Source organism: Populus nigra, chromosome 3, assembly GCF_951802175.1.
Source record: "Populus nigra chromosome 3, ddPopNigr1.1, whole genome shotgun sequence".
Lineage (NCBI taxonomy): Eukaryota > Viridiplantae > Streptophyta > Magnoliopsida > Malpighiales > Salicaceae > Populus > Populus nigra.
Genome location: NC_084854.1, coordinates 19859569 through 19927128, shown reverse-complemented (window position 1 = coordinate 19927128; position 67560 = coordinate 19859569). Strand labels below are relative to the sequence as shown.

Sequence of the window (67560 nt, the reverse complement as noted above, 5' to 3'; positions counted from 1 at the left end):
TGTACGGACAAAATATTAAACCCATACCAGTTTCGATAGCCTTGGCAAGTTCCTCTGCCCGCTCAACTTCCTGTAAAAATTCCGCCTCAATCTGAGTGGACATATTCTCTGGCCCAACATCAGGACAATCTTCTGTATCAGGGTTCCCATGCTTCCTGCTGCTGCTTTTCCTCAGTCTTGAGCTCTCTTGGCTTGGACTTCCTTCGATAGCTGAGGCAGCCTGAGTATGGCAGATGTGCAGTACTTGCTTCCAAATCGCAAGAATAACAAGTTGGATCGAAAATGCTTCTAGTTGCCTACCTGCCTCAATCTAAAAAGGACAGTGGCAATATTTTAATTTGAGAACACCAGAAGTATTAAGTTAGATTAATGAAACTTGTAGAAGAAAAAAAAAATCATATCAATTTATTGCATGACAAGTCAAAACTGTGAAACATCACACAGCACGTGTGTCAACAACTGAAGTAGTCTTACATATCAACCAGCATACTAACTAATGTTAAGGCTGAAATAGAAAAAAGTGTAGCATCCTTTTCCATCACAAACCCATCAACTATGCCATTAACTTTCTAAAATAGCCCACACGTAAAGTTTCAAAAGAATAATAAAATGAGTAGTAGAAGTATTCTGCATATACAATTCTACTGTCTGCATGAGCTAATGAACCATGCATATACAACTCTATTGCCTTATCCAACAGAGGCAGCCTATCAAATAAACCATTTACAGTTCATTTCTCAGGTTAAACAGAAAGAATGGTTTTCAAATGTCCCCAGGGAGTTTTAAAGTGAACAGTAGAAAAACTAGTTCAACAGAGAGTAGTGACTTAACCTTTTCCACCACTAGTTCCATTATGGCAGATGCACAATGCTGCAATGACTTAATCCTAGTCATGCAGTGAGTTGATGGCTGCTCCAAAGCATCTCCCATATCCAAAGATCCTTCAGAAGTCCCAGGAGCAGAGGCCGGAATTTCCAAGCTTCCAAAGCGGCAAGGATTATTGTTGGCAGTGTCAATTATGGGCACCGGGATACTTAGCCTAGTGTTTGTGTAGGTAAATGCTTGAGAGGGACCCTCTGACTTGTATGGTGCATTGCCTGGTTTGTAAGTACTTGCTGTGGAAGATGACACATTCAAAGGGGGTCCAGAAACAAGAACATAATCTTGATCTATCAAATCCAGTGAATCCACAACTGTAGTACAATTGTGAAAGAAAGCAAGTTAAAGACAGACATCCCTTGATATGATATAATTTAGGACTTCTAAATACATTATTGAGAAGGAAACGGAACACTATGGAGTTCATGGTACCTCTTGATCGGATGTTCACTGATCTCTGGTCTATGGATTTTGGAGGTTCATTTATATTTTCATCTGATGCTTTATTGATGCCAGGCCTAAAACTAGCATTTTCTAAGTTCTGTCTGGCACTACTATATCTGGAAGTAAGATCCACATTATTAAAAACATTAGATGTTGCATCCCTCCCTCCAATTCTTGAATCAAGAGAAAATCCATATGTAGACTTCATTGGGGACATCCTCTTAGAAACAGAAGGGCTACCCTCAGGACAACTAGAATCATCATCCAGAAGGAAAGGCAGGCAATCCTCCTGAGAATTGTCATCAGCATTCCTTGCAGGACTGCTTCCAGTGAAAGGAAAGCCATCTACTGACCTTGAAGACCTGTGAGTGCATACCATATATCATTTAAGAATTTGGACGAAACACATATTAAGATCATGCAGAAGAAAACATTTTCTCATTGTACCTCAATAATTCGTCTTTTTTCCTTTGAGAAAGAAATGGGTGATTAAAGAACTCCTCAAAGGTTAGCCGTTCCACTGTATAATATGAAGAGAGAATTTTTATGAACAAGGGATAAGATGTTAAACAAATATTTGCAACACAGTTAATGGGGTGCCAATGGCTAATGCATCAATTTTTTTCTAACATGGTTGCTTGTGTGCGTTTGCATTTTTTATGGGTGAGGGGGAGAACAAATTTGTGTTACCAATCTGATTCAAGGGCAATGCTACAGAAGTTCTATATGAAACCATTCAATGTAGTCAAGACCAAAGAAGAGAATTATTACAGTAAATTTGGATTTTGCATGCAGTTGTTCATTAATTGGACTGAGGAAAATATTCTAGCAAATAATTCAAATTGAACCATATATGCTAACCCAAAGTTTCAAAAAGATAAAAAAATTGATAGGCCCATCTGTTAAACATCCATAAGCCTTTCAACTGTATGCAGATGAAGACATGCATCAAACAATCAATCATGCAATTATAAGAAATTTGATAGTACTTGGCATGATTGGAAAATGCAAAATTGGCATTCATACACAATATATCTATGATCACATGTGCCAATGTCTGTGTATACTTGGACTCCTTTTTTGCCCAACTTCATGATGATTCACTTTATAACCATATGAATTCAAATTTCAAGCAACAGCATGCTATACCTGGATTGCGACATAGCAATTTCCGGCATAAATCTTTGCAGCCAGCACTCAAATCCTTATTATCGAAAGGAAATTGCAATTCAGCTGATTTCACAATGTTCTGGAGCAACTGTGCACCACAAGATACAAAATATATATGTAAGGTAACAATAACCCACATGGAAATCACTAATTTAAGTAAGGTTTATTATCAAAGCCATGGAATCTAGAAGTTTACAATACCTATCAATCTAAAAAATCATTTGGTTTTGCACATAAACAAAGCTAATCAGACCTGTATTTGATTGTTTCCAGTGTATGGGGTTTTTCCTGTCACAAGCTGAAATAAAATGGCACCAACACTCCAGAGATCTGCCTGTGTATTGAGATCAAAGTTAACAGGAGATACTTCATAAACATATCATCAAGACTTCTCATAACAGTGAATGTCACCTTTGCATCATACTTCTGAAGTTGCATTATCTCTGGAGCCATGTAGAGGGGTGAGCCACACAAGGTTTCTGCAAGGCCTCGAGGTTGTAGAGATCTGACAACATAGAACTACAATCTTTGAAATTCAGAATAGATGTTGATGTAAATTGTTGGGGAAAAAAAAGGATATTGGGCAGTTTTTCTTAAAAGGAAAAAAAAAATTGATCGTTAATAGAGATCAAGATAGAACTGAAAATTCAGAGAAAATACAATTTAACATTTTTTTTTTTAAGAAAATAGCCAGCTTTAATCATTAATATCTTCAACATTCCATAAATAAAGTCAAGATAAATCAAGTGTATTATCACAAGTTTGTTTGTTAAGCACCTCTTGCATGGGCGCACAACTTGGCATCCATTACAATCAGTTCAAGCTAATATTTTCTAATGACAAACTTGGGTTATGCTATCTACATGAATTTCCTACATTGACCACTACCCTAGCTGAAGTGAACCTGATGCATGTGTGCATGTGTGAGTGTCGTGTCGAAGTTCTAGGTTAGACAGGAAGTTAACAAGAGTGGTTTTAATTAGCTAGGTCTGAGTTTGCAAGACACACAGGGGAAGGGAGGGATGCAGCAGAGGACAATAAACCAATTCTCTTTATAGAAAACAATCACATTAAAAGTTCATTTGGACCAAGTTAACAGTAATGAACGGAAATGGAAGGAAGATTATTATCATTAGGTACCTGGCAAATCCAAAGTCTGCAATTTTCAGAACCGCATTATTGTCACTCGTGGAGAGAAGGAGATTCTGTCACAAAAATTGGGGCATCACGTATAAAATCTATTTTAAAGGACAAGATTAGGAGACTTGAAACAAGACCCTCTAACATCAGTAAGCCACTACTCCTACATGTATGTGCCAGTATACTTCTCTTACAAATCTCCCAGTTTATTTATTGCCATAGAGCTACAACCTCATGAACACACACTCAGCTAAACTGTACTACTGCCTTGCATAAAAGTTCTGATTTTGCCTAACATTATTATAGCAAAACAAAACAAAGAATTAACCAAACCTGCGGCTTAAGATCCCGATGAATCAAATTATTGTCCCGGAGAATTTGCAAACCAGCACCTGTTAAACACAATACTATCAGACATGGCAAGCCACCGCAAATGCAATGAAGTTAGAGAGAGAGAGAGAGTGCATAAAATATACTTGATACCTAATTGTTGCATGAAGTGCTTAGCAATTGCTTCTGGAACTTTCCCATGGCGTTGGATATACATAGACAGATCACCACCCTCGCAATACTCCAATACTATAAGTATTCTCCCCGGAACCTAATTAATTATATTTCATATTAACAACACCTCAATAATTTACACTAAAAAAGAATGACACTCTTTTAGCAGCACAATCAAACCTCAAAACTCGAAGCAGAGAAATTTAAATTTAAAGTAACTACAAAGGCTAAAATAAGATTAAAACAAAAGCAAAAAAAAGGCAAAGGCGAACCTTAATAATATCGTGCAAGCGAATGATATTTGGATGATTGATCCTCTTCAAAATAAAAATCTCAGACATGAGACTTTCTTGTAATTTCTTATTAAGTCGATTCGTAACGATCTCTTTTATCGCTACTTCGGTTCCAAGGACTCGGTGTCTAGCGTGCCAAACCACCGAGAAAGAGCCCGACCCGATTTGTCTACCCACCAAGTAGTCTCCAACAACCCTGCCGCTCCTCCCTGAAGCCTGAGCCATAATACCTTCTTTTTTTTAAGAACCCTATAGCTAGGATCCAAACCTGATTTTGGCTCCAGGAAATCAAGTTCGAGCTTCGCTTGCTTGCTGCAGAGTGTTTTATTTTAGTAAATAATAATACTAATAATAACAATAACAATGAAAGCATGTTTAATGATTTGAAAGGATCCGTCGAGTTACATTGGGGTTAAGGCACTTTTTGGCATTACTTTACAACAGATTTAAAAAAGAAAATTAATTTATATTTTTAAATCAATATAATATCAAAAATAAATAAATTTAATCTCTACGTGACCAAAATAAACTACGAGAGAGAAACGGATGCTTTAATGAAAGGTTTTTGTTACTATTTTCATTTTTGAAAATTTGACTATAAACTTTTTTATTCTTTTGGTGTCAAACGAAGAATTTTCGGCGGCGAAAGTAAGTGATAGGGCCGTGATTAACCGAGCCGGGTTGAGTGGGCTCAGTTTGTGTTGATAATAGTGAACCTTAAGTATGAAATTTAAACTCGGTCGTTTTAGTTTAGGCTAATTTCAAATTCGGCTCCTTTAATTTTTTCAGTTTAACAGTAATAACATAGTTTTAGATCCGGCCCGGTTCAAGGTTCAAATTTCGGGTTTTGACCGGGTTATCTGGATTAATTTTTTTACAAATCAAAACGATATCATTTTAGTAAAAAAAAACACAAGTCAACGTCATACCGGGTTTTTTCTTCTTCTATTTTTTCTTTAAACCATCCCGGTTCCAGCTCCGAGTCAGCCAGATTCCCAGTTAGGCCAGGTTTCAAAACTAAAAATAGAAGTATTATTAGATAAATTTAAACATCAATAGAAACCATCTTAAAGACAAAATCCTCCTTTTGTTAATAGAATGGACTCCGAAATCACAATGTTTAAACCTTCACCAGGTCAATTCTTTAGGCTTCATTATTTAAAAGGGTATTTATGGATGTGATAATGATTGTTTTTAAAATATTTATGGGTATGACAACGTTTTTTTTTAATATTTTTTATTTAAAAATATATTAAAACAATATTTTATTATTATTTAAAAATTATTTTTAACATCCGAGAACTATCTAAAAATATAAAAAATTAAATTTTCATAAAATATTATTTTGAATACAACACGAGCCTATTGCTAAGTTTAAGTTTCAATCATTTATTATATTATATAAACAATCATTAGAATAGAAAAACAAGATATAATGAAATACATGAAAAGTAAATGTGAAACTTGGTTCCCTCCCTCGTTCCAAGACGTGTTTCAATTATTAAATAAATAATTGTTAAGTAATGCCAGCTAAGAAACCATTTAAATTTAAATTTATTTTATTTTAGTTGTTTCAATGATCTCAATGAGCAACATGGAAAAGCAACAAAGGTTTTTATTTGTTTCAGAAATAATTTTAAAAAATATTATTTTAATATATTTTCAAATAAAAATAATTATTTCTATATTTCCGAAGAAAGCTTTAGTCTCTGCACTCTAATTCCAGGAACCATGGATACTTTATATTCGATTGTCCTCTGTTCCTAACAAATGCACAATGCTGGCCCAACCATATGATGGCTCCAATTCGCGAACCCCGGACCAGCCCTTTAGGAGTAAGAGAAATCCAATCCATCAATGCACACAGCCCGCACTCCACGTCGCCGTGCCTTCTCCTGCACGTATAACATTACAGGGACTAAATCAAATCAAGAAAGAAAGTAAAGGGACTCGACAAGAAAATTAAAAAGAGTGGTGGATGGATAGATTAATCGTTTTTCTGAATCCAGGCACAGCAGATAAAGGCTCCGTGCAGCCTTTAAAGTAAAAATACCGATCCCCGTGCCTTCTCCTGCTGTCCTGGGTCTTGACCAGTCTGAAAGTACATTAAAAAAATATATTATAAATGACTGCAAGTGCATTCAGTGAATAAAAACAAAATTCAATTTATACCTGTCAATTTGTCTCCTTGGAGATTATAAGCGTATCACGAGACAAGAAGCATGGATCCAAGCAAGAAAATAAACAGTGGAGATTCTTCTTTATGCATATCTAGAATAGTTGTTTCCGCATTAGAGCCTCGGTGAAGAGATATTTTTGAAAAAAATTAATTTTTTTTAAAATGTTATCTGGTCAAAGTTGCAGCAGCAGAGCGGCGAGCTAAGGGAACAGATGGTCAAAGTTTGCCCGAGAGAATCTCCGGAATCCTTCCATAGACAGAAGAGAGACTCACACTCCCACCGCACGAAGGAAGAGGACAAGGTAGAGACAGTAAAACCCATTTTCTTGCCCACTAATCAAGGCGACATGTTCATCAATATTCTCTCTCCCTGCATCATCATTTTCTGTTAATTCTTTATGATTAGTGATTGATCATTCCATAAAGTAGTCTCCTGGTCTGCCAGCGCACGTATTCAACGGCCGCTTGTTTGCTACTGAAATAGAAACAAAATATTTTTTTACTTTTAAAAAATATTTTTTATATTAACATGTTAAAATAATTAAAAAATAAAAAAATTAATTTAAATTAATAATAATAATAATAATAATAATAAGTTTTTTAAAAAGATATTTTTAAAACAACAAAAATATATAAAATTTTAAAAGTCAGTATGCTTATGAATCTGTATTTAAATATTGGTTAATAAAACGTGTCCATCATATAAATTTAATTAATTATTTTTTTCATAATCTCTCAAAACATATCATAATTTTCATCTTTATCCTCTTCTTCATATTTAAATCATTAGTTTTACAGCAATTAATTTTCACAGTTGAATTTGAAAAATTCAAAATGAAAAACACATGAAAATAGAGAAATATAATAGATAGTAAATAGAGAATCTTGGCCGGACTGAATCCAACAGCAAAACCGACCAATACTACCATCAAATGAAAACTTTTACTACAAGAAAACTCGTAAATACATAAACTATGCAATTTCATCTTAAATCTTAAGTACGAGTTTTACAACAGTTACAGAGAAAGAATTGAAGGCTTCTTTTTTTTCCGTTAGTATTGAGTGCTTTTAAAGCACAACTATTTTTAACTACCTTTGGTATAATAACAGTGTTTGTTTAATACTATATAGTTCTTCCGCACTGCTCCCGGGTTATGTGATTTTTTTTACCCGGGTTAGATTAAATCAATTAATTTTTACTTTAAAAAAATTAAATTGATCCAAATCACGAGTTGTTTGTATCCTAAAGCAATCCACTATGAGGTTTTATAACTAGAATTATATATTGTATTATTATTAACTTCAACAATTAATATAAACTAAAGTTAAAAGAAAAATAGTGTCTAATTATTTTTTCTAATATCCATCTAAATGAATGTTAATTCTAACTTTAATGTATTACATACATGAAAACTAAACATTCGATTTATCAAAATATCCAAGCTAGATGACCTGATAAAGGATTGACAAATTAAGATTTTAGAATAATAATTTCTCTGTATCCAAAATTTAACTTGTTTTTTATTGGGTTATCATAGTTTCATGATCTAGAACATAACTTTTTTTATTGTTGAGAAAAAGTATTGTTTAAGGTTTTAAAAATATTTTTTAAATAAAAATAAGTTGAAAATTAGATTTTTTAGTCTAAATTTTATACCCTGGTTTCTCAATAACAAAAAGTGACCAGAAATCGGTGCAGAAAACAACCTATCATTTCTTTTTTTTTAATATAGCAAAAAAAAAAACAACCAGGTCCAAGCATCCCGGGCTTTTTGATCTTTGTAAAGCTTGTGCTTTTTTTTTAACTTCTAGTAAATTTTTATTTAAATTTTAATTAATATCGAGTTTTTTTTTTTGTTTTTCACTCTGTATTAATTTTTTATCTGAATTTTAATTAATACTCTCTCATCTTTTTTAAATTGTTCTGTTCACTTTTTAAAAATGATAGCTAATATTTTTAAGTTCATAATATTTAAAGAGATTATTGCAATTTATATTTAAATTATTTATATAAATAAATTATATTCACCTGATATATTTATTAAAATAAAGATTATTTGTTTTTAACGACCAAAATCAACCCATGAGATAAAACAAATAGAAAGGTATAAAATAAAAGGAACAATCGGGGTTGAGTACTTGTGTGGAATAAGAAGATTAGCATTCTGTTTTATTATTTAATTAGTATCAACAATTTTCTTTATTTGTAAATTAACATGTATTTTAATTTATTTTATTCAGTTTAAACAGCACCGTTTTCTTGCTTCTCAATTAAAACAATCATGAGATCAAAAGATGCATAATATAATAATATTGACATTGTTTTCCTTGTACATCAGAACACCCTTACAGGAACAGTGCTCGTGTAGAAAAAGGATCTGTCAGAGAGAGAGAGAGAGGGAGGCGTTAACATTACTTTTCACCTGACGTGCTGCTTTTTTTGACTGTCTTCTTTTCTAGTCACTGTGTGTTACTGGTGGTGTCTTCGCCTTGAAGCATGATGACATGCTGGATCAATGGGAAAGCAACGAAAGGATCCTTAAAACACAATCGTTCTTGCTTTTTATCAAGAAAGAATGAAAAGCTCTTGCTTTCCACGCCATGTGCTGGGATGATCCCTCGTCCATGCTCGTCGTCATCCAACTAAATCATGTAACAAGGATTTTAAGTAAGATTAGTGGAGAACAATCGCAACGGATAAGATACTGTAATCAATAATCCAAGAGAAAAAAAGAAGAAGAGGAGGAGATATCATGGTTGATAATTAATTACACATCCTCCCTCCCTGTATTATCATTTAAGATTTTAATATTTAAATAAATGAAAAAATACTTCGTGAAAGATCTTCAAATTAATCCAGAGAGAGAGAGAGAGAGAGAGAGAGAGCTCAATCATTGTATCCTTGGAAAAAGAAAAATGAGCAATCCTTGAAGTGGCAGGGCGGTGCCACCGCCTTGTTCTCTCTTTTCCCTCTGGTTTTTGCTCTCACGTGTGTACGTGGCGGTGATAAGATCGATTGAAATTGTTGAGTGTAAGAGAGAGATTTCTAGCTAGATTCCATCACTCTCCATGTGCCTGCCTTTCTACGTACCATCACTACACGACAGTCGCCAACAGCTCTGAACAAATCGATTAAGCAAACCAAACCATCACTCGCCTGCGTGGAGCCAGCTGTCTGCTTGTGACAAATCACAAATGCATGAGATGGAGGATCTCCAAATATAAAATGGAATCACAAACGATAAATGCATAAAGCAAGACAAACAACGCGAAGTAATCTTCAACCGACGAATAACGATGCCCATATTGTAATTTATTTTTTTCGATTATGAAGGTATATTCGTGAATCCAATATTCAAATGTGCAACAATACTAAATAATAATATTTTTTATTTTTAAAAAAATATTTTAATATCTATTTATTAAAATATAATCAGCCACGTTCCCAAATATATTCATAAAAAAAGTAAATAAACTACTTCCATGCTTTAGATGAGAGGATGTAGATTTGGTTTGTTTTTTCTTTTAAAGAGTTATTTTAAAAAAAATTGAAATTTTTATTTTTTTTATTTTAAATTAATTTTTATATGTTATCGTTTGTTTTAAAATGTTATATCAAAAACAAATTTTAAAAACTAAAAAAAAAAAAACATACTTATAAAACAACCGCCGTAAGAAACCAAACACCCACTGCCACCTGGACTCCACCCACTTGTCATTCGGCAATTACCACCTTCACTCACGGCTTCAATTATCATACCAAGGGGAACGCAAAAGATTTTGGTACCTCTGCTTAACGAATTTTCATGGAAAGAAAGTTGCATCACGATGGCGATTGGGCAAACAACTTTTCTTTTTTTTACCGTGTTACAAAAAAAAAAAACTCAGAAATTCATGGGTCCACCAGGTACCACGGTCTGCCATGGTTGGATTAGCCATTGGACCCGCCAATTACGTGGATATGTACGCCAGTGATATCATGACCCACAGTTCTGTGAAGGGAAAAATCTATTGGAAATCGATGTCGCTGATTGTTTTATGAAAGTTGGTTTTTTAAAAATTTATCCATTATTTATTTTTAATTTCATTCATTATAATTTGTTTTTATATTAATTTTATTTATTTTATTAAAATATTTCTTATTTTATTTTTAATTAATTTTTTTATGCTATAAGATTTGATTCTCAATAATTTAATTGCTATTTTTTTATTTAAACTAATTTATGAAATTATATTTTTTTTAATTTTATCATCTTTTAATTTTTACCTGTTAGATTTAATCCTTGTTCTTTTTAATAGTTATTTGTTTTATTTGAAATAATTTATAAAATTAAATTTTTTTAATTTTATTCTATTTCAACTTTTTTATCTATCAGATTTAATCCGTGTTTTTTTAATAAATTAGAAGAAAAAAATACTAACAAGTTTGTTTCAGCTTATTTTCTAAGGCATGGTCACATATTGAAAATTATTTTTCAACTTATTTTTTATAACATTGATAAATATAAAAAAATATTTTTCAATAATTCACTTTTCTATAAAACTTGCTTTTCAAAAAAAACTAATTTCAGCAAATAAATTGAAATTAATGTGAATGCTTCCTTTTTTATTCACCACTTTTATGTGAAATAAACCATTGGCTTATTGGATTGGATTCTAGCCTGAACCAATAAATTAAAAAAAATATTTTTTATTGAATTAATATTTTTTAAAGTATTTTTTAAAATTAAATGTCGATGGACTCGGTCAATATTTAATCTGCTATTTAAATCTTGAATTGGATTGATTCTTAGATTGGATCTCATAATTATGCTATTCATATTTTATAATGATAGTTTATTAATGGCGCCGCAAGAAAAACTGCATGGTTAATTAGATATATGTCGCCATTACAAATTTTGAACCAGAACCACTAAACTGTAACGTGACTACAAAATCGGACCACACTAGTGATATTAAGTTTAATTTATAATGTTATAATTAAAACTATAGGTTAATTTTACTCAATTTTACCATGAGAAATAAATTTTACTTTAAATAAAATATTAAAAAAATTGTGTGTTAATGTACATAATGCTGACTACGTGAAAGCATATATATTATTATAAATATAAAAAATAACTAATTTTAGTTGAGGATGCACTGTAACTCCCGTTATGAACTATTATGGATGGCTATAAGTTAGGGTTGATTATTTTTTGTTTAGTTTAATTTTTATAAAAAAATAACTTAACTGAATTTAAAAAAAAAACCGAAACTAGTTTAAACCAACTGGTTTCAATTTGGTTTGGTTTTTTAGGATAAAAATCGTTTCCAGCTGGTTTGACTTGGTTTTTTGGATTTGGCTCGGGTTTTTTCTGGTTTGGCTTGGTTTTTTTCTGTTTTTTCAGTTTGGGTTCGGTTCGATTTTTTTAATTTCAAACTTATAAAACCGAAATCTAATCGAACCAGTTAGTTTTTTAAAATTTGAATTGATTTTTTTTTACATTTTAATTTTTTTAATTTTTTTAATTTAATCAATTTTTCAGGTTTTTTTCTCACCCATGCTATAATCCTATAATTGCTTTTTTCATTTTCCAGTTCCTGCACAAAATCAAGTGAAATAGAGGAAAAGAAAAGGATGTACCGGAGCCACGTCACGTCTTCACAACATGTGTCGTTGTAGGATAGGAGGGCTAACGACACAATCATGGTGACATCAAAGAAGGGCATTATGGGGTCTTGGAGAAAGTCTCACATGCTGTTCAAACATGATAGTTGCCTCACACACTGGTACATGTTTAATCTGGCTCATCTTTATATATATATATATATATATTAATTTGGCCCTTCATTCTTTCTTAGCTATTAAATTTTTAAATTTAATCCTACTTCTTTTATAACTCTTTAGTTTAATCCCAAACTTCATTCTACTCGAGCACAATGAAGACTTAACTGAAGAGAAACGAAGGGAAGAGGAATGAAAGATTTTTTTATTTTCATTTTGTCATTATTTTTTAATAACTCTTTGATTTTTTTTTACACGCCGAGCCAACTCCAAACACGACTGAATTTGAAACCTATGAAAAACAAAGGTAATATGCTGAGGAGTTATTTTGTTTTTAATTTAATTTTTTTTTTGTTTGTAAAAAATTATTTTCAGATAATTATATAAATATATTGAATTGAATGTTATGGCATGAGATTATGTTTATTTATTTGCATTCATTGTTTGGTGTGATGTTCAAGTCTTTATTTTTCGTTAATAATTTTTTTTAGTAAATTTTTCACGGATATAATTTTCCACTAAAAGCATTGAACACGCTGATCAAGCTTTTTATGTGTATTTAAATTTATTTATTTTTATCAATAACTCAAAATTTAACATCATCCACTTGTACTTTTTTTATGATAGAACCGACTTTAGATCTTGCCCGCAGCGCAACATAAGCACCCATACTAGCATGATATATGCTACAACTCATGCATTATTTTGGGTACACATTATAAACTTGGTTGGAATGTTTTCTTGTATGTAATCATTATGATTTGTATTCTTTAGTTTGTGCTATGAACGTATAATGATATTGATCTGGCTCTCAATTTCATACGGAGAGACATACTGCCCACATAATTTGGGCATGTTATTACTATCGGCATTCATCATTGTTTTTTTAATAAATAGAGGAATTACTAGTCATGGTGCTCGCACAATGCCGCAAGTAATATTTTAAGCTGTGCCACAACTGATGCCTGGATTAGAAGATGATCATGGAGTAAGAAGCATAAAAAAATACCTAAAAAAGAATTTACTAGGATGCAAATAAAAACCCGATAGAAGCAATAATGTATTGAAGGCACATATAAAAAGGTTTGCTATAAGCGTTTCTAGATATAAAAATAAATAATAATAAAAAAAGAGTACTTGAAAAGTGATATTTATGCAAAGAAAAACCTGTTAAAATGCATAACTACAAAGAAAATCATACTTTCCAAACATGTACAAAAACCAAAAAAATTCTGAAGAGTATTTATTTATTTATTTATTTTATAAATATGAGTGTGCGGGTCAGTTTGAGCGCATCTCAACTAATCTCACAGACCCTGAAGTTAACAACCATGTAAGCCTTCATGAGATTTATGAGACTCGAACTAATGACCTCTAGAGAACAAATCCAAAACCTTATCAGTTGAGTTACACCGCTTGGAGCTTTAAAAGTATTTATTTTTATAATCTATAGTCTCTGCATGCATAGTAATTTCAACACATTGTAAACAATAATTGTAAATAAATTCACTGTTATCAGTGCTTCTTTGTTTTGATATCATTTGTGGCATGCATCAAAGCCTGGCCATTACATTTACATTGCTTGTTGAGAAATCTCTTTAGCTATAAATTAAAGTTTTGCATGCACCGGCCAGTCGAAAGTTCATATGGGCGTGCGAGCTTGCAATTTCCCAACTAATCGAAATTTACTTCATAATTAAAAGGTGCATAGCTCGAAAAGGAAATCTCACATCATTCTTATCCAATTTTCAGGCACGGATGAGCCTTGCTTTCATAACAAGAATATTGATTAACTTGTTAAAAGAATGCCAAAAGAAACATGATCTATAACGAACATCTCTGTTTAGACTGCAGTCCAAACAAAAATTAATTAAAATTAATTTTTTATATACAATAATTTTAATATGATAATATTAAAAATAAATTTTAAAAAATAAAAATATATTTAAAAAAACAATTAAGATGCCATTCTCAAGTACGCCCACAGCACACCCATGTGTAAAGTGACTGTGACAAATAATCATCCACGGCTTTAGATCTTGAACCGATCAGAGAGTTCTTGTTTTTTCAAAAAACAAGCCGTACACCGAATCATTCATTATAATTAATTAGCGGGTGATGGTGGAGAGGCTGTCTTTACCGGGATTTTTGAACTATTGGGAACCGGCAGTCACAAAATGTTTGAAAGAAAGAATTAAAATCACGTCAGCTGCTTCCCCTGGTGGAAAGGATACACGAAGAAAGACATTTTATTCACACCTTCTTTCGGCTGAAAAGTTTTTTTTTAAAAAAAAAATTACAGAACAAATTATTTTGATTTATTGCGCTTTTACACAAGGGAATTGCAAAAAGTTTTTAATTTCTTCTCCAATTCCATTTAGAAAACCCGAATAGTCAAGGATCCTATTCGAATTTACAAGTCACAAAACCACGCGCCACCAATGAACGAAAAGGAACGACAAGAGCATGATATCTATCCGACAGAAAAATAAGCGGTCAACAAAGCGAGTATAGCATCTTTTGATTATTCGTTGCGGTTGGATATACTGAATTCCTTTTCCAATGGGATGGGATTTTGCTCCTCCAAATTAATTAATGACTCATTTTCCCTCTTATGGTTAGAAACACTCCCTGTGATTTCCTAAAAGCTTATAGAATCAAATGAGAATTTCACCCCTTTTTTTCCAGATTTTATTCTCTTAAATATGAATACATGTCATGATAATACCTTAAATATAATTCCAAGGAAAACCTACAAAATATTTTAAATAATTATATTAAAAAAATCGATTTGAAAAACTAATTATATTAAAATGAAAAAAATAAGTAATTAATTTTTTAAGTTTGATTTTTTTTTACATAGCAACGTTCAATTGATTTATTTTTTATTAATTATATTTTGTTGGTTTTGATTTTTTAAAAAAATATATAAAAATAATATTTATATAAAAAAACATTTTAGTATTTTGTCTGGTATTTCTTTAAAGCACATAAAACAAGTATGGAAAAACTAAAATAATATTTTTTAATTTTTAGCTTTTTATTTAGCACACCCCCCTTAAGTTTGCTATTTTTGTTGGCTATTTAACTAACAGGGGTAAATGGGATTATACCAGTAATATTAGAAAAGTATATATATAAAAAAAAGGTGAAACTGAAATAATGGTAGATCTAGAGGCTAAAATTTGGAATTGCTTTAAAATTTAAAATAAAAAATTAATTAAAATTATTTTTTAAAAAAGGATATTATTTAATATATTTTAAAAAAACACCACTGAAAATCGCACTTCGATAACTTTTTGTAGCTCTGTGCCGTCCCTGTCCCACGGGAAAGCACATCCATGTCAGAATTCAGATGTGACGTCCTCGTCTTTATATTATTTATTTTCTGAACAAGAAAAAATCTTTCTGGACTCTTAGCTCTTATTAAATGGAATTTATAGCAGAGTGTTGCGTCCACGCAAGATAGAGAGAGAAGCGCCGTCCAACGCCGGCAGAAGGGCAAGTGGGAAGAAAGAAGATGTGTTAGACGACACGCCGTAATTGACGTCCACACTCTTTAGAAGGAAAAACAGCGACCGTTGAAACAAACGACAAAAGGAACATGTTTGACCGAGACATGTGCTAAAGTTATAACTGCCGAATCATAGGCACGTGAGAACCTGCTATTACCACGTCACCCACTTTCTTATTCTTCTGTTACCTTGTTAGGGAGACTCATTAATAAATTTATCCACTTAAGGGCTAGAGATTGACTTGATTATTTATTAATACATGCATCAAATCCTTACAGTTTGACATTTGTTGATTCATGTAATTTTTTATAGCTCTAAACACGTAGAAACTGATCGGGAAGGGTTGCGTCCAGCGGCAAGGGGCTGGTCCTCCTCCAGAGACGATACTATAAAAGGACCGGAAGGGCATGAGGTCACTCAGGCGCAAAAAAAATAATAAAAAAAAACACACATGGAAACTACAATTTATTCACAAATTATTAAGCTTAATAATATTTTTTAATAAACAATTGCACGCGCAGATTGATTTGAAAATTCATCAATAACCCTGCGCACTTCTCATCTCCCTGTATATTTGAATAATTTTTATTATAAAATATCAAATATTTTTTTTAGCTGAAAAAACTGAATTTGAAAGATTTGATGTATTCAAAACACTCTGAAACTTTAATAAATATAATGTTTGTATGGGTAATATGGTTAAAGAATATTTTCGTTGTTTAAATGTTCCTTTATGCCTTGTTTAAATTTTTATTGGATTTGTGTTTTGTTAGGTATTAAATCTAGAGAGATGAACTCTAATTTTTTTTCCACTCGATTTAAAAAGATGAAACTTTGTTTATATAGATTTTTTTAAATAAATATTTTAATAAACATGTTAGATATTTAATATAAATATGTATGATATTTATAGAGATATTTATGTAGTTTTTTCAAGTATTATCGTCTAAAATATCTTCACGAGTATGAGTAATTTAATAAAAAAATAATCTTTTGTTAGTGTAAATTAATTTATGAACAATGTCTCCAAAAGTCATTGGATTCTAAAAAGAAATATGATCAAAATGGTTTTTTAAAAAATATTTATTTTATATTTTTATCTTTGTTTTTGTAACTAGACATGTATTTTTTTTTTATCATGAAACAGTAATTATTCTGAAAGCAAAGGAGGGTATTTCCTCTTTTTAACTAAAATCACAATAACAATAATTTTTAAAATTAAAATTACAACTTTGTTCATATTAGTGATGCTGATGAAAGCAAAGGTAGGGTACCTCCAATTAAATTAAAAGAAAATAAAATGGCTTCTGCTTATACAGTTGTTTTACTATTGTACACATGGACTCAATGGCAGTGTAAATTATAATAGTTTAATGATGAATTTGCTCTTATAAACACTACACAAATGCCCTTGAAAGTGGGGGCATGATAGGTTTTATTTATTTATTGTTACTCTATTTCAGTAAAAAAATGCACTGATATAATAGGGTATTTTTGACTTATTTATTTTAGTTGCACACTAACACTACCACAATGCTCTTGAATTAGAATTGTTTTTGCCTCGTGTCAATGGATTTTTTTTTAATTTTATTGTTTACTTATCAAGCTTCATAAGCGCCAGTTTAGTATTTTGTATAATTAAAATGTTATTTAATTTAAAAAAGTAAGTTTTGCGGGAAACTAATAAGGATGCGCCTTCGCTCTTCTAACAACATCATCCAATAACCAAACTCTAACTTTCACAACGACATTTCAATCCTTGTGATATCACGTACGTTATTGGGTGGTGCATGTGGCAAGAATAGATTGGGGTTTAAGTTGGTGATCATTTGTTTTTCTCTTTCATTTTCTCTTTTCATCTTGGCTCCGGAGCTTCTCTTGCATATTTTTAAAGCAGCCATTGATTTATTTTTTAGATTAGGTTTATGTTATTTTTTTGTTATTTGTTTTAATTTAAATTATCCATATAATTGAGATTTTATTTTCATTTAAATCTCATTTTGATATTTTACCTTTTAAGTTCCTATTCATTTTACAGTGATTTTTTTATTCTCTAGATTATATAATATTTTTATAGTGCATACCTCTATATTTTATATCATTATTCTAATTGAATTATTTTCTTAACTACATCCTTTAATATTTTAGTTCATTTGATTTGATGTCATTTTTTATTCTTATTCTTTTAATTGCTATTTATTTTGTTTTTAATTATTTTTTATTGAAATTTTATTTTTTAATTTTATCTCTCAACATTTTATTGATCGGGACTTTGTTAACCTCTTAGTTCACGGATCTAAAGGGTCCGACCAGAATAGCTTAAATCCTTTTTGCCAAACCCTTTCTATCATTTTAAAGGGTTATCTCAATCTTACATGTTTAGTTATGGGTCTTGCATGTTAATAAACCAATATTGTTTTTTTATTCATTGTTGTTGTTGCCTATTTTTTTTTTATCCAAACCAATATTATTTATTTATTTATTGTTATTGTTGTCTATTTTTCTTTACCGTATCATAAAAATAATTAAGATTTAGTGAAAACTGATAATTCTCTTATTTATTTAAAAACACATTTGTTTTTTAGGTTTTGCATGAGCCACTTATCTAATTTTAAAGTAAAAGCATTATAAAATTCATCTTATTTAAGCGATGCAGGGTAACTGATAGGTAAATGTATGGGTAATGAAATTATAGATATCTGGATTCGAAGAAATAGAACTCTTGTTAGATGTGATTTTGGTGAAAGAGCAATTAATCGATACATTTTTTCAATTAATTAAATAGTAACATTTCTCGAATGTTGAATTCGTGATGGATCTACTAGTAATTAATATCTAATTCACGGTTTTTCACTAATCTTGTCAGTAAACGAGACCGTTTTTGGGAATGGATTATATAATTTGTTTTGAGCGGACAATTATTTCACTTGAGAATGTTCTCCCCTGAGAAACCAGGGGCAATTCAAAAATAAAATAATACCCAGATTTTTTTTAAAAAAATTCAAAGTTAGAAAAAGAAAAACTAAATTTCATATTCAAATGTAATATTCTTTTATTATAAAAACTGAAAAATTAATTTTTAGTTCTTTTTTTATATTGAGTTTAGAAAACACAGTTTCTCTATAGTTTCGTAACAAAAGTTTTTCAGAGTGTTTCAAGTGAAAAAAACATGAATGGTATAAATTTTTCTTCTACATGGAAGCATTATTTAGAAAAATAAAATATAATTTTTAAAATATTTAGTTAATATCGTAAATTTTAAAAAATATTTATATATTTTCTAATAAATTTATTTTACTATACCTTTAATATAAATATGTTTTAGCTAACAATATGCTTTTTCACAATAATTTTTAATTCAAATAAAGTAAAATTAATATTCTATAATCAATCAGATTATCATAAATACAAAATATTAAGATGACTAGTAATAATCTTGATGTATTTTATTCGGTGAAAAAGACTCTTCTTCGTTTTCAATAAATAAACTCTTTTTTCAATTTTTTTTTATTGAAAAAGACTACAAAAAAATGGAAAGCTATTACCGAATACATCCTAAAAAACACCTCTCACTACAGTGGACAGTGTCCGAAGCTAGCAGATGAATCTGATACACGGCCTGATTATACGTTTTTTATTTTTTTTGCTGTAAAATAATGCTTCAATAAACGAAGCAATTCCCCGGGGTAAAACGATCTTTCAGTAAAACAGGACAAGGTAAGAATTTAACCATCGGTTTGGGGTTTGGAATGTTACTCGTCCTTTGTGAGAAAATATCTTCCCGTGCCGTGCTTGATCTTAGCGCAGGCTTTTATCTGAAAAAGAAAGTGTGCTGTGCATGTCGTCCTCATTCTTGCCGCCAATCATAGATCTCAAAATCTCAGATAATACAATGAGGCTACTTTTGTAACTTTCACCACTCCCCCCCTTTGTAAATACGTAGAGAAAATGAAGGGCAACATAGTCACTGGACAAGAATATTGATTAACACTAATAGCTTACTGCCAAAGCATCCTCGGTGCCATGTTGACCTACAAAGAAGGACAAATGTCTGTTACCCTAACAGGCGAGTGAAATAATCGAGAGGCGCTGCTGCTTCCCACGCCGTGCTAAGCGGTTGAGATTTGTTTCACCACCCCCTTATACAGCTTTACCCATTAACCCCCCCCCCCTCACAGGTAACCCTCCACCAAGATTATGCAAAATTCTCTGGGTAAACAGTGTCTTTTGCCCTACGGAAGTAGCGGGACGTTGAAGTAATTGTGTTTTAAAATGATTTTTATTTAGAAATATATTAAAATGATTAAAATATCAAAAATTTATTAGAAAAAACATTAATTTTTTAAATGCTATTTTTATGCGCAATTCTAAAAGGTCTGATTCTATCTCTACTGTAGAAAATTCTCAATCTATTTTTATAATTTTTAAGAAGTGTCTCCTTTATTTTTCATATTAGAGTTCTATTTTTAACTGCAAAGTAATTTTTTTATGAAAAGTTTTTTTTAAATAAATTCATAGAAAGTAAAATATTTTCTGATAATTTTTAGTATTATGAAAAATAAGTTGGAAAACACTTTCTAGCGTTTGACTATGCAATGAAAAATAAGTTGTAAAATAACTTATTAATATATATATTTTTAATTTCATTAAAATAATGAGGAATAAATCTTACAAACTAAAAAGTTGAATGGATATGAAATAAATAAAAAATTTAATTTCATAAAGTACCTCAAATAAAATAAATAACAATCAAAATAATAAAGATCAAATCTAACATATAAAAAGGTTGAAAGATGTTGAAATTAAAAATAATAATTATAATTTCATAAATTATTTTTTAAAAAATAAATAACAATAAAAAAATGAGGACAAAATCTGATAGATAAAAATTTTTATTTAAAAAAACAAAAAAAAAACAAATAACAATTATAAAAATAAGAATCAAAGTTGATATAAAAATCAAATTAAATCAAATTTTAAATGGTGAAATTAAAAAAAAATTTCAAAACAAAATATATAGTAATCAAAAGTTTGAGGATTAAATTTGATATAATCAATAAATAACATGATATTTTAATTTTTTTCACAACTTTTAAAAAGTGTTTTCTACTAAAAATAAAAAGAAAATACTTTTTTAAAAAACAAACTAAAAATTTTTTTTATTGAAATTTTTTTTTTATTAATTAATTTTATTAATAGCAAATAAACACAAATAAATTTAAAAAATAATTTTTAGAAAACGACTTTCACACAAACGGGTCTGAGCTGTTGGAATTTTGCTTTCTACTCCTAATAGCTAAAAACCAAATTCAAAATTCTAGATATATTAACTGATTTTGAACACTTTTCTGTCACCTATCTCGCAAAAGTATATAAATCTTATTAAAAAAAATCATAAACGAAATGAAAAGGAGCTGGCTATTTAACAATTGACAGTCCTTTGAGAAAGTTTAAACAATATTTGTAGAAATGAAGCATTCGTGAATCTACAGGGACAAAAATGAAGATAATGTTTCGAAAAGTGGTTGAAAAATTATGTGTTTTATAAAATTTTAAATTATTTTTATATTTTTTTGAATAATTTTAATATATTAATATAAAAATAATTTTTTTAAAATAAAAAATATTATTTTAATACATTTTTAAATAAAAAATATTTTAAAAAACAATTATTACTGTACTTTCTTATACTTAAAAATTTACTAAACACATATATAAAAAAAGAAAAACCCTCTACTGTTAAGTGACGCGTTTCAGGTCTATTTAAAATATATCAAAACAATTATTAGATTTTAATTTTTTAAAATTTATTTATAATATTATCATTTAAAAAAAACAATAAAAAAATCCCAAACTTTTTTTTAACACCGCAATTACAAACGGCCTCTCGAAGGCCTCTCAACTCCTACATGGACCCCACTCACTGCTTCTCCCCTCTATACCTTACCTGGCGGCAACTTCGTCATGGCCCCCACCTCTTTGACCCTAGGCCTAGCTAGAGAGTAGTAATACTAGAGCACTGTAGAGACCGCGCGTGATTCCCACTTTGTTCCTGGGGAACTGGGATTTAATAACACCCCCTTGCCTTGCCTTACCCTTCTCTTTATTGCTTTTCGGCTCTACAGGAGACGGACTGCTCCAATCTCTCTCCTCCTCTCTTGCTCTCTTTTAATTCAATTTGTTCTCCCCTCTCTATTAATTAAGTATGCTCCCAACACCCCCCTTCTCTAGTAAGTTACACTCACAATAAAAGATAGAGATTTTTGTGTTGCGATAAGGGCCCAGAGAGGGAAGGGGTTTGCCTTTGATTAAGCACAAGCACAGGTTTCTCCTCTTTAGCCCCTTCTATTCTTCTCCCTTTGGCTTTCACTGGGTCCCTATTCTCTGCAAATCCAGCGAACCCCAACTAGGATTATTATCATTAAAGCTTAAGCTAGCAGCAAAAGAAAAAAAAAACCCATCAAAAGCCTCCCCACCTTCGCTGATTTTTTTCTCTCTCAAGGTGTTGGCTTTTCTGCTTAACTATGACTGAGAGCTTAGATGACGGAGAGTTTTGGCTGCCTCCGCAGTTTCTTATAGACGACGATACAGTACTCATGGAACAGAACAGTGAAAATAGCTTGAACTGGAGTGCTAGGGATGTGTTTGGCTACTCTAAAACTGACTCTGGGAAATCTTTGTTCCCATCAGAGTTTCCTTGTGGGTTTGGTTCCTTTGGTTTCTCTTCGGATCTCAGTTCTCCTGTTGAGTCTGTGGTAGGCTCTACTGAGACAGAGAGTGATGAGGAAGATTACCTTGCTGGGTTAACTCGCCAAATGGCGCACTCTACTCTTGAAGATGGTTTCAAGAGGAACGACCTCACTTTTGGCACCGAAAAATCAAAGGTATTGCCCTCTCCTTTTCTTTTTTTGAAGTAGTACAAGCCTACTCTGGTTTCAGCGATTGTGCTCTTTGGGACTAACTTTTGGGTCTTGGTGGTTGTCTGTTTGCAGGGATGGGTTGTGTCTGGATCGCCTCAATCAACGCTGTGTGCAGTTGGGAGCGGGTGCGGTTGTGGACAAGGGTCTAGCCGTGGAAGCCCAAGTGGATCTTCACCACCAGCAACCTGGGATCTTCTGTATGCGGCTGCAGGAGAAGTAGAGAGGATGAGAGTGAACAACGAAGAAGGGTGTGGCTTTAACAATCAAAGTAGAGGACTATTAGGTCCACCAAGAAAACCCTCTCCAGTCTCGATTCCGTTGAAAAATCCCAACTCTGATGTTAGTCTCTACCAACAGCAGCAGTCCCTATCTTACCAGAAGTTGCAGGCTTCTCAAGTAATTAGCCAAACATTACCTTATTGTAATTTCTTTTTACATCAAGAGAAAGAAGACCCTCTTTCGCTGATTACTATTTGGGGGTTGTGTTTTGTTTGTTTCTTATTCAAGTTTCAGCAGCTGAAAGTACAACAGCAAATGATGCAGCAGCAACAGCAACAGCAACAGAGTGTTTGGGGAGGGAAAACCAAGGGGACAGGAGTATTGTTTCCTCAACAGCCGCAACAAGCTCAGTCAGTGGTCCAAAACAGAGGGAGGAATGTTACTAGTGTGAGTAGAGGACCATTGGGTTTGTCAGTTTCTGCTTGGCCGCCTCTACGAAACAGCGCACAGCAACAGCAACAGCAACAGCTCCAACAACATAGCAACAGTCAGGGCGGTTCAGGGATGCGGGCTGTTTTCCTTGGTAATCCCGGAGGAAAAAAAGAATGTGCCGGTACTGGGGTTTTCTTGCCTCGTCAAATCGGTGCCCGAACTGAATCTCGAAAGAAGCCAGGTCTGTCATAGTTTGTTTTATGTTTACTTAAGTTTTTTTGGGCTGGGTGTGAATTCACTGTCACTTATTCATATTTTCCTTTGCTAGATCTGGTCATTAGAATGAATTTGATTAGTGCTCATTTCGTTTATTTAATTACTGTTTGGAGTTATTTGTGTTTTGGAATCGGTTTTGGCTTGTACCGATCTTTTTTGTGATTCATATTATAATAACAGGGTGTTCCACAGTTCTGCTCCCAGCGAAAGTGGTGCAGGCCCTCAACTTGAATTTGGAAGGAATGGGTGCTCAGGCCCAGTTCGGGCCTCGGTATAATGGAAGTTTCGCAACCTACAGTGGTAAATATACATACATATTTTTCCTTCTCATTTGGATGCAAGTTTTTCGTTTTCAGTGCAAGATTAACCAGATGATTTGACAAATTATTTTGGTATGGTTGTTATTTGATGTGTAGATGCTGCTGTAAGGGTTCGCAATGATAACATTCTTTCTCATCAGAAGCAGCCGCGCAACAGCAGGCCACAACCAGTAATGAACAATGAAGTCAGATTGCCTCAGGAATGGACTTATTGACCCCCCGAATTATTCTGGGTTTTGTTTTTACTAGTAGTTTTTTTTTTTTTTGAGGAGTTTTAAGAAAGCTAAAGGAGATTTGGAAGGTTAGAAGAAAAAAGAAAAGAAAATGGATGACGATAATTTTAGTAAGGTCACTGTAGGAAAAGGTTGCACAAACAAAATAGCGAAAGGAGAAGGGAAAAAAAGAAATTGATGAAAGAAAGTATGAAGAAATGTTCTTTTGGGATAGAATTAGGAGAAATAAATTTCTGTTTTCAGGGAAGTCTGCAGCAGCCAGCCTTTTTGTTCGTTTTGTGTGGCTCAAGGGAAAGTGGTGGACTGGGGATATACTATATTTTGTTGTGTTTTGGAAAAGAAATCAATAAATTCCATGTTTTTGCTAGTGTTAAGGGATGATCACTGACTCTACTGAGTGTAGAACCGTGTTTTTCCAGGGAAACTTGCAACCTGTAATGATCAAATGTTCTATGTTGTCCCTGTAGAAGTTCATAATTAATTTCAGCCTGGCCACCCACTCCGAAGCCATCAAGTAATAAAGGGAATATATATTCTCACATTGATCTCTCAATGGCTTTCTTCCAGATGGTATAAACACATCTTGTTATTGAGTATAGTAATTGGAGCCAGCATTGCTCTTGTTGTTCTTGACAAGAGGAATTTGCAAGCTTTGTTTTCTAGAGCAATGCGCTGCCATCTAATGCGCAGTTACTTCAATGAGGAAACCAGCTCGTTCTTCAATCATATATTAATAATCAAACCGGGTCTCTTCTTAAAAGAGTTGTTTTAAATAAACAAAAAGTTTTGTAAGAATTAAATTAAGAAGAAGAAAAAATTCTAATTTCACTGGTTATTTAAAATAAAATAAATAATAAAGATTAAATTTTACATATAGAAAAAGGTGTGATTGAAAGATAAAATTAAAAAAATAAATTTATAAATAAATTTAAATGAAAAAATAATAAAAAAAATAAAAAAATGTTTAGTCATTTCACTTTTTTTTTTAAAGTTTTGTAAAGTGTTTTTAAAGAACAGAAAAAGAAAAAGAATTTTTTATAAAACTAGTTTTTTATTTGGACATGTACTTTTCTTGATCCAACTTTTTTTTGATGTTACCAATTTTGTATTGTAATTGAATTTAATTATAATAATTTATTTGCATTTAATTTATAAATGAGTTGAAATTCAAAAAGATAAAAATTAATTTATTTTATTTTTTTATATTATTCTAGTTAATTTATCTTATTTTTTTTAAAAGATTTTTAAACAAGATGAGATATTTTTTTAAAAATAGTTTTTACACTATTTTTTAATTATAAATCAAAATAGTTGATATTTAATTTATTTTTATATTATTTTAGATATAAAATTATATTTAAAATTCAATTCTTAATACATATAAATGTTTTTAATTGAATTGAAACAATAAAATGTTTTACCGCAAACGAACGGGGGTAAGGAGTACACCATTATCATTTTGGAGGGCAACGCGTGTGGTTGCCATTTACACGTGTCAAACAATAAAATGTCCTCTCTGTGAAGATCTTTTCGTATCTCTTGTCATTTTGAAGGCCTGATTTTTTTTGTGATCTGCATCCGACTATAAACAGAAGGGAAGCGAAGGCAAGGCAAGGCAAGGCAAGGCATGGCAGGTTGCTTTCAGACTCCAGAGTGGTGTATGTGGATGGCCAGCCAGCACGCTATCATGCCGGCAAAGGTGGTGGGTTTGTGGTACTACCAGGCAGAGGCCACGTCGCTGGCCATGCACTTTGGATTAACGTGGTGCGCACTCCTTGCTTCTTGTGTTATGTTGGGTGGTGAGGGGGTTAACGCGCCTTAATAGCGCTTGGGGAGAATGTAGGAGAGGAGTGTTTCTTTTCTTTTTGCCTTTTTACGTGGCTTCGTCGGTAGATGTGTCCTTTGTGATGGTCGTGCATGTTGTGGTGGTGACTGGTGAGTGTGCTCTGATCGTGTGTGCATGTTTTGACCATCATGTTCATGTGCATGCGCCCCTCCTCATTCTTTTCTTCCAGAATCTTTTCGGTTTTCTTCTTTCCATGACTCTCGAGGGATGGAGCTCTTTAACTCGATCAAGTTTATCTTATTTTTCTTAATCTTGTTTCTTTTTATTTCTTTGTTTACTTGTCTGTATGGATCTAATGCCAGCAGCATACATTTACTACGGGTTCAATACCCTTAAGAAAAACTTTGAAATATTATATGGTCCCCCCGTCCATAATGGGAAAAAGTTGATGGAATTCTAAAATAACAATTAGTATAGTCCAACACTCATATTAAAAATTCTATGCACGATTCCAAAACCCTAAGGAAATTATTAAATATTTGTATCGGTTTTATGACCGCACTTAAAAAAGCATTTATTAAGTTTAAATTTTAACTTTGTTTAACCTTAATCAAGATTTAGAAGAAATCTACCCTATGCTTGGAATCAAGAGAAAAAATCTCAGTTTTAGGTTGATTTCTATCAATCTGGATAGTAAATTATTAAAAAACTATAAGGCAAGAGGTTACGATTGATGTTGTTATCTTTAGGCAAAGCATTATTGTTGAGGTAGTCTACCTGATCCTTGGAGAAATGTGTCATCGCCCTAAGAAGACCAAGCTAATTCTTTTTAAGGTAAACTGTACAATCACACTAGTGAGACTAAGTTGATTAATTCTAAGATAAATTATGTAATTGTACTAGAAAGACTGAGTTCGTCTCATCTTAAGAAGGGTGTGAGGTTATTACTCTGGAGAGATGTCATGTGAATCCCATATTCGGAGAGTTATGCAATTGCATTAGGAAAATTTTAGATCCATACCTTCCAAAGTAAATTATGCAATTGTATTAAGGAGACCAAATTGATTCATTCTAAGGTAAATTGTGTAATCATATTATGGAGACTGAGTCCATCCCATCCTTGGAAGGTTGTAAAGTTATTACCTTGAAGAGATGTTGTTTTCAATCCCATCATTGGAGAGTTGTACAGTCGCACTAGGGAGACTTTATATCCATCCATTCTAAGTTAAATCGTGTAATCGCATTAGAAAGACCAAACTAATCCATTTTACGATAAATTGTGCAATCACACTAAAAAAATCGAGTCCATCCTATCATTAAAAGGTTATAAGGCCATTGCCTTGGATATCACTTAAAGAAAAGAAAACATTTTTACTATGAATAATTTAATTCATATGTAAGCAACTTACATTTCTAGTCATTGACCATGATATATTTTTATTACCTTTTGAGGCATAATCATCTGGATGTCATTTATGTAGAGATCATCATCTTGGCTTCCAAGAAAAAGATAATAGAGTTTCTCTAAAAGATGTTTTCTAGGTGGTTGAAAAACAGACATCACATGTTTTACAATTTGAACTAATATTTCACTAGTACTTGTTGAAAACTTTCTTAAATCTAGAGGCTCTAACTGAATTCAAGTTAGCAAATACCTAACTTAAACTTTGTTGTCTCATTGTGCCCATGGGCAAGTAGAAAGATCATGCTGACACAGAGCGATCAAATTGTTGCATAACCTTTCCATCTTATTGAAGAGTTGATGATTTAATGGAACAAATGTGCCAACAATTGTAGAAAGGCTTGTGATACATCCCATTTTCAAAGTGTTTTGATTATTTGCCTTTGATGGTGATTAGAGATATTGATAAACCAGTTATGAAAGAACTATTTTATTGATGGCTTTTTGATCAGATTTCCATATATGTTGATTAGTTTTTTGCCCCCTGTATATCCTTATTGAATATATCCTTCCCATCTCCCACTTGATTTTTCTATTTTTTCTTAGATGTTTGAAGAATTTGTTAAATCTAAATGTTATTGCATGCTACCTTAAATTAGAAGGATTCAGAAAGTTCATTAAGACATGAAATAAAGTATGTTTTTGATGAGGTTCTAAAAAATTCAAGTAGCTTGAGAACAAGACTTATGTGTTTGTTGGATAATCAATCAATCTTTTAGTTTTAACAATCTAATTTATTCTCTCTTACTAAAATGGCTGGTGGCTGATGCTTAGTATATGTAAAAAGTCTTATTTTGTGGGTTTATTAACTCTTCGATGCTTAAATAAATATTTTTTTAGAGAAAATATAATAATATTTAAGAGAGAGACTCTGAAAATAAATATTTTATGGAGAATAGATATTTGGAATCCTCTCTTTTAAGGATCCAATGAGTCTTTATAATCTATTCTCCTCGCCTTTTTATCTTAGTGAGGACTAAAATGTTCTTTTTTTCTCGATCACATCCCAAATTCCAATGTGTCAAAGAGAAAATATCTCTAACTTATTTAGAAGGAAAAAATATCCCTGATTTTATCAGATGAAAAATATCTCTGTATGCATATGAGCTTAGTACTTGACTGAGTTCAGGAATGTTGAGTTATCACCTTATCTCTTGTTCTTAAAAAATAAGAATTCAAATAAAAACAAAAACACCATCAGTTATAATTCAAATTGTTTCTGTTTTCTTACATTGGAATCATGTCTAGCAAGAGTCACTACTAGGTGTTAGCCGCACGATACTAGAATAAAATGTCATTGATGTTCCTACTGTATTTTATTGGATATAGGTGAGAAGACAAATTATCTAGGGATGCAATTGTATATTATCACTCAAAGTCGGTTACCAGGGATTCAGGGCTTTGTAAGTATATGTGACGAGGAATTTCATGAGATGAACAACCGGCAATACACAAGAGATTGAGCTCTTGTATAACATGACAAGGTCCAAGCTCCCAATGGCAGAACACTTTGTGCAGAAAGCAGCTAGTCATATGCTAGGCCCACTTAATTGATTCTGACTTGTTAAGAGGTCGAGCATTGAAATGGCTGTCAGCTAGCAATAGAGAGCAAACCATAGGATGATATGTGATGTTCTTGTCAAAGATTATCCTTAATAGGTTCCCAGGACAAGCACCCTGAAAAATTACAGATGCCAATGAGGCAATTGAGCAGAAAAGTTCCCCTATCAGGGAAGTGGGAACCAAAAAAATATACCTTGCTTTTCAATATCTGTGCTTTTTTACAAGTTAATTTATCCTGAAGGCCTTTGCCATCCTTCAGAATCTGGATGTTGATATTCATTACTGATAAATTCTGCAGGTTTTGGAAGCAAATGCTGCACATGTCAAGGCCCTCTATCGCCGTGGAATGGCCTCCCTGGAAGTTGGAGATTTTGAGGAAGCAAGGGGTGATTTTGAAATGGTAACGCCTGTAGTTGATTTCAGTGAAGAGCTTCAAATTCTTTGACATCCATATCTGAACATGCTTCTGGATGTTAGATGATGAAAGCCGACAAGTCATTTGAACATGATGCAACAGCAGCTTTTAAAAAGCTGAAGCTGAAGCAGAAGCAGCAGGTGGGTAACCTGCAACCATATTCTTTTGCAATTTGTGACGGAGATAGACATTTTATATCATGCTTTGACGAGCAGGATGTGGAGAAAAAGGCAAGGAGACAATTTAAAGGACTATTTGACAAGATGCCTGGGGAAATCGCTGATGCTGGAACGGATAACAGAGGGGAAGAGCAGAGTACAAATGAAAACCACCAAGAGAAGAATGGTTCTCTCTCCTGTGGGCAACTGGTATAAGATTTTTTTCAGCTCCTGGGCTTCAAAGATGCACGATATTATGACAAGGCTTTAGGGTTGGGCGTAAGCAGCATTATTTCTATCGTCTGGCTGGCAAATTCAGACTTCGAAAGGAAAAAAACATATTAAAGAAGGTTCAGTATACCATTTTCAGTGTAGCCTCACAAAGAAAATAAATTTTTGGGCTCCGTTTATGACGATATATATCCATGGAAAAACAAAACATATCACAGGAGGTTCATTATACTATTTTCATTGAAGCTTAAAATGGACGTTGTTGAATTACTACATTTGATCTCAATCATGTGACGGTACATTTATTTTCAACCTGCCAGTCAGAGCAATCTGGTGCCTCGTGCTCGTGGTGGCTGTCATTTATATAGAACTTGAAGAGAATGGAAACAGAGTGCTTGGACCTGAGTCCGTGCAAGGCTAGGCAGGCTTGCCAATCTTCAAGCTTCCGATTTTTTTTAGCTAGAAGGTCTAGAAATCCACCCTTCATCCTAAGGTCTTGAAAACTCCCTTGTGGGGGCAACGAGGAAATAAAATAAACTTCTCTGGCATTTGCAAGTGTTAAGCCACCCGAAACTTTTTTATTCCGATTTTTGTCTCGTATTGATCCTTCACTCAACTTGTATAATAAAGCAGCTCCACCAAATTAAAAACCGCAAGTTGTTTGGAACGATTACCGTGAGCTGCTGGGAATTCGTTGTTAATACCACTTCGTAATATAATTGATGGACTTCCTAACTTAAACATATTAAGTTAGAAAAGCTAAGATAAGTTTAGAAAAAACTCCCGTGTCTGAATTTCAGATTAATGCTCGGCAAAAATGATCCAACATATGGATTGTGGATTCTAGAGGTACTTCTGCAATCGATCCCAACGTTGACAGATTCGAATCCGATGGTTAAAATAAGATTCCTGAACTAGGCAGGCCAACAGCAAAATCCAAAAACAAACTCCCATAAAATTATTTACGGTAAAGTCCTTTTCGGAGAAAAAATAGCTTTATATTGAAAGATCAAAAACTTACAAAACCATGCTCAGGAAGGATGTAAGCAATATCAACACATTCACTCATATTGGAGCAATCGACTCGTGTTCAGGATACGATCATTCATCATAATTCATAGGGTTATATAAACAGAAGTTTAACGGCACACTTTATATTAATTCCTGCAGCTTGAACCACAAAAGAGGGCGAAGAAAACAAAGCACACGCATAAAGATGCTTGATCAAACATGCCAGACAGAGGAAACAGAAGAGAAAATACATGGTCAGTGAAATGCATACTGAATCATCATCAAACTTTGGGAGCGGTTTCGTTTTTGTAGGCAATAGCAAGAGCACGAACCTTCACTAGGAAGAACCCAACGGTGTGACCAGCCACGGCTGCAATGAATATTCCAAGATTGAAAGACATGACAGCAAGCATGACCATGTAAGCAAAACCCATACGAACAGCATAAACACAGGTTTGAATAAGCGCACCCACTATGGGATTGTGAGTGCCTATTTTAGCTGTTGGGGAGACCGAAAAGATCTCGATAGCAGCAGCCAACAAGAACACACAGAAGAAAGCCAATACGTACATACCGAGGCTGCCGTTTGGCCATCCAGAGAACAGGATTATAGCATCTTTTCCCCAGTAGAAACTCATATGCATCATCATGTCTGATGGGCTCATATGCATGCCACTATCAGACATGGATCCAGGATCCATGCTATCGTGATCATGACCCTGAGACATTTTTATTTTTTTGAGAGAGAGAGATCAAGTATCAAGATTAGCAAGGGTCGATTTTATGATGATCGTATTTTCTTGGGTGCATCTAATTTAAACTAGAGAGGTCAAAACAAGTACAAAAACAAGAAGGCCTTGTTTTTTCGCTTGCTGATAACAAAAAAACAAGAAGTGTTAAGTGTTAACAGGTGATCAGGACAAGGAGAAAGAGCAGCTTATAGGTCAAAACGCGCGCATGACCAGCTTACACCTTTTTTAAAAATAAAAATAAAACTTAGCATAATAAACTTAAAATTAATATTTTGATACAATAATATGTTTAAAAAAGATTTGATAAAATAATACATTTTAGACTTATCACACTTCTAAAATATACATTTAAATAATATCATCTTTCACAAAAATAATATTTAAATTAATATCCTAGTTTAGGACCACAATATTTATTATATATTTTCAGCTTTTTAAATAACACACTTTGTGTTAATTAGTTCTTATCAGATAATCTAGTATGTAAATTAAGATAATCATTTGTTTTAGTGGATTTAAATCTTCAAATAAAAATATTAGAAAATAAAAAACACCAGTAAAATGAATCAAAAAAATTGATGGCAGAATTGAACATGTTCTCTCCGTGGGTTTTTAAGCACGAACGATCAATCCTAGACTTTGAAATAACCGATTCTCATTGTTTTAATGGATGCAATTTTGGGAATATATATATATATATATATATATATATATATTGGTTTTTATAAATTAGATGTGATAATAACAAAATTAAGGTATCACTTTCACTGTGTAATGCCTAGTAATTTATTAATTTAATGATACCCTTGAGAACACACAAAAGAGTCCGAATAATAGTAGCCAAATTTTATTTTATTTCATTCGAACTTCACCGCCAGCAACGTGCAGGTCCCGCTAAGTTGATTGTTATGTTCTAGTTGATTTCTTTTTTTCTTGGGGTAAGGTTCCTTTGATGTTTTGGATGTTTTTATTAATAATTAATATAAATTATATTTTAAAATTTTATTTAACCGTTTAAGTTAAGTTATTGAGTTGAATTTATTTTTTATAGAATACTTAATAACCTAATAGTCACAAATTTAAATTTTATTATATATATTTATTTGATAAAAATTAAATATAAAATAATAATATAAAATTTAAATTGAAAAAGTTTTTATTTTAAAAAATATGTTACCCAAACTATTAAATTAAAGTGACTGTGTGACAGCTTTTAAGATAATTTCAAGATTGAAGGTCATTACTCTTCACGCCTTTACCTTTAAGTTTCTCGGCTAGTTTAGCCACGTCCACAATATGCTTTACACCTAAATCTTCCAAGAAATATATGCATTTTTTTCTGGCCTAAAAGTGAAACCATGCCATTAGACTCTTAAACTAAATATATAAAATTGAGAATGTTAAACTTATAATCAAACATGCTCTACAAAGTATAATTACAAAGCCATGCACAAATCATTAAAATTAATCTTGAATCACGCACGATCGATGAAGTAGAGACTCGGGCTCTCTATCTTACATTATTTCCGTGTTATTCACACAAATCAGCACCATTAACGTCGGTCAGCTCTAAAACGTTATGCTCACCAATCACACAATATCACTCAGGTCAATTCAACATTTCGAAGGAGGAAGATCCGGACCTTTTTCAGACCCATATCAAGAGCCACCAGACTTCTTAGCCCGACTCCCAAAAAGAGCGAAGCCAACTGCATGGCCGCCCACTGCCGCAAGAAAGACACCTCCATTAAACGACATCACAGCGAGCATTACCATGTAAGACAGCCCAGAACGCACTGCATACATTCCAGTTTGAAAGAAGCCTGCAGCAGCCTTGTTAGTTCCTGGCTTGATGACACTGAAAAGACTGAACACCTCCACAAGGACTGCAAGAGCAAAGACAAAGGTCAAGGCCACAGCATACATCCCAGTGCTTGAACCAGGCCAACCTTTGAAAAGAACTTCTGTTTTATGGCCCCAAAAGAAGGTCATGTGCATCATCATTTTGCGGTGGGGATGCGTGAAGCCTGTGGTGTCCCACGCTTCTGTCAGAGAAGAAGATACGGTGGTACCGTGGTGTGGCATCATCACCTCATGATCTCCCATATCTCTGGTGGCTGCGATGTTGGTATACTTTGGGTTGGCTAAACTATTCAAGACTGTGTGTGTGAGAGTGAGAGTGAGAGAGAGAGAAGAGTGGAATGAGATTCTATCTCTGTGCTTGGGTTTTTATATTGGTTTATAGGAGGACAGTAAGATAACGTTTCAGGTAGATGATGCAGAAATTAATTACGGTTCTTCATGAAATACCTTGCTTTCTACTTGTACATTAAAATGGGCGCCACCTTTACAAGTTTCTATCTTTCGAAAGGGCTTATAGTTATACAGCAGGGATTTTATGCTTTCACTTTTGGTGATATGGCTTGTTTAAAAAATGGAATGAAATATAATTAATCTATATTTCAGTTCCCACAAATATGCAATTACTCGCTTGGAAGCAATCCATGGTCGAAAGTGAGCAGGAAAATCAGGATGGAACTGGAATTGGTAGGTCAGGCAAGAAGAATGATGCCACGTAAAGAATCGGCTTGTCCGGCAAGACGTCTGCCAAGTGCCACAGCTGTTTGGTTTTAGTTCAAGAAAAACCATGTGCCTGCAGGTTCCTAACTTTCATCTCAGATATTCGTTTCCGGATCGATGCCACAAATAAATGAGAGAGAGGTATGTATTAATGTTGGGATATTTTTATAGAAAACCAAAATTTATTATTAAGGAGTTGTTATAAGAAAATATAATGTTCTCGTGATTTATTTTAATTTCCTTTTAACTGTATCTAATTATATATTAAACTTTATATGCTCTTTTAATTACTCTTTAATTAATTGCATGCATAACAATCTAGTATTTTTAAAGAGTCGTTAATTTATAAGATTTGAAACACAAGATATATAGAAATAATCTTAGTATTTCTTTTTTAACAAAACAAAAGTATTTTCTTTTATTCATCGAAACCCTTCTATCTTGTGTTTCAAATCTCTTCTTTGTTAAAAATTAATAATTCTGTACTTAGGATATATGGTCTTGATTGTTGAACTAATTTAATACTAACTGTGTTTTGTTTTACTTTAAATTTAGAATATCTTCTTTGTGACAAAAAGAAATAGAAAACTTGGTTGGATGCTGAATTTCATAGATGATGAAGTTAACATTCAATACAAACATTAATCGTTTTGTCTTGTGTTAAACTTAGAAATATTTTCATTTACATTTAGTATCCTGAAAGTTCCAAAACTTCAAAACATTAAGTGGATTGTTCGTTATCCAAAGAATTGTAGAGTCAATAACAAGGAAGCCAACAATAGAACTTTGGTCTGTTAATGTAATGAAATCTCTGCGTTAATTAACAAAAAAAAGAAGAAGTCATATCGATACTCTTCTGGCAAATTGTTATAGAACTTCATGTTATTTTACATCATTGCTGAATTGTAAGCAACAGTTGTTGGGACTTTGAGCAGAAATTGTTTGCTTTAAATTTGTGTCTATATGAAGCTAAACATTGGAACTAAGCTAGAGAGAAAGCCACTTAATTCCTTATTAAATTATTTGCTTATAAACCGTGAACTCTTACAATAACATGCTTTTTATATAGTAATGTCTCTTTGTTTTTCCCCCAGAAAACAAAAAAGTGATAACACATACATTTATTCGCTACTTGACTGGATCATTCATGTAGAGTAATGCGACAGGAGTTTCATCTTCATCCAACGTGGATGAGTCTGGAGGTCTTATTCATGTCCTTCTTGGGAACTGTGATGATAAGCACCCCATTTTCCATACAAGCCTTCATGTTCTTAGCCTTCGAGTTCTCAGGCAACCTAAAGCTTCGAACAAACTTGCCACCACTACATTCCAAATGGTACCAATGGTCTGCCTTCTCTTCTCTCTCGATAATCTTTTCACCAGTTACGCAAATGACATTGCCTTGCTCTAACTCCACCTTCACTTCATCTTTTGTAAGCCCAGGAAGATCAACTCTGAACATATGTGCCTCTGGAGTCTCCTTCCAGTGTATCTTGGTACTAACAAGGGGCACTGTTGCTTCGTAGGAGAAAGCTGGGCGTGGTGCAGCGAAAGGGGCTCCAAAGTGACTGCCATGATGGTAGGGATCCCAAACATCAGAGTTATTGAAAGGGTTATGCACTTCGCCATAGATGGACATTTCTGCAAGCACAAATTTGTATAGAATTCGCAATTCAGTACTGCTCGATGCTGGGTCAGCGAAGCTACATGCAACCTGTATTTATATTGCAAAACGAGGGAAATATTGTGGTTAATATTTGTCTTCCATGGCAGGCGAGTGGATGGTTTTTTTTTTCTGGAGAGAATCATCTTTATGGAAGTGTGGAAATGGAATAGTATTCTTGAATTAAATGATAGCGAGTGAGATATAAAGAATCTGGAATGAAATTCCGGTTGATTATACATGGTGCTCATGGACCGGCTGTCATTTGTGCATATTTGTCTGGTCCCTATCAGAATAACAACTTTCTTTTTATTTATTTCTTACTCTTTTTTTATATCAGGGCTGCATCAATCCACCTATATATATAATAATGTTGAGACTAAAAAAAAATTGGTGGAAAATACCCTTTCCTTCTTGCTAGCCGGTGCTTATTTATTTATTGGTGGTACCACCCTTCCGTGACAAAATATACAAGTGTTGGGGACTGTAGTGTGAATTGTTTATTTGAAAATATATTAAAATAATTTTTTATTTTTTTTATATTTGATATCATCATTTTAAATAAGAAAAAATTAATTTAATATTTTTTAAAATTAAAATTACTTTTAAAAAGTATTTAAAAACAAAAACAGAAACAGTGTGAAACTGCAAAGTGACGGTCGCGTGCTAGGTGGAGTCTTTATGGAAGGTGATGTGTGGATCCCAAGCATAAAAGTCTTTATGGAAGGCAAATAAAGTTTCTTGGACTTGCACAAGGAATCTCTCCTTGGGCTCGTCATATAGGGACCCTAACCAGAAATTATGATGGGCCTTCAATACCAAACTTGTGAATCTAAGAGTGTGGTTCGAAAGCCCATCCAATAGCAGGCCCATACATTAAGGCCTATACTTCCAGACCCGTCAAGTATAATAAATAAAAATAATTAGTGATAGCCCAAAGATATAATAATTGTAAATCTTTCAAATATATATAAATAAATGGCCTTCAAACTCAACGAAATGCTAATGGTAGCAATCCCACTTACCTTTCCCAACTCCTCAAAAGTATTAATACAATAAAGAATTACGCTGTATATATGTAAAGAGCAATCTTTTTATTTATATAATAATGAAAATTAGCTCAAATTGCTCCAATTTCATAATTAAGATTTTTTTTTGTTTCTTTTTCTAACCTTTTGTGTTTCTAAAATTAATTTTTAGTGATATCTTTCCTGGTGTGATTTTGTTTCAATAGGCAAAAGAAGAAGAAGAAGAAGAAGAATTTATGATGGAGACTAATCTCAAAAGAGAAATAAAACACTAGCTTGTATATTAAAACAAACAAGCCCATTAAGTTAATCGAAAGAGCGAAAAGCCCATTATTCTCCTATGATCAGGATGATCAGGGGCGTCAGGTTCTTTAAGAACTTCCAGCATTAAACGCTCAATTTATTAACATTTGAAATTATTCACTTTATCCTGATCCAATAACCTAAAAGCCCATAGGAAGTATCCGGAAGAAAAAAAGAAGCCATGATGAACATCCAGAGGATTCAAAAGACATTGCCACGAAGGATGAAGAAACAGAAGGCCGTGGAAGGTTATAGATGAAGCATGGCACATCCAGACCTCATTCATATCATTCAAGAGAGAAGCGCCCAGAAACTTCAAAGACCCCACAACACTCCTGATTTATATGACCATCCCCTTCCTTGGATATCCATCATCGGTGAAAGAAAAGGAGTTGGCTTCTCACTTGCTAACCAAATTTTATCAAATACTCGAAACAAAAACAAGCTCTCATCATGTCTCTGATTCGATCATTGCTTAGCAACCCACTTTCCACTGACATCTGGTCACCATTTGGTTCAAGTACTAATGAGATATCAAGTTTCGCTAGCGCGCATGTTGATTGGAAGGAGACCCCAGAAGCTCATGTATTCAAGGCTGATCTTCCTGGGCTGAAGAAAGAGGAAGTGAAGGTTGAGATTGAAGAAGGAAGGGTTCTTCAGATAAGTGGAGAAAGAAGTGTTGAGAAGGAGGATAAAAACGGTAAGTGGCATCGTGTTGAGAGAGGTCGTGGCAAATTCCTTAGGAGGTTCTGGTTGCCTGAGAATGCTAAAGTTGATGAAGTGAAGGCATCAATGGAGAATGGGGTTTTGACTGTTACGATTCCCAAGTCCGAGGAGAAGAAGCCTGAGGTCAAGTCCATTGAGATCAGCGGCTGAGTAAATGTCTCTGTCTTGTCATCCATCGTTTTGTGATTCTGCACAGTTAATTTTTATCAATGTTTGTGATGTTGTATTTCTGCGTCTGATCTTTGGTATGTATCCTTTGTTTTTCTCAGAAAATGCATGTATGTGTAAACGAGATACATTGTGGTAATAAAATCTGTTCTTAATTATACTTAAATTCTTGGTTTGGATTAAATTTAGATTAACAGAGAAATTAAAACATACATTCAAACTGAACTATATTATTATATCTTTTAAGGGACAAAAATATTTTCACATTTTGGCATCAATGAGCAAAACTCGATGATATTCACCGTTCTTTTTTTTGATAATGATGATCCCATAATTAACAAAACACCGAGCCGCACGCAATACGAAAATATTTTTTATGTGCCAAGCAAAAAAAAAAATGATAAATAAAAAAAAGACCAAAAGGCCTGATCCAGCTTGCTTGGGCACAACCCAGGCTTGGGCACACTCGGCCGGAGTCCATGAAAAATCCGGATTTTTTGTGCGCACACACATATATATATTTTCTCATACTTTTTTTTTATTGTGCAAATATTTTTTTATATCTATGTACAATCTCATAAATTATTATTATTTTTTTATACAATCTAATAAATTTTACTTGTTTTCACGCTAATATTTTTATTGGAAAAGAAACATGATGATTGTTCTTTAAACCAACCAAAGTTCGTCATGAAATTTTTTTTGTATTTTTAGAAAAGCACAACCATGACTATCATCTTGGGAAAGATGAGCCTGAGAAAATTTTCTATAAGAATTAATCGTGAAAGATATGTGAGATGTGAGCCATGGCTCAAGATCTTAAAATCTACCTGAGAATTTCAGAAAGAAAATTTCTTTTATTATTTTTACTTGCTTATATATTCTTAAATTAACAAACACTGAAAACTGATTTAAAAATCAAAGTGTTCATTATTACAAGATAAATTTATTTTGTAGGATCAACAAAAATCTAAAGCTCATCGACTAAAAAAATTCATTTCTGTTTGAAGTTTTCCATGACACCATCAATTTTCATATATAAACAGAGAGCACAACGCGTCAAAAACTTAGTAACATTTTTCTTTCTGCTAAACCATTTTTACTAAATTTTTTATCACAAAGTATCCAAACTGGAGGACCAGCAAATCCAAAAACATGTATAGGATAGACAGAAGACAAAGAGGGAACAAACCCCCTGGGAAAACAAAAATGGATATGGTCAAGCCATATCAAAAAAAGGCAGACTGCCCAGCAAAGCATAAGAATATACATCTAGACAAGATCAACAAGGGGAATAGGCTCCCTGCAAAAACGGTTCATGCAAGACCGAAAATGACAAATAGTAACACAGGTTAAGAAAGAAACCAATCCACAATTGATGGTGTCTAAGCTAACCCGTCAGCATCGTTACTATTAGGAGCCGTGGTGGTGATTTCTGGCGCAAGTAGCAAAGAAACAGACGAAACTCCGGGCAAGTTGTGCTGTGAATTTATCACCATAGGCTTTAAGATAGAAATCATATACATGGAAAACCACAGCTGGACACCTGCGTAGAATGATAACCCTCGACAGAAAAGGACATGATTATAGGAAAGAGGGGCACTGATCCTTAAGGTAAAAACAAACTCTCCTTCGCAACTGCATATTTTGTCCATTTCATCACTAGAAAAAGGGATCTTGTTTTCGCAATTAATTCACTGTACGAGGAAGCCTCCCATTAAGCTTCTTTATCAAAGTCGAGATCGATCAGATCGGCCACAAAACAAAATGCCTTGCAATAAAGGGATGGAAAATGAAAGCATGCATGCCAAGATTGGTATACGACAAGCTTGAAGGAGGTGGGGATTAGATAAGGAAGGAAAAATGGGCACAAGATTCCCCGCAATCAAATATTTCATGTGGGGTTTTTAGCATGCTCTTGTTTATTCAAAGGAGGCCACTGCTTTCCTTTGTAGACTGCCTCTTTTTCAAACTAGGATGCTCTAATTTACAAAGAACATGGAAAATGCTATGACTTTGCTAGCTACCAGCAAATTTATATATATATTTAATTTAGTGGCTAATTGACTAGTTAAGTCTTCGTAATTTTCTCTTTAGCAAGAGTAAATAACTTTAACATCTATCTTCCTATAACCGGACGAATCCTAATATGTTGCTACATTTTATTATTATTATGTTTATTGTATCCTTGCAAATAATACTATTCTAGTCAAGGTAATCTATTTAAATTGTCGTAATTATAATGTTTATTCTGAAACACACTGAGATATTTTTTTGTTTAAAGAAAAAAGCTCGAAGAGATTAGTACTACTGTGTCTTGCAGGATGTAAAAGCACCTTCTCTACCCTTTTCCTTTCTCTGTACAGGGGGAAAAAAGCGTTTTTAAGTCGTATTTATAATGTTTTATTGCATTAATTAAAGAGGAATGTTGTTCAAAATTATACTCAAGGCAACCCCTGAAACTGCTAATAAAACGTAAGTACAGTAAGATATATTTTTTATAAAAAAAAATATTTTAAAAAATAATAACTACTGTAATAATAATAAGAAGAAGAAGAAGCTTTTTATATAATTCTTTGCCTTCACCTGTTAAAAATCTGAAACGTCTAGAAGCAGAGTTATTATTAGTAGTAAAACAAATAATTAAAACCACCCTTAATTAACCTTTGCCTTATCCTTAAACCTCCCCCCGGAGAAATACTAATCCCAAAATGAAAGGAAACAAAAGCGCGGGGGTGTGGCGCTAACGTCACCTCAAGTGTCCCCACAGTTGAGCTTCGGGATTCGCTACAAGGAAAGAAGTCATGCTTGTGGGACCCTACCTCGCTAGCAGCCTTGTAGTCTAGTCTAGTGTATTGCCCTATTCTACTCTCTCTGCTTTCCCTCTCTGCTTTTATGCGTCTGACCATTGATAACGAAACAAAACGCCACTCTCTGACCAACTCTCTATTCACTCACCATCTCGCTGTTTTCTCTGTCTCTCTCCTTGTTTTTTTACCGTTTCGAAGGAATACGAAAAAAACCCTCGTCTTGGAGGATTAGAAAAGAAGGAAGACTTATTATTTTGTTTGTTGATTTCTGCCGGAGGATTAATTCTTTTCTTTGCATATAATCTACGTTACACTTGTTTGTTTTCAAGAAAGATAAATAATGACAATGATTCCAGTGCCCCATCAGGACTGAGAGACGACTGCCTGCTTTGTTACGTATCGGATCTTTTTCGGGGCTCGCGTTCTTCTTCTTTTTCGTTTCTTGAACCTGAATTTCCTCCTCCTTTGTTCGTTTTCTGGTATGTTTTCTAGTCCCGACTTCGTTTTTGCTCCTAGCTCTGTTCGATTTCTGAGAAACTGGAGGGAAATACTGGATGTGGAAATATTCATGTTTCTTTTTGTGATATAATAATTAATCTGTCTTTTCCACCAAATGATGATTAATGGCTAGACTGGCGTCCATTGTTAGTGGAAAAAGCATGATTTTCAGGGTTCTTCTTTTTCTATTAGATTTCTCTGTCGCCAAATTATTGAATGAACCTGCATTTTGTTTAGATCTGTTACTTTTCTGACTTGATTGTGAACATGGGTTTTTGTTTAAATTGGAGCAAGAAAGTATGAAAATTGCATCAGTTTAGAGACGAAGATCAACAAGGAGATACCTGACCGCCCATTCTGATTTAATTTCCTTCTTGTTTTTTTCCCTGATGCATGTTCTTTTAATTAACTGTGATATTGATTTTAGCTTGATTAAAATTATTGGAAGATGGAAATCGATTGTTTTGTTGTAAGATGATTTGGATTTCCCATGTCAAACAGCCAAAGAATAAAGATACTATTTCTTTCTGGTTTTTAAACTGAAATGAACTTCCATTAACGAAAACAGTGGATTCTTGAAATGGGCTGGGTGATTTGTTGGGATACTATCTGAAGGGATCTCTATTACTTTATCTGAAATTTAGAATAAGGGTTAGTGTTAGGATTCCACGACTGGTGAAGAAACAGTCCCAACAACCAGGAACCTAATTCCATAAATCCCAGTAGCTGTTTTTCCCCCTAGGATTTATCTCTGTTCTTGCTCACGGGCTATTGTCTTTCTAGCCACTTGTGAACTTATGAATTGTGAAAAACTCAATTTTTCCATGTTTTACTTGCTTCCATTCTGCTTCGTGAAAAAAACATATGTAAGCATATTCTCTTGCAGGCATGAGGTTGAGTTAATTTCAGCTTCCTAACAACTTGTGAACTTATGAATTGTGAGAAATTGAAGTTGCTGGAGAGTGAATCAGAACCCTTTTTCCTTGTGCTTTTGCAGGTAAAATGAGTCAGTGAAGAATGGAAGGGTCCAAAATGTCATCTGATGTGAAATCAAGTCGTACATACTCAGAACCTTCCAGTGAAAGGGGATTCGGTTTGGAGCTCAAGAAGAGTTCTAGATGGCAGCAACATTTGGATACTGCTCTTCCAACCCAAGCAATGCAGAGTCTAAAACATCAAGACAAGTTGAAAGCAAAATATTATGGTAGTCAGCGATGTGTTGACATGCCTCGTGAACTGAAACTTCATGCAAATGATAGGATCTTGGTCCAACCAAAAACTTCAGGGAACAACCACCAGCTGCACTCTGTCAAGAGAAATTCAAGAAAGGATGACGAGCTTGTAAAGTATATGTCAGATTTGCCAGGTTATCTCCAGCGCATGGAAAGAAGTGAAAGTATACAGGATAAGGCTTTGAATGTTGGAGTTTTGGACTGGTCACGTCTAGAGAAATGGAGGATTGCAGCAAGTTATAGCAATAGCACATCATTGACTAGCAGCAATTTGCCAAGTAAAATTACAATGAGGTCTACTACCTTTCCAAATGCAGTTCACAATAACACTCTCGCTCACCGAAGCAAGCAGCATCCTTCTCTTTCTTCAAGTCTGAACTCTTCTCACAGAGACCATGTTTCTCGAGCTTCCAAACCTCCTATCCAGAATGCTTCATGCTTTCAAGATTTTGAAACTTCTTCCAAGAGCAGTGTGAACGGGCAGAAAAAAGTACGAAGGACCACCAAGTCTGTTGGCAGAAATAATTCAGATGTCATTCTTGAACAGGGGAAAAGAGAAGATGTAAATCAGAAGATCACTTCTAAAGTTAGAAGTCGGTCTTCAAACTCAAGATATGACAGTATCTCAATCAGGTCCAAGGTGAATATGAGCGCTTGTGACAGTGCGGCCGAGAAGAGAGCTGGGGAGAAGGAAGGACTAGAAGTAAAGAGAAAACCATTGGATCAAACGATTACATCAAGGATCAGAGTTCCATCATCACAGTTGAGAAGCCATGATGTTTCGCCCAGTTCTAAGGCAAAGAATGTTGCTGATGGTAAAACTAAGAAGGGAATAGAGGAGTTGCAAGAATCTTCTATTGATCTTTCTCCTCAACACCAATCCATGGAGAACAACATAGTTCTCCTTGTACCAAAAAAGTTCTCCACAAATTGCTCCCTTCAGGAACCAAGGACACTGCTGGATAAGGATTTGAATGAAAAACACCAACGGAGCTTGTCAGATGTCTTTTCTCATGTGGAAGCTCAGTCGTCAGAACCTTCTTCTGAAATTCTGCACTCATGCTCGCTGATTTCTAGAAAGGAAACTGACACAGAACCCCACAAATCGCGGCACGCTGCAATAGTTACACGGGGTGCAGAGACATCAGCTGATGCATCTGACACATCTGCATGTTCAAGTAAGATGCCAATTAGACTGTCTGAAGATAAATTTGCAGGAGAGAGCAGTGGTAGGGCTGCGAAAGAAAGTGTAATTGAAACTTCAAATACTTTGGATCAAGAAACAATGGAAGTGATGGCAAGAAAAGGCAGGCATCCTTCACCAAATCGCCGGTTTAGCTTCAGCTTAAGTCGAATGAGTAGGAGTTTCAGCTTCAAGGAGAGTTCAACTGTCCCACAGTTGAGCTCCAGCTACATTTCCACGAAGTCTGGCCCCGTGATATCCGAAGGTTCTACTTGTTTGGATAATTCAAACAGAGAGAAGGCAAGTGGTCATAACAGAGCTAGATCCAGCCCGTTGAGAAGGATGCTAGATCCTCTGCTGAAGTCCAGGAGCTCGAGGACACTTCTTTCAGCTGAAAATGACTCTTTAAAGGATAGCTTGAATTCCTTCAACTTGAAGCAATTTGATGCTACTGAACCACTTAAGGATGAAAAGCATGAGCCACCAAGAATAAAAGCTCTCCTGCAGCTTACAATAAGGAACGGAGTTCCTTTGTTCAGATTTGCGGTTGGCAACAATAGCAACATTCTTGCAGCCACCATGAACAAGTTATCATCACCTCAGAAGAATGATTCAGGCTGCGACTATACATTCTATACAATTGATGAAATCAAGAAAAAGAGTGGTAGCTGGATAAATCAAGGTAGTAAAGAGAAGAGCTGTGGCTATATCTACAATGTGATTGGCCGCATGAAGGTTAATAATAGCTCTTCTATCTCTGCTTTGACTGGACCAAGCTCTATTTGCCAGATTAAGGTGAAAGAGTCTGTTTTGTTTGGTGTCGACCTAAGTCAGGCAGATCAGGCATCGCCAAGGTTCATGGCAAATAGGGAGCTTGCAGCAGTTGTTTTCAAAATGCTTAATGAATTCTCAGGCCTCGACCTGCGGCAGACTGATCAAAATGAAAACTTGATGCACAAGGGCTCCTCACAGTGCCTTCCAGAAAGTCAATGTTCTGGTAACTTGGGAAAAACCGAACACTCAAATAGTGCTACTACTGTCATACTTCCCGGTGGTAATCATAGCTTGCCAAACGAGGGAGTTCCTTCTCCATTGATACATCGGTGGAGATCTGGTGGATCATGCGACTGTGGAGGTTGGGATGTTGGTTGTAAACTACGCATACTCTCCAATGGAAGCCAGTGTAGTGAGATTCCAAGGACATCCAAAAGTTGCCTTATGCCAGATTGTTTTAAACTTTTCACTGAGGTACTGCATTTGTGTTTTAGCTGAGAATTTATGTTCACCGCTCTCGTGGTGTCACTATATAGGCAGGAATCTTATTTTGTATATCCACTCATGCAGGGAGCAAACCAACAAGATCAGCCTATCTTCAGTTTGGCACAAGTGGAAAAGGGAATGTATTCGATTGAATTCAGTTCATCAATTTCTTCATTACAGGCATTCTTCATTGGTGTCACGGTTATAAGCTGTCAAAAATCAACTGATCTTCTGGATTTCAGCAATGCTTCTGGTGAAAAGTTTCAACAGGAACCAAGGAACTCCTGTGACGTAACAAAGAAGATCCACACCATGCCCCCAGGGAAGACACATGTGAAATACACTCTAAGCCCCCCTCTTTCCCCTTTTGAAAGGGTGTAGTGGGTTCGTGCCAGGAGGCTGTTTGTTGTTGGTGTATAGTTGCTAAAGTTCTTGAAATGGCAAAGAGGGATTAGAGATGGGGCGTTCATGATTGATCGCATTGGTTTTCTTTGACTTGGGTCGGAATGATTTTTCGTCAGCTGTAATCACCACTAATATCACCCTTGTGTTGAGTGTAAAGAAAACAATGCCATGAAATATACAGCTCTGAAATTCAGAGAGTACACAGTTTTTAGAAGGCAAAAAAAAATTACGTTATCATCACAGAACAGCGACTATATAGTGCCTCGTGCAAAACTTCTTTTGAAACAGGAAAGATTGTGGCGTTCATGTTAAGCTTTCCATTTTATAATGAAATGATAAATCTGTAGATTGATGTGGTAAATTATGAGGGCTTAAAGTAACGGTGCTTTTCTAAATCATCACGATATTGTTGCCAGTATTCGAAAATCTAATTTCGTAAGACACTGAATGAAGCGGGTTGTGGCTAGAAAGGGGAAGAACTATGGATGATAAAGAAAGAAGTGGTATCATCCTACTTAATAGTGGCTCTTTTTAACCAGAAATGTGCTGGTGCTGAGTTTATGCTCTACAAAAAGAAAACATCAACCATATGATTTTGCTCATCTTAGTTTTCACAATATTAGAAGGATATCAAACCCATTCTTGACAATGTTACTATGAAATCATAGCAGCTGTTTGAATGTTTGATCCAATCACCGGAATTGCATCTTGAGCTCAAATAAGTGGATGACAATTGCCCAGGCTCTGTCAAGAACACCACGCTAAATAAACCATATCCTGCAATCCAATGCCTGGTGAATGATCCTCTTTGTTTAAGAGATACTTTGGGCACATACCCAAACATAACAGTACCCTTTTAACATACACGATACGCTATAGTTTTTAAGATCTAACCTGATTATAAATGCAATTTTCAGAAACATTTCTCACAATCTACTCTATAGGTAAAAGATTTAAGGTGTTAAGATCACTGAGAGAGAGTTGCTGAAACTTTGTAAGCCATGCGAGCACGTGTGCAGTTGTTCAACCAACATTTATTACCAAGACTGAACTGTGATGCAAGTGAATCTACATAATAAAAATAGGGGCAATCATCTTTTGCATGTATTGTGATGTGATTGTGAGGAGCTTACAAGTCAACAGGTGAGGCATGGTGAATGGAGATGAACCACTGACCATCAATCTTCTCAAAAACATTTGTTACAAATTGTGCCCCCCAACTGCGACCTTTTGTTTTCACAAATTCTACACATGTAACATAACCTACATCTCCCCTGAAATGCACTCTAACATTTTTCAACTCGATATCTAGTGGGAAATCATAGTTCATCCATACAAGCTCCCAGCTTTCCATGACATCATCATAACCAAGAACCCCACTAGCACCTGGGTGCACGCAACATACATTATCTGCTTTTTCCCAAAGGGATTGCATGGCAGCCAGATCCCCCTTCCTGAAAGCATTATAAAACCGAGCATTTGCAGCCAGTACTGAAGCCTTGCTATCTTCCTGGAGTACCTTAAGGCTGTCCCTGATTTTTGCAGCTTGGGTATAGTTCTCTTCTTCAATGGCAACCTGAAGCTCACGCATTAAGGTCTGCTCATCCAATACAATGCTTTCACCACTTGACACTTCCTCTGAATCTTCACTTCTTACTTGACATGCTCTTAATGACAATAAGCGGGCAGGCTGTGCAAAGGGTTCTGTGCTATATACAAATATACAATTAGAGACCTGCTCCAGCCTAGCACTAATTTAGACAGGAGGAATGCAGGCAACTGATACACACAAAAAAAAAGGAAGAAATGCAGACCCACAATAAACAGTGTTCAACTAGGGGCACTTCCGCTTGCCTGCGAGGAGTAAATCATAAGCCAATTAATTACCTCGCTAGTCTTGGATTTTTTTTTTTCCTTTTTTTTTCATGGTTAGAAGGGGGGTGACTCCTAGAACCTACTAAGCTCATTGACCATGAAATAAAAATGTCTAATCAATCCATCTGAGAACATGTCTAAACGTTTGCCGCCGCAACAAGAGACGAGGACAATACAAGTTGGAACATCAATATGGAAGAGACACTGAAGTGACATAAATATATTCAATCAGATATCATCAAAAACTAAAAAAATAGCAGTTTTAGACTTGCTGTCATCTGTAAGTGCTGTGGTTCACTTGCCCAATAACAAGGTCAGACTATAAAGAAGAAAAAAGAGATGGAAAAGCAAAGAAACTTACGGGTTCCTCCTCCAATGTGCAACTTTTTAAGACAATGACGTCTTTCAGACAAAAATATGTTTGGTTTCAGGGAAGGTGAAGAGAAACTATGGATTCTCATGAAACTATTGATCCATGAACATTGCTGTCTCTTAAACTCTCTTATATCAATAAAATTTACCTACAACAACGTGCAAGCTAATGATTATTAGAATAATCTTATATGAACCTCAATTTAACATAATGAAATTTCAGGATTTGCTGGTTCATTAAAATGAACATTCAATTTCAAATCTTTTGAAGATAAAATAAAAAAGAAATGAAGTTTCAAGGGTGATAATGGATAGATTAACAAGCAGAGTCAGATAACAATACGAGAAAAAAAAAAAAAAGAGTAATAATGAGAATTAAAACTCACTTTGTAGCAAGAGCTAGATCCATGTAGAGCCATGACTCGGGTGGGTTTTTGACAAAACCTAAAATAGTGGCAAGAGTTAAGGTAGGGTTTTGAATGTTCAGGTAGATGGGAATGGAAACAGAGGAGGGCAAGGTTGTTCTGCATCGGTTAAGGCCATTCTGAGAAAGATGATAGATCTCGACTTTCATATGGGCTTAGCCTTGAAAATCATAGAATGGGCTCATCTGTTTTGTATTCTGATTTCTGCTCAAAAAGCTAACAAAACAATCGTTCATGGGCTGTAGGAGATCGTTTAGAACCACAAGAGAGAAATTACTAAGATATTTCAGCCTATAAACGTAGAACCCGTGTATTTAAATAATTTTTACTTTTTATTTGAATTTAGATTATGTTTAATGATGTATTTAGACTGTGTTTGGAAGTTATTTTAAAAATATATTTAGATTAAAAAAACTAAATTAATTTTTCATCTATTTTTTATAGTTTTGATATAGGATATCAAAACCATGAAGAAACATTCGAAAATGCATTAGATTTTATATATTCTAAATTCAAACTCACTTAAAAAAAAAAAAAAACCATATACATCTCATTAGTGAACACGTGCTAGATAAATGGTAGTGCAGAAGAGAGCATGTTGCCATCAATCAAGGTGCTTTATAGTTTGAAAAACGAAACACCCTTTTTACTTGTAGATCAAGAGCACCCCGGGAATTTATGTGGATAAACCATGTGTCTTCTTTACAAGAAACTTCTTACATGATGTGCTTTATAGTTATTTATTTTTATGTTTAATTTTAATTTATTTTTATTTTAAATTAATTATTTTTATGTTATGTATTGTTTTAATATACTGATATAAAATAAATTTTTTAAAATTAAAAAATATTATTTTAATATATTTCAAAATAAAAATTATTTTAAAAAGTAATTACTACCGCAAATTAAAAAAAACATGGATTTTAGCTGCCATCCATTCCATTTCATCGTGCATGCCAACAAGCCAAGACCCCAAATGCCTTGTGAAATTTCCTCTGTACAGTAGCTGTGAAACTTCAGCTGCAAAATACTTGCAATCTGATGCCTTCGTTGAGAAGATTAAAAAAACAATTGCCTAATCACGTGGCCCCTCTAGAAAACGATGGTTGGTGTGGGGCCCGTTTTGAAGTCAAGTCAATATTTTTTTGCAATATTTGACCATATTATGGGCTCCAACTACCAAGTGGTCGGAGGAAAAACTTGGTCAGAAAGTTGTATTCTTACAGACTCCATCTTCTCGAGAGAGAAGAATCCCTCGCTTAACCCACCAGCTAACCTTACCTGACAGCTCCAATGGTGTGATGAAAATTATTATTTTTATGAATCAAAAAGATTTTCTATGTGCATGCCGGTCTTCTTTTAACTTCTAATCTATTGATAGCAGCGAGAGGGATTTTTTCTTCTTTTTTTTAATCCAGAGGCAGATCGAGCAGTTAACTGTTAACTAATGAGTAGAAAAGCATTCTTGTTCTCAATAAATGGATTGATCCCACATAATTACAAGATTGTTTTCTGCTATCAAAACATGTGAGAGAAGTTGTTTACGTGAGCAGACGGGTACTCGAGTACGAGATTTTTCAAAAGCGTGGTAAAGAATATTTTAGAAAGTATTTTTTATTTAAAAATATATTAAAATAATATTTTTTTATTTTTAAAAAATTATTACTGCTATGCTATTTTTAATGAAAACTGAGGGATTTTTTCCGGAACGCTGTTTGGAATGGAATTGACTAGTATATTTGGGATTGTGTTAAGACTGCTTTTTAAATAATTTTTTATGCTAAAATATATGTTAATGATTTTTTTTATTTTTAAAAAATTATTTTTGATATCAGTATATAAAAATGATCCAAAACATACAGATCATATTAAATTTTAACAAAAAAAATTAAATTTTTTGAAACGGTTTCTAAGAACATCATTCTAAGAAATTGTTTTTATTTTTTGTTGCTGTGAAGAATCCGAGTGAAAGTAGTAGCTACTCAAGTTCTACGTTGTGCACAAAATGTCTTTTTTCAGAGCATATATGCTAATGTATTGGGAAAGCTATAAATTAATTAATAACAATCCGTTTCAAGAATCCAACACTGCCCCCCATCAAAAAAGAAAGAAGAGAAACCCAACACTATCCGAGAAAAAGCGGTGGGGATGATACAATATTGTTCGTTGAGCTGTGTTCTATGGACCACGATCGTGGGGACCTTCCGATCTGGAGAGCTTTTATGTGCAGAAATTAAAGGTAGATTTTCTTGAGTCTAAGGGCATCGGGAATTTAAAGTTTGAATTGACTATTCATGGTACCACCGAGTTGTTTCCATATTTTGATGGCATCTTGTGGTTCTGAGCCAATAACAAAGATCGTGAAGGTAAGATGCTGCCATTTACGCAAAAACGAAGGTGCTGGCTGGCTGGCTGGCTGGCTGGCTGGCTGGCTGGCTCCTCATCGCTCCTCTTTGCCACTGCCGAAAGGGAGCTGATGCAACAAACAAATAGCCAGCAAAGAAAGTCAGGGACCTGAGCTGTGAATTGGGGGGCCCTAAGAAGTAGGAAAGGGGAGATGAATTATCAACTGTTTTTTTTCGTTTTTGCCTTAATTTCCCTTTTCTTGATCTTTTTTAAAATGCTTATATTTTATATTATTTTAAATAAATACAAGGCGTGGACAATCCAGCATGTTGGTTGTAAAGTTCTTACAATATATCCAATCCGAAAATTGCTCACATTGGTTTTTTTTTTTTTTGTTATTTTCAGGTGGGCTTAAAGCCTTAAAGGCAATTTGGTATTTTGATTATTATATATATATAAAGAATTACTCACGAGTGCAGCTCAGTCACCAGCGTGTGAATCGCTCTCACATCTTAAGGTAATGCACGTGGTAGTGGCAAAAAAAATCTTTCATCCTTTTCAATTCGTCCAAGTGGTGTCTATCTCCTTGTATGACACGTGTATAGTACCTTCGCCGGTTTGGCACCAAATGGATTTTTCTCTCTCCCCCTCTCTCTCCTCGAATTACACAATAGCTTTAGAATACTTTTCCCCGGTACCAATTTGTTTCTCCTTCAAATTTATTTTATATTATTCTGTTTGTGATTTTTTTATTTGAATAAATTATTTTAATTTAAAAAATATTTTTAATTTCATTTTATTTTAATTTTTTCATTTCTCAAATTTAATTTCTTTTTTTATTGCTATTTTATTAATTGAGATATTTTTTAACGATTTTATCTTTGTTAATTTTATTTTTCTATCAAATTTGATTTTCATTCTTTTTATTTTATTTTAATATAAATTTCATGAAATTATTACCTTTCATGTCTTCAATTTCAAGTTACAAAGGTTAACCATTATTTATCCTGAATTATAAAAAAAAATATCCAACATGTGGCTCGGCATGAGTAAAAAATACACTTCTTGTTATGAAAAATTGAGATATGGAGAATCGGCGAGTGGTAATGAACCAAACATATCAAGGCCAATAATTTCCTCTCAGATTAAAAAGGAAAAAAAAATACTTGTAATATGATTTAATAATATATATAAAAAAAGAAATTGAATTCTTCTGCTTATTTATTCCAATTTCGCGGTATCCATTTACGGCAAGGGGGTATAAAGGAGACTCAGATAAGAGAGAGCGTGGCGACAAATACATGGGGATGCACTGCATGAGCACACGTATACTTGGGGTTAGGTTTGTAAAAGTGTAAAACAAACACGACAATTGACTGTAAAGCTGCTTGACACGTCTTGATCACGTTTACCGAGCCGCCCTTCCCGTTTTCATGCTCCAACACCACCGATGCATCCATTAATTAAACCTCTTCCATCTCATGACTCAGACTTGGCTCGATGGCTCCAGGCCCCCGCCCCTGCTGACCATTGACTGCTAAAAGTCCAAATTGCAGTGCTTGCTTCTTTGGAATTTTATTTATAATCACGCAATACAATTTCTTCTCCCTTTTTTCTTTCGCCTATTTGGAATTGTTTATCAATCTAAACTCAACCGACGCAAATACTTTTATTTAAAACTCTATGGTGGGCTAATATCGCTTCTATTTAGTATTTCATTTTAAATGGGATTGGCTAAATTTAAAAAAAAATTATTTATATACATATTTTTAAATTGCTTTGATGTATTAATATCAAAAATAATTTTTAAAAATTAAAAAAAATATGTTTTTTTAAATAAAAAATATTTTAAAAAGTAATTATTATCATACACCGAAACACTCTATCATTTGATGATCAATGCAATTGACATTGCATATTCATATAACCTTTTTCTTTTTCATTAAGATAAAATATCTCATTGCTTGAAAAAAAAATCATTTAAAAAATATTTTTATATATATTTTTGAATTGTTTGAAGTGTTAATATCAAAATTAATTTTAAAAAATAAAAAAATTATTTTAATATTTTTTTAAATAAAAAAATTTTTAAAAAATAATTACTAGTTACCATGCATCCAAACACTTCATCATTTGATGATCAATGCAATCGCATCGCATATTCATATTTCCTTTTTCTTTTTCATTGAGTTCAAATATCTGATTGCTTGAAGAAAAAAAAAAAAGAGTTCAAAACAAGAATTAAAAAGTACCAATTACATGCAGTGCAATTTGACTCGTCAAACTTTCATTTTGTTTCCATTGTTGTGTAGTTTATTGTCCTGTAGACTTCCAAGAAACAAAAACTAATTAATGATATATTCCAAAAGGTTGCTTGTATTTATGGAGTTGCACGATAACAATAAATTAAATTGAAGAGAAGTATTTTTAATCATGTGAATCTTTTTCACAATAATTGCTATATAGATTCAATCTTATGTGAATATTTTAATTAATCGTTGCGGTAAATGTTATTATTATTATAATTGATTGATTTAAATAACGTGATTGACTAAGGCCTATATGAGAAAGTCTACAGAGTCGTATTTGTCATGACACTCTCTGAGATTATCTACAAAGTCATGTCGCTCAACTAATTTCGGGATGTTTAGTAATGTGATCAAAACGTTATTTGCTTGATTTTTTTATATTTTATCGTTGTAACATGCTATATTAAAAAAATATTTTTAAAAAAATATTATAAAAAAAACCCTTAAAACAAGATTACTAATACATTTCCAAACATTATTTTAATTCATGGACAGACCCCTAAATTCTCCCAGCACTGTCATTGCTCACTCCATGAGCGGGAGGGGCCTATAAAAATTAAAGTTCCGTTGGCCTTTTCAAATAAACCCGGTGCATTTTATGCCTACCCAAAAGTCAAGAGGATAATAATAATAATAATAATAATAATAACAAAAGACAAGTTGTTTTTCTGTTAAGTTGCAATTTAGTCAAGATTCTAGACGAATATCACTATGGCTATGGTTGACAATTAAATATTCCATGTCATCAAGGGGGTTAATCAACCGCCAAAATAATGTGTGATGTGATATAAGCTTGGACAAAGTCTTCCATCCCCTCTTAATAAATATATAATTTAAGTGACTTTCATATTTCTTATTTTAGAAAAATCTAAATTCAAATATTTCATATTTCTTATATTAGACTTACTTTACCATTGCTATATAAAAGCTATGAATTTGAAATATAAAGACACATAAACTACACGTTGATTAGTATTATAGTAGCATTATTTTTTATTTAAAATAACAACAAAAATTTAAATTTTTTAAATATATTCATAAAACACAAAAATGAACCGATTCTAAAAGGTTCGGTTGTGATGCCAGCGTGTGTGATCAATATTCTCTCTCTGGTGGAAGTAGTGAGTTAACGATAACAGTGACTGGATGTGTAATTTTTCCACTAAGACCATTTCATGTTTGTTGAACGATTGGGATTGGTGGCTCTATGAAGATCTCAACCAACATGAATTTATGTTTTAAAAGTATTTTAAAAAAATTAATTTTAATTTTAATTTTTTATTTTAATTTAATATTTTTTTTATATTTTTAGATCATTTTAATACGCTAATATCAAAAATAATTTTTTAAAAATAAAAAAAATATTATTTTGATTCATTTCGGTGTAAAACTTACTTTTCACAAGCTATATATTATATATTATTATTTTGCTCTCTGCAATTTTTTTAATGAAATAATGATTAGCCCTCTAATTTTCTTTTTTAAAAAATCCCAATATCGCATCCTTTTCTTTTTCGTTTATAATTTGATTCCTTTTATTAGGTGTTTGTTAATAAAAGTGTCGAGTAAGTTGTTACTGATTCAACTATATATCTTCCGTCTCAAAATTATACCATTTTGACTGTTTATTAATTGAAAAAACACTTAGAGGTAATTTGATCATTTTTTAAGAGCCGTTTTGTTTTTATATCTAACCTATTTTACCTCGTCCTCCTATTTTTATCGTCTTGGAACCTTGCAATCTAACGCAGTTGATGACCCAAGCATACATGCACTCTGCAATTTTACCAGATCATGTGCATGGTCCTGGAACCATGCATGATCTATTCTCACGCATGTGCATTGGATGAACTATTTGCGTCTTGATTTGGGAATGATGTTTGATCATAGAAGATGATGCTAAATTTCCACATTTGCATGGTTTTTTACGGTGGTAAAAACAGAAGGTATGTGGGTTATTTTACACTTCCCAGCAGGGAATTCTCATCATTTATACAATCTTTTTTTTTTGTTATTATTATCAAGAAGCGGTTGCCAGTATACAGAATTTGCACCATGACCTGACCCTGGAGGTAGAATTTAGAACACTGAAGTAGCTAGGTGGAGGTTTTTTTACTCTAATGTGTATGATATGTTCTACTGTTATATCGCGTGGCTGGTGTTCTGGTTATAAACCGTCTACTTGATGTGTGGTTCCTTTCCATTCTAACGTGTAACTAGATTTTTTTTTTGTTTTTTTTGTCTGCTTTACGACAGCCGCAATTTAGGTAAAAAAATTTTAATGTAAAAAAATTTTGTTTGGATAATGATAACTTGAGTTAATTGAGTTTAATTTAATACATGACATGAAATATAAGATTATAATCTAAGTAAATTATGAAATGATATTTGAAATTATAAACATTTAAAAAAAAATATGAGGAAAAAAATAAAAAAATTATAAATATACAAAATAAAAAAACACAATCAAATTGCGAGTTGCAATAATTACATATAATGTTTCTTTTCTTTAACTTTTTCTTGTTATTTAACTATTTTTATTTTTAATTTAATTATTAAGTTGATTTAAAATTAAGTTTGATGTTTTGTTTTGGTTGGTTGGTTTTATATATGATTTTTGTAATATTAATAATAATTTTTTATATTAAGTTAATACTTAATTTGAAAAAATAAAAATAAAATTTATTGATTTAAACTAATTAAAACTTTTGGGATCTAAATTATAATTGAAACAAATATTCAATTCTTTTTTTTAATAAAAAAATAAAATTTTTATTTTAACTTTCTGACTCAATTTTTTATTGTTTTAATCAACATATTTATTATCATTTATCAGTACATATAATTTTTAATTTATTTTATTAAATGCTTGAAATAAACTTTTTATTGATAGTAAAACATTTAACAATGTCAACACTTTTTTTTCTGCGTTGAGAAAAAAATATTTCTTCTCACAGTGCAGTGTATAAAATTAAACTAGTAAAGTTCAAAAATTATTAAATGTATCAACAAGTATTTTTTTTAAATTTTTTCAAAATAAGGTTTTACCTTTGAAAACCAATTGATTGATATACAAATACATTACTCAGAACACATTCGAGAGTGTTGTAACCTTTTCTTTTACGGGTTTTTTAAAAACTGTATTTATTTTTAAAAAATATTTTTACATATTTTTTTAGTGTTTTATTTTTATAAATTTAATGTGCGTGTGTATAAAGTACATTGCACGGCAATGGTAAGCACGCTGAATCATTACATGAGTTGGAGTTACCTGTCTAGAGCGTGTTTGGCAGTGTGGTTGCGGGTGCTTTTTAAATAATTTTTCGTGCTAAAATACATGTCAACGATATTTTTTTATTTTTTAAAAATTATTTTTGACATCAACACATTAAAATAATTCAAAACGTACAAATCATATTAAATTTTAACAAAAAAAAATTAAATTTTTTGGGAACGCGGCCGCAGCCGCGTTCCCAAACGGTGCCTTAAAATATGCAAAAGAAAGAGGGAGTAATTTGGGAAATAACCGTCTAAACAGATGGTAGCAGGCAGTGATCGGGTGATGACAAGTGGTGGGCGCGTACGTGTATCCTCGTTGATTACGAGACAGAGAGAGAAGATAAATGACGTGGCGTGCATGAACGTGATTGTACCGGTTTAAGAATTAAGATGAGAAGCATGCTTTTTCAAATTTTGAAAACAAGGACGTCTCTTTCTCCCTCGTCAGCCGAGCCATGATACCCGTGACTTTAGCCTAATCTACCTTTTTTCTCTTAAACAGTCTCGTTGATCCATCACTCCATCTCATTAAATTCCAACCAGAATTAATAAAAGTAACAAGATGTTGCAGGCAGGCCATGGCCGGAATGGACCACGATTTTTAACCCCTCCCCCCTCGCAGCAGGTAAAACAAAAACATGTAGTCTTTCGAGGGAGAGAATATCTGTTGTTTCTGTTTTCACAGTTTTATTTTTGCTGCCTCTTTGGTAGTTGAGTGGGCCCATGTTTTTATTATTTAAGGTTTGAAAGGAAATTACAGTGTCTCTTTTTTACTGTGAATAATCTATTTAAAATACCTGTCAGTTGGCTCGAAGATGAGGATAAAAAACGGTTGAGAATTATTTTATTTGCCTGGTTTTAGATAAACTAACAAACTAGTCACATTATTAAGTAAAATACTAAACCCGTGCCTTTTTTTTTAAATTGTAGCCCATCTACAATAAAATACGTGTATAAGGTTACAATAAAATTACTCTATTACAAGTCATCTTTTAATTTTTAAAGATTTATTTGAAGGGTATAATAGTCTTGGTACACATCTAATTTGTCTTTTTTTACTTGTTTGAGAGTAGCACCCTTATTTTTATTTTTTTAATAACAATGCAGTTTTCATATTATCATTAAAAATAAATAATTAGAATTTTTTATTTGAAATTGTATGATAATTTCAATTTTATTATAAACAATTGAATTACACATGTATCTTTGTTGTGAAAATTTGTTAGCTTTGGTTTTAGGAGTTTGATTGTTATTTTCTCATAGTTTTTTATTATTGTTGTTCAGTTCTTGGAATATTTTTATTTTTTTATGAACAATTGGATTACTCCGTTATACTCGCTATTCAAAATTTTCAGCATTGGTTTCAAGGGCTTGATCGTAATTTTATAAGGGTTTTTTTGTTATTGTTGTTTAGTCATAGGCTGTTAAAGCATGCTTAGCACACGACGATAATTTTACCACTTTCAAACGATGCATGTGGTTAACGACGGTGGTTGAAATCAAGTTTTCACCACATCATTTAATGCATCTTAGCATCATCTTTTTTTTATAGTGATGCGTGTATAGCAATGAGATATGGTTTGACACTAATTAACTTCTTCTTTTTTTTCCATCTCTTTCTTACTCGGATTGTATACTGACCATTCAGAAAATTATCAAAACCCTTCAATTTCTTTTTTCTTTTGATTCAATTCTTCTTCTCTTAATTGTAATTGTTTTATTTACATTGTTTATTCCTAATTAGATTTTATTTTCTATTTCGTCCCTAGTTGTTTGATTTGTTATTTTTTTTATATCAATTTTGGTCATCATTTCTTTAATTGCTATTTTTTCATTTTCAAGCGTTTTCTTGATTTATTTGTTTTTCTTCAATTTCATCATTGAACAATTCTTTTTATTCAATTTTTATGTCAAGTTTGGTGCCAATTGTTTTAATTGCTATTTTTTTAATTATTTTATCGATTGATTTGTTTTATTCAATTTCTCCTCTGAAGAGTTAAATTTTCCCTTAACATTTAAGTTTAATTGGTCTTTATGTTGAATTTAGTTATAATTTTTTTAATTGTTATTTGTTTTATTTTGCATTATTCGTTTTACTTCATTTCATCCCTTGATATTTATTTAATTAAAAATTTTACTTATTTGTTTTTCAGGTTTTTCTCCAATGGGATGGTGGTGATCTTATGACCAATATGAATGATCCATAGTCTTTTCATAGACACATCTATTTTTCATAGACTCATCTATCTTTTAAATATTCATTGCGGGAAAAAGAGTTTTTTTATATTTAATTTAACAATAAAACTAGCAAAATAACATTTCAACAAAAAAATAGAACTTTTTTCTGGCGCTCTGCTATCATTTTCTTTTTAAATGATCAATAAAAATACTTAAATGCCCTGGTATCAAATAATTATAAAACTTCCTTACAGGTGCATTTCCATTTTACTAACCTCAACCAGGCTTTAACCTAAATCGCTTGTTTTATTTTTTTCTTCTTAAAAAGTGCTCTCGACACCTAGATTATCATTTTATTATTTTTTCATTCTAATTCTAATTTTTATTTTTATTGATACATTCCTTGAATACATATTTTTAAAAATATTTTTTTATTTATGTTTCAAATAATATCCCTTCTCTTTAGTTTTTATTTTTTCTTATTTAGCTTTTTTTATAAAATTTTTTATTCTAAATTATTTTTTTTGTATTTAATATTTGAAGATATTATTTTGATTTATTTATAATTTTTTAAAGTTTTATATAGATTATTTTAAAAAAATAATTTTTTTTATATAATATTTATAATATGTGTATACTTATATAATAGCATTTTCCTTTTATTTTATTTAGCCTATTTCTTGTGTGCATTTGTTTGCATTATTTTTCAACTAAATAAAAAATTAATCTTAATAAATAAATTTACTAAATATAACTAGATAAATGATTTGTGTTATGAGATTAAATATCTTGATCTATATATAATTTTTAATTTTTTTAGTTTTATTTTTATTTATTATCTATGACTTATTTATTTATCTATTTACAAATATGATTCTCAATTTATTTATTAAGATATAAAACTTTTCAATCAATATTAAAAACTTTTTTTATGCAATAAAACACTAAAAAAGCCTATTTATTTAATTATTTATTAAAAACAAATATCTTACAAATTGGAGAAAACATTTCAAACAGCCACTATCTATGTATTTCCCCAAGCAATAATACCAGATTCCATGAAATAAATATAGTATTAAAATCAATTCAATGATTTGATTTTTGATAACAAAAAAAATAATGTTTTTAATTAATTAATTGTGTCTTGGGCATGTAATTAGAGGAAATTATTAAGGTTTGAATAAATACACGTGGTGAGCAATGATAGGAGTGAGTTTTAAAGAATCTTCTCCTTTCTCTCTAACATCTACATGTCTGTCGAAAATCTCTCTCATTTTCCTAGTAAGATCGCATCGTACATAAGAAGGGTCCCTCTCTCCCCCTCTTGTTAACGAAAGGAGGGAGAAAAGCAGTAGCTTCCAATTTTTATTAACCTTGAAAGTTGAAAATAGTAGAGTATAAATCCCTCCCTTTTCTCCTCTTTCTTTCTCGTCAATCTGTCTCCCCGTGTACAACTCGCGTTCTCTCTCTCTCTACTAGCAACCATTAAAAGGGAAGGAAAAGAAAAGAAAATAAAACATCCATCCAAAGGCACAGGGCTTTTTGCTTTTGTTTTCCTCCTCTTATAAACTCGTCATTTGATTTTTTCACTCTTTCAGTGGAGATCTCGATCGGTGAAGAACCGAAGAGGTTTCGAATTTAAAGTTGAAAAGTGTAGAGGTTTTTGATTATGTTTGGATTTTGAGGAGAATAATGATGATGATGATGATGTTGACCTTAACAGCTGTGTTCTGAGGTATTATGGAACTGGTGCTTAAAACCCAACACACACAAACCCAATAACAGCAAGATGAGTCTTTACATTGGTCGCGAGGCTTCTAAGGTTTTTATTTTCTGAATTATTTATGTTTTTAATCTTCCTATGATTTGTGAATTTGATTTTCGATTAAAAGGTTTTGTTTTGGTGTGTGAAGTTATGGAAGAGAATATGTGCAGAGACGACAACAGAGATCAATTTACTTGCAGATAATTGGAAATACATTCTTGGAGGTTTAATTTTTCAGGTCTCAATTCAATTCAATTTCTCTCTTATTATTATTGTTGTTGTTGTTGTTGTTTGCTATCCCTTTACCTTACTCTCTTGTTTTTCTTCTTCAATGACTTTAATGTTTGAATTCTTTGGTCACCTTGTTAGTTCGATTTTTAGGACTGTGAAAAAGGGTGAAGGATCTGGTAAAGGTTTATTGTCGTCGTTTGCCCCACCTTGAGAGAAAACTTATACTTTTAGCATAAGCGTATGTTAAGTTCAATAAAGAATAATAAACACCACAAGCATAAGTTAAATTCCCCATCTGTTTTCCCATATTAACAATTTTTGTGAGATTTCACTAATACAGTGCGTGCTGTTTTGAGTTGCTGAATTGCATATTCTGGGCATGTGTTACTAGTGCGTTCGATGGTCATCGTAATCAACTTGTGATGTGATTTTACTTCTTAGGATATCTTAAATTTTATGCAGTGTCCCATCAGATTTTTAGGTTGAGTTTTTGTGTTTTTGCACTTCCCCATCTTATTTTTTTGCCATTCTGATTCTAGTTTGATGTTTATCTCCTAACATCTGTAATGCATGGTTTTTGTCCACAGTACATTCATGGTTTGGCTGCCCGAGGAGTTCATTATCTACATCGCCCAGGACCAATATTGCAGGATGTTGGGTTCTTTCTTCTTCCGGTTGGTGCTAGCATTTCATTTCTCTCCCCTATCTGGTATGCCTGGTTTCCCATTGTCTAACCATGTTTGATAATTCAGGAGCTTGGGCAAGATAAAGCCTACATTAGTGAGACGCTGTTCACCACTGTCTTTCTATCCTTTGTTGTGGTAAGGTTACAGTATAGTTTCCCTTACACTTTTGATCCCACTGCCACTTCTTGTTTAATTTTCTGACCTCGTTTTCCCTGTCCACTTTTCCTAATTGATAACTTCCTTTCAATAGGTTATATTCCTGCCTCCTTTGTGATCAGGATTTCTGTATTTAATATATCCCTATATTATAAAATCAAATGCACATGGAGTTCAAATGTGCTTTGCCATTTCTTGAATCATAGAGTCATCAGGATAGTAACACTGTTTATTAGAGGTGAAGACTTAAATAGTTTAATCATGGGATCTTTACTGTTTATTATTGGCAGTCGAACTACACTTAACTCGCGCATATGCCTAGAATTCTGTAATAGTGTTGTCATTGTTGTACTCTTGAAAAAGCTTTTGTGTTGATTGGTGGGGAAGTAGTTCTTATCAATAAAGTATATTCAAATCACATGCTCATGGTGAAGAAATCCCTTCGCTTAGAGTCTGGTTATACTTCAGAGTCTCTGCCACCTTACATATCTGATGATTTTATGGATAGGAAAATGATTTTAAAATCTCCTCTGGTTCTGATAATCTATCTTTCACTCAATGTGGGGCTGTTTCCTATCTAAGTTGAATTTAAGTTCAACAAGTTCTCTGAAGCGATATCTTATTCAATGCCATGCCCATGCAGCTTTTATTAAATGGTTGTGCTTGCTAGGAACCTTGATAAACATTTTTGGTTATTTACATTATAGGTGAAACGATGCTTGAGAAAAAATAGCTGTGAAGTTACCCATTGTTTTGTTTATCTATTTATTCATATTTATATTTTTTCCCATTTTTGTGGTGTTTATTCTTTAATTTCCAGCTTTGCTTGAGTGACTTCAAAGGTAAATTTTTTATTCTTTTATCCTTAATTGGGAATATGTTCTGTTGCAGTGGACTTTCCATCCTTTCATCCTCAAGAGCAAAAAGATCTACACAGTTCTAGTTTGGTGCAGGGTTCTTGCATTTCTAGTTGTAAGTGCAAATCTATATCTAAGTTCCTTTTCTTTTGTCGAGAAACTTGTATGCCCTGAAATGATATACAAACAATGCCATGCCGGGAAAATTACCGAGATAGCTATTTGAAACTTGTAAGCTAGCACTAAAACACTTTGGTTTGCAGATTGTTTTAGGAGAATATGCATTTCCCCTATGCCTTCTGACAGTTTCTCTGACTTATTTTTCTTCTCTAGGCTTCTCAATTTCTCCGGATCATCACATTCTATTCCACCCAGCTTCCAGGTCCTAATTATCATTGTCGTGAGGTACAATGTCTAATATGTCTATTTCCTCCTCCTCCTCCTTCTATTTTAAAGAAATGAAAAGACGAAATGAATGGAACACATCAATCTAGTTGCTCTTTTAGTTTGAACATTTCCTTTTCATTTATTTGAATTAAAAATTGGAGCTTCAAATCAAGATATATAACTGGGTAGCTCTTCTGCATTGCAGGGATCAAAACTTGCCAGGTTGCCACATCCACAAAGTCTATTTGAAGTACTCTTAATTAACTGTCAGTAACCATTGTTTTAATTTGATCTTTTGTATGTTATTTTCCATGATTTTTTGAGCTGATTTGGTTTGTTGACCATGCAGTTCCTCGGGGCATCACACATGGTTGCGGTGATTTGATTTTCTCATCACACATGATATTTACTCTAGTCTTTGTTCTCACATATCAGAAGTACGGCACAAAAAGGTATAATATGGCTTGTAAAAATGCTGCTTTTTCTCACAGATGGAAAAAGAGACTTTTCTAAGCTGGCTTGCGCCCCCCCCCCCCCCCCCCCTATTGGTCGATAATAGGGAATCAATTTATGATTTTTGGTTATGTGATAGCAATCTGGTTAGAGAATAGTGCAAGAAGTGGTCTGGTTTTCTCAAGTCTGCACCATCCCTTCCCTTTTGTTTTCACATTGTACACAATTCTAGCCAATCAAATGCCCTTACTAGCCCACCTAATTTCAGATTGTCTTGGAGCATTTTTGTAGGTGTATAAAGCAGTTAGGTTGGCTGATTGCTGTAGTTCTGAGCTTTTTGATTATAGCATCACGCAAGCATTACACTGTTGATGTCGTTGTAGCATGGTATGTATGATCTTTTTGATTCTGCAGTTGTTATTTCTATTAGAAAAAACAAATGTTATGTCACTCTGATTTTTATTTTGGCTCCGAAATTGATGCTTTCCAGGTACACTGTTAATTTGGTGGTATTCTTTCTAGACAAGAAATTACCAGGTAAGGCTGTCCTTCAATTTTTTGTTCTAATTTTTCTTTACACCTTTTCCTTGGAGCATCATTGAGTGATGATACTAACTTTTGAGTTGTTGAATGCAGAGCTACCTGATCGGACTGGCGGTGCTTCTCTCTTATTGCCATTAAGTAACAAAGACAAGGATAGCAAGACCAGAGAAGAGAACCACAAGCTCTTGAATGGGAACTCAGTAGACCCTGCAGATTGGGTATAGTCAATAATCTATTAATTCTTCTTCGTCTTCTTTTCATGAAACTGCGCGGTACTGAAATGTGATATAAATTGGTACTTAATAGTGATGCTTGTTATCCTTTCCAGAGGCAGAGAACCCAAGTCAATGGCAAGATTCTGGACGACGCCAATTTAGTCCATGCAGATTCTACTTCAATGAACGGTGCATAGATGAAGGAGGCTGCTATCATAGCAGCCAGCCATAATGCTGCAGGAACTGCTGCTCGTATCTTAATGACCATGGATGGAAAGATTTGGTAGCTGTTGCGGTCAGCTTCTATTCCCAAGACTGCTAGTACATTTGATTTGTATTCTAGAGAGAATGAAACACGGGTTGTGCATTGATACTGCGGGCAGTCCTGCTCCTTTTCATGGTTAAAACAAATCCCTCACTAGCATCAGTATGTCTCATGGTAGTAATCTTCATGGTTCCTATGATAGCATCCCGCATCTTGTGTTGCCCTTGAAACTCACCTGCACTGTGCTTATGTATGTAACTATGTGAATATAATTGTTTGCAAAGCCGAAGGCTATTCTCGTTTAGAATTTAACTGCGAATGTGAATGAACTATAAGGAATGAGCCTTTGTATTTCTTGATCCTTTCCTTTGTCACTTAATCAAATAGGCGAAATTATTGCCACTACTGAATAGAATATTGCTATCAGATTTGGTAAAGAATTCTGGAAACGCTCAGATTAGAGCTGAAATTCCAACTCGAATATAAAGGGATTTAAACAGGGGCGAAGAAAGTTCCCCATGTGGAGATATCAATTTCTAGGATTGATTGATGGTAAACAGTGGCGTCTTGGATGTGGGTTTAGAGCCCTCCTGGTGTTTTGTTGGCTGTGGTGACGCCCAAAGCATTTAGAAAAATTGTATACAAGCAAATCAATGGTGGAGTGATCTACCCTGTGAAGTGTGAAGAACACATGATGGTGCTTTTGTTTATTTTTATATAATTTGTTTTTTAAAGTGTTTTTTTATTTGAAAAAGAATTAAAATAATATTTTTTATTTTTTAACATTTATTTTTAATATCAGCAAATCAATATAAAACAAAAAAAAATTTAGTTTCCATGAAAAAACATGAAAAAACATGTGCACAACCTTTTTCTCTGCATTTTAATAATATTTGATGTGTGTTTAGGATTGGTTTTTTTAAAGTATTTTTATCTTGAAAAATATTAAATATTTTTTTTAGTATTTTATTATGATTTTAATGTGATAATATTAAAAATTAAAAAAATCAAAAAATTTATTTTAATATATTTTAAAATAAAAAAAACTATTTTGAAAGAAAATATACATTTTAAAAAATCATAGTTATGACCGGCCAAGGTGTCCATTTTAAAATGTAAACAGCACCTTACGTCACATGCTTGTTTATTGTCAGGACTCGGGACATGCCGGACCTTTCCCCTTGTTTGTACTAGGCGACAGAATCTTCCATGCTCAAACCAGTGGCCTGTTTCTTACCATCAACGGGTTTCTTGGTTGAGATAAGCACTGTGCAGCCACGTGGTATTGCAGTTTAAGTGTCGATTAGTGAATCATCAATTTAGTTGTGGTTTTTTACTATCTAGTAATACTTTAAAAATTATTATTACAGGTGTTATTTTTAAAAGTTATAATTTATAATTTTTTAAAAATCGTAATCTCAGCTACAGCCACCGCTTCTCCAGCCAAATCCTAATTCAAAAATAAAAAATATTAAATTAATGATTTTTTATATTATCAAACAAAAATCAATTCCAAGTATATAATCAAAGATGCACCGAATAATATTAGAATTGATCGCCTATTTAATGTATTATTTATGGCTTTCTAGAAAATGTAAGCAGATCCTTGCTGCCAAAAGAAAAAAAAACACACCTAGTTGATGCTTTTCATGCGCCTGCATCAACAACCTACCTATGCAGATGCGGAAAACTTTTCATGATTTTCTTGGGGATTAAACTAAATTCATTATAAATACAGTTTATTATTGTTGTTGATTGTTAGCTTGATTAGGGAGTAATATAATATTTTTTTATGTTTTATTGATCATTATTAAATTGATAGAGGATAAATTAATTTTTTTAATTTTTTATACAATAAAATAATTTAGTTACCTTTAAAAGCAAAAATAATAATATGAAAACTACTGAGCTTTTTAGTTTTTTTTGTTATTATTTTAAGGACAGAAAAATAACTTAATTAATCATGAAATCACCAAATTATTAAACCGATAACAAGGTGCTTTTTTCATCTTTGATGTTTTTTTTCTGTTATAATTTTATCGAACGAGAGGTAATTTGATATTTTAACAAATATAAAATATTATTTTAAAAAAGATAGTCGGTGCGTATAAGGCACGCTTACATGTTTCAATAGGTGGGAGTCACTTGCGCTTTTTAGACAATGCATGCGACATTCTCCAATAGCCAAAAAATCTAACTGCCATGTCATCTAAAAGGATCGAGTGATGGCGCATCCAATGAAATGACATGTGTGACATTATAAATGATGGTTCAGATTAATTTTTTCTTCTTCCTCCTCTTTTTTCTCTCATCTTTTTAGGATTCACATTGGTCCAACCAAGATAAATAGTTGTCCACCCATTTGTTTTTATTTTAATCGTAGTTCTCATTTTTTTTATTGCTCTTTATTTATTTTGAATTGTTTTTTTTTCTTTTCAATTTCATTATTTTTCTTAATTGATTTTTTTAAAAAAATTTACCCTTCATCATTTTATTCTTATGTCAAATTTGGTTTCTATATTTTTTTTTAAATTGATTTTTTTAATTTTGTCCTTCAACATTGAATTGATTGAGAATTGAGTTTTGTATTTTTTTTTCAGTGTGATGGTCTCGGTCTTATGACCTGAGTCACAAGTATGAAATGTTAACTTGAATTGACATTGGTCTTTTTTAATCTTTTTTTACATCGATTTTTTTTAATTTCATTATTCAATACCGAGTTTATTGAAGATTCAACTTCTTGTTTTTTTCTCAAATTTTCTTTCTATGTGGATAGCCAGCATCATGACTCGTGTCACAAGTTTCCATGTTAACTTGAATTGTTTCGAGCCCTTTACATCATTTTACTTCATTTTATTTTTATGTTAAGTTTGGTTCTCATTATTTTATTTTTTTTTTCTTTGGATTTTTTTTAAATTAATTTTTTTATTTTAAATCTTATCATTCAACATTAGATTGTTGAGAATTGGGCCCTGTAATTTTTTTCTATATAATAATTATGATTTTATGATATGGGTCAAAGGTATGAAATGTTAACCTAAATTGACATTAATTTGTTTTAATATTTTTTTACATTGATTTTCATTTATGATTCTATCATTTAACATTGAGTTTATTAAAAATTAAGTTTTTTTTTATTTTTTATTTGTTTTCTTTAATGATGGCTTCGCTTTACAACTCGGGACGCGAGTTTGCCATACTTAACTTAGATTGACTCAATATATTTTTTATTATTTTATTATTTTGTCTGTTAACATTAAGTTATCTTGGAATTCAACTTTATAATTTTTTTTTGGCAATAGTTCTTTTATTTTAGGTCATTATCATTACTTTTTTCTTAGATTCAATACATTTATCATCGTTGTTTTTTTGTCAAATAATTAAATTAAGCCATCTAAGACCCGATATAATTTATGACTCAATCACAAAATCTCTTTTATACTTCAAAACATGCTAGCAATGTTTCAATTTTTTTTTTAAGTTAAAAAAAATTGACCCAGTCCGCAGTCAGCGGCAAAGCGCGGTAAGTGAGTTCCCTTATATCAAATGGAAAAAGATTAAAAATGAATTTTAGGGTAAGTGCTGTGGAAGAGAAATAAGCAGACTTACGTCATATTTGTCAGCCACGTTTCTAAACGTGTTCTTGTGTTGAGGTTATAGCTTTCATGACGCTACATGTGGACGTGAAAGGAA

General features: G+C 32.9%; 10 protein-coding genes and 1 long non-coding RNA gene across 17 annotated transcripts in view; 5 read left to right on the top strand and 6 right to left on the bottom strand.

The window, feature by feature from the left end:
• LOC133688143 (serine/threonine-protein kinase ATG1c) overlaps positions 1 to 4929 on the bottom strand; it is a 7434-nt gene extending 2505 nt beyond the window's left edge. For 2 of the 3 annotated variants that reach the window (XR_009841111.1, XM_062107537.1), the window contains exons 1-11: positions 4410 to 4929; positions 4117 to 4234; positions 3967 to 4025; positions 3634 to 3698; positions 2905 to 2998; positions 2747 to 2827; positions 2473 to 2581; positions 1771 to 1843; positions 1312 to 1685; positions 832 to 1193; positions 28 to 310 (exon numbers count right to left, since the gene is read on the bottom strand). Coding sequence is in view for 2 of the 3 variants with exons in the window: in XM_062107537.1 (XP_061963521.1) it covers positions 28 to 310; positions 832 to 1193; positions 1312 to 1685; positions 1771 to 1843; positions 2473 to 2581; positions 2747 to 2827; positions 2905 to 2998; positions 3634 to 3698; positions 3967 to 4025; positions 4117 to 4234; positions 4410 to 4655 (1864 nt within the window). In the remaining variant the exon portion in view is untranslated. The remainder of the gene's footprint in view (positions 1 to 27; positions 311 to 831; positions 1194 to 1311; positions 1686 to 1770; positions 1844 to 2472; positions 2582 to 2746; positions 2828 to 2904; positions 2999 to 3633; positions 3699 to 3966; positions 4026 to 4116; positions 4235 to 4409) is intronic. The other variant, XM_062107536.1, reaches the window with a different exon arrangement.
• Positions 4930 to 8892: 3963 nt separating this feature from the next.
• On the bottom strand, positions 8893 to 9956 carry LOC133687884 (uncharacterized). Its single transcript, XR_009841057.1, has 2 exons — positions 9701 to 9956; positions 8893 to 9252 (listed from the first exon to the last, which is right to left on the bottom strand). It is a non-coding gene; the product is annotated as an uncharacterized LOC133687884 (long non-coding RNA).
• A 12041-nt stretch (positions 9957 to 21997) lies between these two features.
• Positions 21998 to 24658, top strand: LOC133689618 (uncharacterized). Of its 2 annotated transcripts, none has more exons than XM_062109549.1 (5): positions 21998 to 22775; positions 22884 to 23207; positions 23319 to 23703; positions 23931 to 24038; positions 24155 to 24658. In XM_062109549.1, the coding sequence occupies exons 1-5, from the start codon at positions 22416 to 22418 to the stop codon at positions 24271 to 24273; spliced, it is 1296 nt and encodes a 431-aa protein (XP_061965533.1). In that variant the 5' UTR covers positions 21998 to 22415; the 3' UTR covers positions 24274 to 24658. The 2 variants fall into 2 exon arrangements, with proteins under 2 accessions (XP_061965533.1, XP_061965532.1); XM_062109548.1 differs by having other exon boundaries at positions 21999 to 22775; positions 23919 to 24038.
• Positions 24659 to 28817: 4159 nt separating this feature from the next.
• On the top strand, positions 28818 to 30539 carry LOC133688152 (peptidyl-prolyl cis-trans isomerase PASTICCINO1-like). Its single transcript, XM_062107551.1, has 3 exons — positions 28818 to 29502; positions 29580 to 29657; positions 29733 to 30539. Exons 1-3 carry the CDS (start codon positions 29449 to 29451, stop codon positions 29889 to 29891), a joined length of 291 nt encoding a protein of 96 aa, XP_061963535.1. The 5' UTR covers positions 28818 to 29448; the 3' UTR covers positions 29892 to 30539.
• A 490-nt stretch (positions 30540 to 31029) lies between these two features.
• Positions 31030 to 31810, bottom strand: LOC133687858 (copper transporter 2-like). The gene has a single exon (XM_062107193.1). It carries the CDS (start codon positions 31643 to 31645, stop codon positions 31199 to 31201), a length of 447 nt encoding a protein of 148 aa, XP_061963177.1. The 5' UTR covers positions 31646 to 31810; the 3' UTR covers positions 31030 to 31198.
• Positions 31811 to 33033: 1223 nt separating this feature from the next.
• LOC133690294 (copper transporter 1-like) lies at positions 33034 to 33977 on the bottom strand. The gene has a single exon (XM_062110534.1). The coding sequence runs from the start codon at positions 33773 to 33775 to the stop codon at positions 33329 to 33331; it is 447 nt and encodes a 148-aa protein (XP_061966518.1). The 5' UTR covers positions 33776 to 33977; the 3' UTR covers positions 33034 to 33328.
• A 1260-nt stretch (positions 33978 to 35237) lies between these two features.
• Positions 35238 to 36001, bottom strand: LOC133689003 (18.1 kDa class I heat shock protein-like). Its single transcript, XM_062108698.1, has one exon. It carries the CDS (start codon positions 35886 to 35888, stop codon positions 35427 to 35429), a length of 462 nt encoding a protein of 153 aa, XP_061964682.1. The 5' UTR covers positions 35889 to 36001; the 3' UTR covers positions 35238 to 35426.
• A 1513-nt stretch (positions 36002 to 37514) lies between these two features.
• Positions 37515 to 38303, top strand: LOC133687763 (class I heat shock protein-like). Its single transcript, XM_062107071.1, has one exon. It carries the CDS (start codon positions 37697 to 37699, stop codon positions 38117 to 38119), a length of 423 nt encoding a protein of 140 aa, XP_061963055.1. The 5' UTR covers positions 37515 to 37696; the 3' UTR covers positions 38120 to 38303.
• Positions 38304 to 41015: 2712 nt separating this feature from the next.
• Positions 41016 to 45725, top strand: LOC133687781 (uncharacterized). 2 transcript variants are annotated; one of them, XM_062107099.1, is made up of 3 exons: positions 41016 to 41426; positions 42443 to 45108; positions 45205 to 45725. In XM_062107099.1, exons 2-3 carry the CDS (start codon positions 42463 to 42465, stop codon positions 45499 to 45501), a joined length of 2943 nt encoding a protein of 980 aa, XP_061963083.1. In that variant the 5' UTR covers positions 41016 to 41426; positions 42443 to 42462; the 3' UTR covers positions 45502 to 45725. The 2 variants fall into 2 exon arrangements, with proteins under 2 accessions (XP_061963083.1, XP_061963084.1); XM_062107100.1 differs by lacking the exon at positions 41016 to 41426 and having other exon boundaries at positions 41449 to 45108.
• Positions 45726 to 46579: 854 nt separating this feature from the next.
• On the bottom strand, positions 46580 to 48375 carry LOC133688924 (F-box protein SKIP8-like). 3 transcript variants are annotated; one of them, XM_062108576.1, is made up of 3 exons: positions 48159 to 48297; positions 47762 to 47938; positions 46580 to 47229 (listed from the first exon to the last, which is right to left on the bottom strand). In XM_062108576.1, exons 2-3 carry the CDS (start codon positions 47859 to 47861, stop codon positions 46655 to 46657), a joined length of 675 nt encoding a protein of 224 aa, XP_061964560.1. In that variant the 5' UTR covers positions 47862 to 47938; positions 48159 to 48297; the 3' UTR covers positions 46580 to 46654. The 3 variants fall into 3 exon arrangements, with proteins under 3 accessions (XP_061964560.1, XP_061964558.1, XP_061964559.1); XM_062108574.1 differs by having other exon boundaries at positions 47762 to 47921; positions 48159 to 48290; XM_062108575.1 differs by lacking the exon at positions 47762 to 47938 and having other exon boundaries at positions 46580 to 47234; positions 48159 to 48375.
• An 11211-nt stretch (positions 48376 to 59586) lies between these two features.
• On the top strand, positions 59587 to 64174 carry LOC133690012 (phosphatidylinositol:ceramide inositolphosphotransferase 2-like). The gene is made up of 12 exons (XM_062110151.1): positions 59587 to 60131; positions 60223 to 60312; positions 60893 to 60979; positions 61058 to 61126; positions 62039 to 62119; positions 62338 to 62409; positions 62597 to 62657; positions 62741 to 62843; positions 63136 to 63231; positions 63335 to 63381; positions 63481 to 63605; positions 63716 to 64174. Exons 1-12 carry the CDS (start codon positions 60099 to 60101, stop codon positions 63797 to 63799), a joined length of 948 nt encoding a protein of 315 aa, XP_061966135.1. The 5' UTR covers positions 59587 to 60098; the 3' UTR covers positions 63800 to 64174.
• The last annotated feature ends 3386 nt before the right edge of the window (positions 64175 to 67560 follow it).

Excerpts from the sequence above, each read along its gene's own strand:
- LOC133689618 (XM_062109548.1), top strand. The coding sequence starts at position 22,416 with ATGACTGAGAGCTTAGATGACGGAGAGTTTTGGCTGCCTCCGCAGTTT. Across the intron at positions 22,776-22,883 it reads TTGGCACCGAAAAATCAAAG|GGATGGGTTGTGTCTGGATC; the intron begins GTATTGCCCTCT and ends GTCTGTTTGCAG. Across the intron at positions 23,704-23,918 it reads TGAATCTCGAAAGAAGCCAG|GGTGTTCCACAGTTCTGCTC; the intron begins GTCTGTCATAGT and ends TTATAATAACAG.
- LOC133688152 (XM_062107551.1), top strand. The coding sequence starts at position 29,449 with ATGGCCTCCCTGGAAGTTGGAGATTTTGAGGAAGCAAGGGGTGATTTT. Across the intron at positions 29,503-29,579 it reads CAAGGGGTGATTTTGAAATG|ATGATGAAAGCCGACAAGTC; the intron begins GTAACGCCTGTA and ends TCTGGATGTTAG. Across the intron at positions 29,658-29,732 it reads AGCTGAAGCAGAAGCAGCAG|GATGTGGAGAAAAAGGCAAG; the intron begins GTGGGTAACCTG and ends TTTGACGAGCAG.
- LOC133687858 (XM_062107193.1), bottom strand. The coding sequence starts at position 31,645 with ATGTCTCAGGGTCATGATCACGATAGCATGGATCCTGGATCCATGTCT.
- LOC133690294 (XM_062110534.1), bottom strand. The coding sequence starts at position 33,775 with ATGGGAGATCATGAGGTGATGATGCCACACCACGGTACCACCGTATCT.
- LOC133689003 (XM_062108698.1), bottom strand. The coding sequence starts at position 35,888 with ATGTCCATCTATGGCGAAGTGCATAACCCTTTCAATAACTCTGATGTT.
- LOC133687763 (XM_062107071.1), top strand. The coding sequence starts at position 37,697 with ATGTCTCTGATTCGATCATTGCTTAGCAACCCACTTTCCACTGACATC.
- LOC133687781 (XM_062107099.1), top strand. The coding sequence starts at position 42,463 with ATGGAAGGGTCCAAAATGTCATCTGATGTGAAATCAAGTCGTACATAC. Across the intron at positions 45,109-45,204 it reads GTTTTAAACTTTTCACTGAG|GGAGCAAACCAACAAGATCA; the intron begins GTACTGCATTTG and ends CCACTCATGCAG.
- LOC133688924 (XM_062108575.1), bottom strand. The coding sequence starts at position 48,346 with ATGAAAGTCGAGATCTATCATCTTTCTCAGAATGGCCTTAACCGATGC. Across the intron at positions 47,235-48,158 it reads GATCTAGCTCTTGCTACAAA|CACAGAACCCTTTGCACAGC; the intron begins GTGAGTTTTAAT and ends ATTTGTATATAG.
- LOC133690012 (XM_062110151.1), top strand. The coding sequence starts at position 60,099 with ATGAGTCTTTACATTGGTCGCGAGGCTTCTAAG. Across the intron at positions 61,127-62,038 it reads TCTTTCTATCCTTTGTTGTG|TGGACTTTCCATCCTTTCAT; the intron begins GTAAGGTTACAG and ends GTTCTGTTGCAG. Across the intron at positions 62,410-62,596 it reads CTAATTATCATTGTCGTGAG|GGATCAAAACTTGCCAGGTT; the intron begins GTACAATGTCTA and ends TCTGCATTGCAG.